The sequence below is a fragment of the Peromyscus californicus genome, unplaced genomic scaffold, assembly GCF_007827085.1.
Source record: "Peromyscus californicus insignis strain IS unplaced genomic scaffold, ASM782708v3 Scaffold_6__1_contigs__length_162567912, whole genome shotgun sequence".
NCBI lineage: Eukaryota > Metazoa > Chordata > Mammalia > Rodentia > Cricetidae > Peromyscus > Peromyscus californicus.
Window position 1 is genome coordinate 122,492,662 of NW_026294584.1, and position 72,089 is coordinate 122,564,750.

A 72,089-nucleotide genomic window follows, 5' to 3' on the forward strand; every position below is an offset into this window, starting at 1 on the left:
CCAGGTCCAATGAGAGACCTTATCTCTAGGGAAAGATGCTGAGTGTGATAGAGAAAGGTATGTGCACCCATACACCTGCTCCTCTCTCTCTCTCTCTCTCTCTCTCTCTCTCTCTCTCTCTCTCTCTCTCTCTCTCTCTCTCTCACACACACACACACACACACACACACACACACACACACACACACCACATATACACACAATACACGAATTTACAAAAATAAACTATACTTCAGTTTTTGTTTTTGTTTCTGAGATATGGTCTCATACAGACTGGATAGCCCTAAACTTTGTATATAGCCAGGAATGTCCCTAAACTTCTGTTCCTTTGATGTGTTAAGATCACAAGCACATACCATCATTCTCTGTTTTACAAGGTGCCCGGGACTGAACCCAGAGCTCTGTGTATAGTAGACAGGCTCTACCAACTGACTACACCCTACTAAATGTTTCAGTAAGACAGTGAGTATTCTGAGATGGAAACAGAGGTGCTGGTACAATACAAATGGGAAAGGCAAATAAATGCCTTTTAAGCACCAACCCCAAAACAATGGTGTCGGGACTGTCTAGAACACTGTAACTAGAAAAGGTATAAGGCCATTACTAGGATCTCCCAAAGAGTTCTATAATCCATTAGCCTAATGTCTATAAGGGCATTCAGTAGGAAAATGACAACAAGAAAATTTGATATTTGAAACATGTGTATAGAGAATGGATGGGTAGTAAAACACAAAGAGTTTTTTCACATGTGTTTGTTTGTTTTTGTTGTTGGGGTTTTTTCGGGGGGAGTTGGTTTTTTTGAGACAGGGTTTCTCTGTGTCGCTATTGGTGAAATTATTAAGGCCACTCCACATAGTTTAAAAGGAGATTTATTTAATGGCGTAACTTACAAATTAAGGGATAGGTAGGTCGCAGGGTCTGGGGAAGGTGTATCACAGTCCAGCGGTGTTCTCTGGAGCTCTGCTTGGCCCAGCTCCACCGTTCAGGGTCCCGCCACAGAGAGAGCACCCGCCGATCCAGATCTCAGGTCCCCAGGTGCCTCCCTTGGCCCCGCCTTGTAGGCGTGACAGTTGCCGAAGTTTCAATGGGGATTGGAACTTCCAGATCAAAGCTGGAATGGCTACCCACTACAGTCGCCATGGCTATCCTAGAACACGCTCTGTAGCCCAGACTGGCCTTGAACTCAAAGAAATCCACCTGCTTCTGCCTCCCAAGTGCTGGGATTAAAGACAGGAGTTACCATCGCCTGGCTAAAACACAGTTTGACTAGCCAAATGCTACTTTACAACAGCCCTCACTACCTTACATAATGTTATTCTCCTATGCCCTGTATCTTCTCCCATTATTCTTCATCACGGTAAATGGCACTACCCAGTTACTGAGGGCAAAACACCATAGACAATGCTATTCTTGGTTATTCCTTTCCCATACTTCATTCACTACTACCTCCAGAATCTGTCTTCGTTTTGTGCACTCTTTCCTCTCCTCAAGGCTGCTCCTTGGTCCACTCTATCACCATCTCCCGCACCAGACTATGGACATGAACTCTTAAGCAGGAATTTAAAGCCATGCCGGCCTCCCTGTTTCTTCTGTTCTCATCCTCTAACAGTCTATTCTCTGTAGAACAGCAGAGTGGTCTAGGTCATTAATCAAACTTTGCCACTCCACTGCCTGAGACTTTCCTGGAGGCTTCCTTCACTTGGTCCTTAAAATCAAATTTGAACCTTTAAAAATGGCTTAAACCTTATAAATGCTGCTTCATCCACCTCTCTGGCCCCATCTCATGCCAAAGCTGCCCTTTTCCACAGAGCTTCTGCCATACACAGTTTTAAACACATTAAGTATATTCCTGCCTCACCAATTTTTAACGTGTTATTCTTTCTGCCTGAACACTCCTGCCTTAGATCTTTGCTGGTGCATTTATATATTCCAAGTCTAAGTTTCAAATGTCACCTCCTCAGACAAACTTCCCTGCCTGCCTCACAAAATATCCTCCAAGCTCATTTCTTATCAACATGCTCTGTTCACTCCAGAAACTATGTTCCCAACATCTTGCATAGAGCTAGTTCTTCCCACTTTCTCTCTGTCTCTCTCTCTCCTCTCTGTCTCTCTCTCTCCTCTCTGTCTCTCCGTCTCTCTGTCTTTCTGTCTCTCTGTCTCTCTCTGTCTCTCTCTCTCTCTGTCTCTCTCTCTCTCTGTCTCTCTCTCTCTGTCTCTCTCTCTCTCTCTCTCTCTCTCTCTCTCTCTCTCTCTCTCTCTCTCTCTCTCTCTCTCTCCCCTCCCTCCTTCTGCCCCAAAGAGCAAGGACCTTTCCTAACTTCTTCATTGCTGTATCCCCCATCACTTCGGAAGAGAACAGCTCTGATAGTCTTTGCTTTCGTGGTTCCAAGGAGGATTTAGAGCTCAGAGCTTCCTAGACACTGACATTTCTAAATGTATTTTTCAAATGAAGTCAACCCCTCAGGCAGCCCAGTGGGGAGGTCACAGCCAGCCAGCAAGAAGGAAGTCTGGCAAGTTAAATCATACAGTTCCTTTTCCATGCTACACCCATACTGAGGAGATGCAGCTCATTAGGTACTAAATGTTTAGTGACTGTCACTATTAATTGGTGGGTATTAATACTCTAAGGGGACAGTAAATCTCATGCTGAACTCAGTGACATCAGTGCCTTGCAGTTAAACTAGCATTTGGAGTTTGTATCTAAAGCTACAAAAAAGAACCCAGAGATTGTGCCTTCCTTGTTTGTAAGATAATGCTAGCAATATTGAGGTACCCCTCATTATGAGGGCCTGTGCTAAGCATTATATGTGTTTATTATTAAATATTTACCATAATATTACAGAATTCATTCTAATATTATCCTCATACTTTTTGGATAAGGAAACTCTCATGTAGAGAAAGGGAGCACCTTGGTCAAGGTCACAGGATAAGTAACGATGGCTTATTGATTGGAACTGGAATCTGTCCCATTCTAAAGGCACGACCCTAGCTAAGAAATATGTCTAGTTACTTAAAATTATTCTCTTATCAGGTCATTACAATTCTCTTCATGAAATCCTTTTCTATCCTTCTAGTCTAAGTTCAGATGCTGCTTCTACATAAAGCCTTTTCTAACCCAGCCGTCAGACCCATTCCCTTGCCATTCTCTGATGAGCTGGTCATGGAGAAGCAATGTCACAGAGGAAGGGGGAAAGTAACTAAGCTTTCTGAGCATACATGACATTCCAGGCATTGTCACAGACAAAAGCTTATGTATGCTTCACAACTAACCTGCGAAACGGGAAACTCTTTTCTGGAAGGTTGGGTGCCCTGGCTAAGGTCTTATACTTCAAAGTGGCAGAATCAGAATTTAAACCAGTCTGAAGAGGTGCTGAGTCCAATTTATTTCCAGAACGCTCCTGTAAGTGCCCATAGAGCAAATAAGTGCCCCCTCTTTGTTTCCTTGTAGACTTTATCCTAGTTACAATTTACATTTGCATAATTAACTTAATCTCCATTTTTAGCTGATGAACTCCATAAGGAAATGAACTCACCTCTTTTTGCTACACTTGATTCCCCAGCACTTGACCAACTTAGAAATCATGGACCTAAATAAGTATGTCTGTATAAACGAATTGACTGTATACCCTTCATTTATATATTGAATAAATGAACATAGCTATCTCTGCTAAACTGTAAATTCCTGAGGCAGGTTACCTGCTTATTTATTTCTGGGTCCCTGATAATGAATGACATTTTGAACATTGTAGACACTCTTTACTAAGTATTGCTTATCACTCAGTTTGTGCCATTCAGAACTCTCCAGTATCCAAGGCTCCAAGCAGGCACTGTGCAAAAACCACAGGGCAAGAAGACCACACAATTCTTGTGCATAAGGTTGTAACCTAACAGTCTCAAGTGTGAAAACAAGGGGAAATTACATCTGAAACTTAAAACCAATGCCAGGTAGGTAGTGTCAGTCTGAACTGATGAGGCCACACTGCTATCCTGCACACTGATGAGGCCATGCAGCTATCCTGTACATGTGGCCATCCCAGTGGTTGAAAGAATGGGTTTGTTTCTCACTTGCATTTACATAGAATCTAATCCAATGGCAAGCTGGCTGAGTTGTGTTGTCCTGTATCATCTAAATGCCAGAACCCAAAGTAACAGAGAAAGCATCCTCAGCTGCTGTGATAGAAGAATATGGAGCAAGGCAAATCACACAAAGTCCTTAAAACATTAACTTGGAAGTAACACATTCCATGGGAGTCAAATCTGCATTCAAGGACTTGAGCTGGTGCCTTCTCACAACACAACAGAGACCGGGAGTCAAATCATTTAGTGATGACAATACAACCCTCACAATATATAACATACACACTAAGAAATGATCCTCAGAGAACCTAAAACACGAGGATTAATGACATGGCGTGGGCAATAAACTGCCTGACATGAAAACATGAGGACCTGAGTTTGCTCTTCAGAATCAAAGCAGAACACAGTGGCACATACTTATAACTCAAATGGCCAGATGGCCCGAGTTACTCTGACAGTTCCACGCCAATGAGCGCTGTCTCAAACAACAAGAAGGACAGTGCCTAAGGAACGACACCTGTGCTTGGCTTCCAGCCCCACATGCATGTGCCCACACATGCACACAGGAAAACACACACACGTGCAAATCTCTCCAAACAGAAGAACCTGACACACAGTTCAGAAAAATGTGTACTCAGATCAGGATATTATTACTAAAATGTTAGAACTGCTAAAGTATTTCCCTCAGGTCCTAGGCAGTTCCTTTCAGGGCCTGGGTCTCCATATCTGTAAAAAAGGAAGTAGAAAAAGAGAATTTCTAAGCTGCTTTAGAAACGATAATGATGTATGTTAATGTACCCGTCACATGACCTGCCACAATAGAGTATGTTAATCTTATCTAAGTGTCATCTCTGAAACGTAGAAAAAATAATTTTTCCAGATATTAATGAGATAAAACTACCACTCACCCTTTAAGTTTGACAATTTCATCTTCTTGATATTAATGACCAGCAACCAGATAAAGCGATTTGCTTCACACCACCACCCACACATTCCCCAAATACCAGGATCCAAGTAATTTGTAAACAGCTAAATATACCATATTCTAAGGCAAAAGAAGGTTTGGAGGAGGAAGGCAGTTAAAGCAGGAAGACCCAAATGCCTCTCCACAACAAGCTGTGCAGGTTGCCACAGCTCTTCTGTCTTTTTTTTTCACTGTCTGTCCTCACATCCTCCTAGATACAGGGCTGTGACAGAGCCACAGTACTGCTCAAGGCTGAGCCTGGGGACCAGGAGCAACATGCAAGTGGTACTATTCATGATACACAGCCCCCCTGCTCTCCTGCTGTCACCCAGTGTGTGATTCAAAGCACCTTACAAGGCACATGTTGCCAAACCACACAGTGCCGGTCTGCTGTTTCCCAAAAGGCACATGTTGCCAAATTGCACAGCAGTGTTTTGCTATTTCCCAGTCCAATTCAAAACCCCTACAGACATTCTCAGGATGAGAGGAGAAGCAGATGTGAAAGCCGTAATGTTTTTAAATAGATGTACCATGGAAGTACCTAAGGAAAAGGAAGCCACCCACTCTTTCTTTCCCTCCCCTCTTACGGGTAGTTTTCAAGGACAAAGCCTGATCCCTGGGCAGCAGGCCATGTCTTCCAGCAGAGGAGGATGCTGGGAAATGAAAGGTCACTGTTTGCAGTTTGCTCACACTCTCCCCGAATGACCAGCTGCTAGAATAACGAGGATACAGACTGGCACCCACAGAAAGAGACCTGGCCTTCTTTTTTTGAGATTCATTTTGTTTTAAACTGTGTATCTGTATATGGGTATGTGTTTGCGGGTATACACACAAGAGTATAGGTAGCTCGGAGGCCACAGATCCTCTGAAGCAGAAGTTACAAGTGGTTGTGAGTTACCCAGTGTGGCTGCCAGGAAAAAAGTCGGATCCTCTGCAAGAGTAGTAGATGCTCTTAACCACTGAGCCACCTTCCAGCTCAAGACTGGGCCATCTGATCACTTCATTTTTACTTCTTCTGCCCCTAAAATGTGGGAAACTGTACCAGAGTAGGGCCAATACTATAGTTTGGACTATGAGTGACGCAGAACATGAGAATGTCAGTTGACAACCATGTTTTCAAAATTCAAACAACCATGTTTTTTATTGATTGACGTATGTTCATTAGACACGGTGTTCACTTCGTAAGGTCATTATCATACAAGTATATGATGTACTTAGAGCATGCTCTGCAATTCCTCTTACCCCGCCTTGCACTTTCTCACCCCTCTCATTAATCCTCTCGTTCCCCTACTACATGATTTAATGTATCCATATGAATTCTAGGATCCAAAATTAAGAGAAAACCTGATATTTATCTTTCTGACACTGACTTAATTTGCTTTATGTGATAATCTCCAGTTGCATCCATTTTCCTCCTCCAGATAACATAATTTTGTTTTGCTTTATGGCAGAGTAAAATTCCATTTTATTTATATATATATATATATATATATATATATATATATATATATATATATATATATATATATATATAAAATCTCCCACATTTTCTCTGTTTCTATGCTGTTGAACACCTAGTTTGATTCCTTAACTTAGATGTTATGAATATTCTTGTAGTAAACAGTAAACACTGTTGTGTGAGCCTCTCTGTGATGCATTGATTTGGAGTCCTTGAGGTAAATACAGAGGTATGGTGTAGCTGTATCATTTGGTAGATTTATTTGGGGAAGTTAAGGATTCTCCATACTGATTTCCACAGTGGCTGAACTCTGTGACATTCCCACCAGGATGACATAAAGGTTCTCTTTGCTTTGCCTTCTTGCTAACATTTGCTAACAACCATATTTTAATTTTGGAAGTGTTTTTGATCTTCTGTTTTACTCTATCCTCATTAAAAACCTGTATTTGCTTCCCAGGGCATCCATGTCAAAGTACTACAAACCAATGGACCTAAAACCAACAGAAACCTATTTTTATGTGGAGTATGGCTAGTTCTAACACTGATTTTTGTTGGATTTCTGTAAAGCGCAAGATAAAGACACCAGCAAAGATGACGGCTGGCAAACGAAGGCCTGACTCCTGGGGAAAGAGGACTGTCTTCTCACTGTGTCCTCACACTGGAGAAGAGGCAAGGCAGCTTCCAGGGGTCTCTAAGATTGACTTTTATTTTCAATTGTTTACATATGTCTGTGTGGGGGTATGTGCACATGAGGGCAGCTATCCAAGGAGACCAGAAGAGGATGCTGGATATCCTGGAGGTAGAGTTACAGGCAGTGGTGAGCACTCTACATGGGTGCTGCAAATGAAACTTGAGTCCTCTGCAAGAGACTCATGTGATTTTAGCATTTCTTCAGCCCCAGAGGTTTCTTTCATAAGGGTGCTAAACCTATTCCTGAGGGCTTTCCCTCATAACATAGTCACCTCCCGAAGTTCTTACCTACTAAAGTTATCTTGGGGCTTAGGACTTCAACATATGAATGGGTAGGCAATGAAACAACATTCAGACCCAAATAAAGAACCCATAATCATCTATTTTCCCCTTCCTGGAACTAACCTTAGACTAAAGTCGAGGCTAGCCCATTGCTATGGACATACAAGCTTCTTCGCCTCACCGCATGCTTCTCATAGGAATGGAGATTCCTGGACACTTTCAGTGGCTCTACGCCAACACCAACTCCCTGGAAGGCAAACATATTCAAATGATAAATTCTTGTTCTAGGCATTAACTTGAACAGGCTATATAACCACTATTTTTTTTTTGAATCTTCAGTCTACTGGTTTTGCACATATAATCTGCTGCCAGCCATACCACTGAGAGATGGGGAGAACAATTACTAATTGCAAAAATGAGAAAAAAAATGAATCAAAAAGGTCAAGAGGATCAAAAGGGCACAAACCTGCAACACAAATTAGAAAGTGCCCAGAATCCCAGAATCTCTTCTTCCCCTAAAGAGCCTCCACCACACTCCCCTTCCCACAGTGGCCTGGCCTTGTACACCAGAGAAAGGGCAGAGTCATAAGATTTCAGAGCTAGAGGGAAATTAATCTTACCAAATAGAATGTAAAAGAGACCGGAGGACAAATGAGTCCCAAGGCACATGCTGAAACACAGAAGAACTTTCACTGCCCCGACAACCTGTGTCACTTAATAATTTCATCTTTCCAAACAACAGAACTAGAGCTGTGCATAAGCTTTAGGAAATAGTCGAACGCCTATGGAGTCCTTCCATGGAGAGCAAAGGTGCATCATAATCACTAGCTCTGAAGTAATTTCAAGCTCTGTAGTCACTTATTCTGTGGCTTAAAAACTGCTATCCTTCACCAAATTAGTCTCTATGAAATCAATTTCCAAAACAATCAATAGTCACACACTCAAGAAAGAATGTCTGAGAAATAATAAAGACTGATAAAACTAATCACTTTAGAGAAAACTCAAGCATGACCTTTTGAGCAACACCATTTGTTTAGCTGACACTCTCTAAGATAAATAACACTGTAAATAAATGAACACAGGCCAACTGCAATAACAGCAGTGTATAGGAGAGTAATTTTAACACTTATTTTTGGTTTAGCTCTCAAAGCTATCATATCTTCTTCTTAGAAACAACAAACATAGCTTCAATTTAAATAATCTACGAAACAAATGATAAAGCAACTGAACAACAGGAAAAAATTCCTTGGGGATTTCACTAGTGGGTCTCGAAATCATCAAAAGAAACAGAAAATTAACAAAAAAACAGAAAACTTGCTATGGCAGCAAAAATGCCATGACAGACTACCATCTTGTCAAACTATATTTCTTTTACTGGCTCTCTGGCATCAGTCTGAAACCGTCCAAATGCTTGTAGCAAACAGTTAAATATTTCATTCAAGTGTATGTTTTTATGCATGCTTTTAAAGACTTCTTTACCCTCTACCCTCCATTTATTTGTCACAGTCCTTTAACATCAAGGACATGCCTATTCTCCACATCATGCAATATTCATAAGACACGGTGTGCACTAGCAGATAACACACTGAAGATCTGTCAGCTCTATCTCCAAACTTCTTGACCCAGAACCCAGAGAAACTGATAAATATGCAACTACAACAACAGTAAAAAATAATTACAGTACAGCTTAATAGGGATTGGATGTTTTTCTTTAAATCAGATACTGTATTAAAGGCTTTATGCATAATGCTTTTTGATCTGTATAAAAATACAGATATTGGTATTATAACCACCCATATTTTGCATGAAAGACAAGCTAGAGACAGGAAAGTCAGGAGACATCCCCAAGAGCACACAACAAATAAGCCCAAGATCTTCCACCTCTGATGCCATCAAGCAGCATTTTCCACTATTGCACAGCTTCCTGTACCCGCCTATTCTTGTTCATGTTGGTGAAACAGATATTGAAATAAAATGATGACACTGTTTCATTATACACTGTGTTCTCATCATCACTTCCCTGCTAAGCTAAATCACTAAATACAGAAAAAAAAAGTTAGGAAGAGTCAGAAGTGGCTCAAAACTGATGTAGAATAAATGATGCTATAGCATAAACTTAACGAAATGGGAAAAGGACAAAAATGATATACGCAGAAGTAAAAAGTAGTATTAGGTAAACTTGAGGCTGGAGAAATGACTCAGCAGTTAAGAATACTGGCTGGTCTTGCAGAGGACTCAGGTTCAGTTCCCAGCTCCCACATGGAGGCTCACAACCATCTGACTCTTTTTCAAGGGATTTGATGCCCTCTTCTGGCAACCACTGGCACTGCACAGATATGGCCCACTGATGCATGCAAAATAACATACAAAAAATAAAAATACATTAATCTAAAAAATTAGGTAGACTTTTGGCTTTACTGTTTTCTCTCTTCTAGTTCCTTTTCGGTTAATTTTTCTGTATTAACACATTGGTTCCTAATGATATTTATTTGTTTTCATATGACTGCTATAACAAATTTCCACAAAAAAAAAAGCAGAATTAAACAACACAAATTTATTACCTTGCAGTCTATAGTTCCAAAATCTACAACAGATCCTAATTATCTACAGGGAGTATAGTTGTAAGGCTGCCTTTTTCCTGTTGTCTTTAAGGGATAATCTTTGACCTCTGTAACTTCTAGAGACTGTCCACATTCCTTGGCCCTTGATAACTGCCTTATACCTTCAAAGCCAGCAACGTTAGAATAAGTTTTTCTTCTAACATTGCTCTGGTTCTATCTTCCAATTATTTCTTCTTTTACTTTTAAGGACTTTTGAGAATAGACTGGACTCACTCACTTTAACAATCCAGTGCAGTTCCCTTTCTTTAACATCAGCTGGTTATAATTCTACCTTCACTTTAATTCTCTTTTGCCTTTTAACCTGATGTGTTCACAGATGTTGGATTGGATAGAGACATCTGTGAGGGTCATTATCCTGCCTACCACAGTCTGCATCCTGACCACACTCCCCGAATTAACACCAATCCCAAGCCTTTATACCAGGTAATTCTCATTGATGAAGCATTCTCTATAATCCTGCTAGCAAAACCCAGAAATCAAATCAATTCATACAGTACAAAATAAACTGGAAGGTTAAACAATAAAACATTAACAATGTTCATCTCCTCATAGTAGAATTATGTATAAATCTTCTTTCTTACTGTGTGCTCTGTAATTTTTACCAGCATGAGTAGATTTCATAATCAGAAAAATGTCATTAAAAATGAAATGTGTTGGAATTACTACAATCCAAGCAGTGTGTAGAACAGGAGGAAAAAATAAGGAGCATCCCTCTAGCTATACTGAGCTAAAAGCTTTCATTGTACGGAGTCTTGAAACGAATCCAGACCAGAAAGGGAATCAGGGGATAAATACAATAACCAGGGGTTGGTGATCTGTGCAGTCTTGCCTCTTTCTTTCCATAAATCATTTCAGAAAGGATGAATTGGGAGAGGCAAGTCATCTCACAACTAATAGTTTATATCTAATTTAAAAAAAACAGGAAGATTCAAGAAAAGTAAAGGACATTGGTAAAATTTAAAAGAAAAATAAATTGACACATTTGAATTAAATAGAAGGAAGTACACAAAGAACCACACTCAATGCCCATCTTCACAACCATGACTGTGTTAACATGGGCCAGTGGAACTGTTTCTTTGGCTCTTGCTTTCTGTAACTCTAAGATATAAATGTAGATAGAGCCCAGCGCCTTATACAGCTGTCATGAGAACCAAATTGCGTAGTATGTACAAGGAGTATTTAGTGACTAAATGGAGTTCTCACAGGAACAGAGGGATTTGTGTCTGATAAAGCAAAGGCTGAAGTGGCCTAGTCAGGTAAAGGTAACACTCTGCAGGTAAAGCAGGTATGTCAATGGCATGCAATCCCTACACTGCAGAGGCTAGGCCAGGAGGACCATGGGTTACACATGCAAGTCCTAGGGATAAAGTAGAGGCGGGTGGTAAAGTTGCATATGGGTAATGTGAGTAAAAGGTAGGATGCCATCTTAATAGTTGTGTGAGACATACCAGTTTTAAAGATATGAACAGTGAAGTACCTGGAAGCTAATTAACTTGTCTCTTCATACAACAAGAAATAGTTTTGGAGTACTCTCCATTCAAATTCTATGCTTCTTACTCTGTCTATATTTCTAATAAAACAAGAAGTCAAAGAGCTTAAGAACAGGCATTGGAGCCTAATAAGTACAACTGAATTTTCTCCATACCAGACACGATAACACTTTGTATATAGTCATTAACTAACCCCACCAAGTATCATGTGACCAAGTATCATTGTCCTCATTGCTACAGACAAAAAAAAAAACTGAAACACTGAAATATTTAAATAATATTCAAGATCACATAGATGATAGAAGTGCTGTGGGATGTTCTGTATGGCAAATGTGTTGCTGATTAGTCAATAAATAAAACACTGATTGGCCATTGCCTAGGCAGGAAGTGTAGGTGGGACAAGGAGGAGAATAAAGCTGGGAAGTGGAAGGCTGAGTCAGAGAGACACTGCCAGCCGCCACGATGACAAACAGCATGTGAAGATGCCGGTAAGCCACGAGCCATGTGGCAAGGTATAGATTTATAGAAATGGATTAATTTAAGCTGTAAGAACAGTTAGCAAGAAGCCTGCCACGGCCATACAGTTTGTAACCAATATAAGTCTCTGTGTTTACTTGGTTGGGTCTGAGCTGCTGTGGGACTGGCAGGTGAGAGAGATTTGTCCTGACTGTGGGCCAGGCAGGAAAACACTACCTACAAATGGCGTCCAACGTGGTGGCAAGAGTTTCCACCTACAAACTGAGAAAAAAGATTCTAAAACGGAGCTAAAAACAGTTCCTAATTGTCTCTCTCAAATGAGCGGCAGCTGCAGGTTTGAGCTACTGGTGGGTTGCTGGTGTGGGTGCTCGACCTGCAGTATGGCGGGAATGAGGCCTCTGCAAGTGGCACATTAAGCTGCTGCAGTTTAAAGCAATAGATTCACAATAAGACAGATTCAGATGTAATAGTTTACAATGTGTGTAAAATATACGTAGGCTTGAAAGAGACAAAAAAGGTGATATATACAGTTATAGAAACAAATACATAGTTTTAAAAAATAAAGTCTTTAAGGAGACAGTAAAATTAATATAAAAAATAAGCCATGTGAAGATGAATATTACACAGAGAATCTGGATTGTGTTGTCTTTAGGATTCTTTACTGCAGAGAGATATTTGATTGTAAAGGAAGCTGAGTTAAACCAATATGTATATTTTAAAGATACCTTGACTTCAAAATTTGGATATAAGGATATGTTGCTTTGGAAAAGAGTCTCTTTTGTTCCCACAGAAAGCCAGAGGCTATGGATTTGTTCCAGATTAAGATACATCAGGTTTGACCAGCCAAGACCCCCTGAAAGGTCTCCAATGACACCATGGCCCAGATGATCCAACATCCAGAACGGTTTGAAGGCAACTGGCTCAGACAATACAGCCTCATGGACTATTCCATAATCCTAAAATTTTCTTTGTGTCCCCATAAGATACAGTGCCCCCCTCCAGCAGGAAGCAGTAAGAGAAGCTATGCCCAAATTCCCAAATTATATGTAATTTTACTTTGTTAAGGTTAAAATCTTCCTTTTTGAAAAAAAAAGGGGAAGTGCTATGGGATGTTCTGTATGACAAATGTGTTGCTGATTAGTCAATAAATAAAACACTGATTGGTCATTGGCTAGGCAGGAAGTGTAGGCAGGACAAGGAGGAGAATAAAGCTGGGAAGTGGAAGGCTGAGTCAGAGAGACACTGCCAGCTGCCATGATGAGGAACAGCATGTGAAGATGCTGGTAAGCCATGAGCCATGTGGCAAGGTATAGATTTATAGAAATGGATTAATTTAAGCTGTAAGAACAGTTAGCAAGAAGCCTGCCATGGCCATACAGTTTGTAACCAATATAAGTCTCTGTGTTTACTTGGCTGGGTCTGACAGCTGTGGGACTGGCAGGTGATAGAGATTTGTCCTGACTGTGGGCCAGGCAGGAAAACACTACCTACATAGAAGTATGAACCAACATTCAAATCCTGACAGTTGGGCACACCAGAATCTGTATTCACAATAACTGAGCTACATGGCTCATGAGCAGGTACACACACATGCTCTGCCAGACTGCCTCCTAAATACTGTCCATGCCTACATCCATTATCAATGGTTAGGCTCTAACAGGGGTTCTTAAATATGAAGTTTAAAACATGCTTTGGAATGTGGCAGTACTCTCCATTGGGGCATGTCTATAGCCAGAAGTTTTCCTGTGTCCCACAGCCACTCAGTCCCCAATAAACACACAGAGGCTTACATTAATTATAAGCTGTTTGGTCTACAGTCAGGCTTATTGTTAACCAGCTCTTTTAACTTAAATTAACCCATTTATATTAATCTATGTATCACCACATGTCTTGTGGCTTTACCTGTGTTCCATTACATCTTATTCCCCTGGCAGCCTGCAGTGTCTCCCCTGACTCTGCCTTTCTTTTCCCCGTATCTTTGCTTGGATTTCCTGCCTGGCTATAACCTGTCTTGCCATAGGCCAAAGCAGCTTCTTTATCAACCAATGGTAGAAACACATATTCAGAGCATACAGAAAGACCCACAGCGCATGTCAAATGAAGAGTGAGGAGAAAACAGACATTATAGGTGATGGGTGTGGAAAAATGAGAGACATGATGAAGAAAGGATTGTTCAGCACATCACTTTTAGTGGTCATAGGCTTATGAGGACGCATGTTTAGTTTGCTTGTCAGATGTTCAAAATTCCATGAATGGACAAATTTCATATCATGTAGACTTATAATCAATTCTATCAAGTTCTACCATAGTATATTGTTTTAAGATAACTCTAAATAGGGGCCTTAAGAGATGGCTCTACAGTTAAGAACACTCATTGCTCTTTCAGGAGACTGAGATTCAATTCCCAGCACCTACACAGTAGTTTATAGCCATCTATAACCCCAACTCCTGGGGATCCTGCACCCTCTCCTGGTCTCCACAGGCACCAGTCACACACACAGTACACTTACATCCATGCAGGCAAAAATACTCATACATATAGAAAGTTTTAAAACATAACTTTAAATAATAATCTTTTTAAAATTAATAAATATATTCAGGCTACAAAGCCATAGAACTGCCTAGATGTTCCTGAGATAGAGAGGGAGCTCTGTTGAAAGATGGTTAGGAAGGTAAGAGAAAATCAATTCAAAGGAAAAGGAGAAGGTGGAGAAATGACCTGATAGTCACATAGATGAGTTCCTCAAGATACAGTGGCAGAGTGCTTTATGCAGCCTTGCATCACCATGACAGAATACCTAAGAGAAATAAAAAAAAAAAAAACTGAAAAGAGAAAGAAAAACCTAAAGGAAAAGCTTTCTTTTGGCTCAGTTTCAGAGGCCTCAGAGCATGGTCATATGCTCCATTGTTTCTGGGTTGAGATGGAGCAGCAATATATGGTAGAACAGAGATGTTTACCATGATAATCAGGAAGCAAATAGAGAGAAGAGCCTGGCATAAGATAACCCTTCCAGGACACACACCTCATAACCTATTTCCTCCTATCAGGGCCCCCGTTCCTGAAATCCTAACCACCTCCCAGTAATGCCATCAGTAGGTAAATAAGCTTAAGAAACAACATGGCACTGGAGAAGAAAACATTTCACATCTGAGCTCTAATCTAGTATCTGTCATATAAAAGACAGCACAAATTTGAGGTAATAGCATTGTTAGAAATAAACCAAGATGAGCATGAATCCTCAAAAGGCATCCTGGGAGGCAAAAAAAAAAAAAAAAAAACATACAGTACATAGCAAAAAAGGCAGAAAACACTAAATAATTCTAATGATTAACCTAATGCCCCCCTTACCAATCACGTTTAGGTAATAGCTTTTATATTGCATTTATTTTTCATTTTCTGAGATGTCAATCTGGGGGACTTTGTTGAAAACTAATGAGGTGAGAGATTATGCTGGCAATTACCCCCAAATAACAGACTGCTGAGTTTAACAATCTGTAAATTTAAAAAAAAAAAAAGAGTTTGCTGTTCTCGTTAGAGGGAATGAGCTGACGGCTCCAAGTATAGAGTGAGCTTTTATGGGTAGGTTTATTTAGGACTATAGAATAATCTTACAAATAAATTGTGGTAAAAAGGCAGCTGTGCTTCCCTTGAAGACCTTCAGCTTGCTAAATTCAGCAAGGCACAAAAATGAATGAACAATGCTTCTCAATAGGAGAGCTGTGATGCCCTCATCCAAATACCTAACACAATGGGGCTTGCCATTTGAGTTTCCAAGAAAGCAGTGCCCTTTTCCTTCCCTGTTGCCCACTTCGACTGTTTCTTATATGTCAATAGGAACAGAATAGAGCCCCTGGAAATTGTCATTGTGGTACTGAAAGCCTAAATCCTCCAGGCTGTCATTAACTTTTAAAGACCATCTGAAATTGTAACTGTGATATCCACAAAGTTCTGCCAATAGCCAAAAACGCAGACCTCTCAAACCTCTACTGTTGTCTTAATAAAATAAAGACTTGAACTTTGTATTCTGACCAAGAGCCAATCTCGGTTTCCATTCAACAAATGTGTATGTATCTCTTACTGGCTGACAGCAATTCATGATATGGAAAGACTCACAATAATATTCAAAGCCGGTAATATTTCTTGCTTTTATGGCATTCACAATACAGAGGAAAGACATATGTACATGAACTAATCATACAAATAAATGTAAATCAAGCTGTGAGTACTGTCATAATTAAAAGCACATCACCTTGGGTGTGGGGGAAGCATGAATATGGGCTTGGCAAAGTTGGTCAGTGGTCACTAAGGTAAGACAAGGATGGAATATGAGATAAGAAGCATCTTGCTGGAAAGGGAGACATCATGCTCCACAATCCTATACCAAGAAGTACTGCAATGCACACAAGGAAAGGGTACCTGGAGTGCAGACAACATTGGGTGGAAGAAGCTGCAATTTGAGCTGAGGCTAACAAGACAGACACTGTCAAACCATGCCAAGTAGAGGATGTAAGTTCCTATAAGTGTGATTGGAAGGCTTTGAAAGGTTGGTGGAGATGGGAGAGGAATCATATTTGTATTTTGAAAAATCACTCATGCTCAGGGGTAAATATATTGGTAGATCAAGAGATAATGGCAGGACTAAAGCAGGGAGCATTGAGAGTCCAAGAATCTTAAGTCATATAATGTCAACTGTACACAGAAATCTCAGAGCAATGAATAGCAGGCCCCTAATCCATGTTTGGCCATATGTATGGTAGGGATTAGGGCACAAACTGATTACAGGCATACACTCCACAGGGCTAGGAGATGGCTCTGTTGATAAAGTGCCAGTTCTTATATGGGAACCTGATCTTCAAAACTCATGTAAAAAGCAAAGAGTCATGGCTCACTCTTGTAACTGCAGCTGGGAGGCAGTTGAAGGAAAGGCAGGAAGATCAGTGAAGCTCGTGAGCCAGCCCCCTTAGCCTCATCCATGATTTTCAGGTTCTATGAGAGATACTATCTCAAAAAATTAAGGTGGATTAATGGCAAGATCGATGACTCAGCAGGTTAAAGCATTTGATGAATAAGCCTGGTGATCTGTTTACGATTCTCAAAACCCATGTAAAGGTGGAAGGAGAGAGCCAACTCCACAAAATTGTCCTCTTACCACCAAACACTCACTATGAAATATGCACCCCTCCATATATCATACACATGTACACATGCATATGCACACACATACACACACACACAACACACACACACACACACACACACACATACACACACACACACACACACACACACACACACACACACACACACACACACACACTTTCCATCCAGTCTTTCTGTGCCACTCTGTACTCTTAGACAAATTTTATATTCTCTCTGTATAAGTTCCAAACTTATCAGGGCCAGGTGTTTCTTAACTCTTACAACCTTGTGAACGAACTTACACTAAATATTCTGTAGCACACCCAGCAAGTTCAGAGAAGGACTCCAGAATCAAACACATTGATATGTTTGAAGCAAAATGTATAATCATTACCCCTACATGGGTTAAATAAAGGCACAGAAGGACTGGATGGAAAGTGTGTGTGTGTGTGTGTGTGTGTGTGTGTGTGTGTGTGTGTGTGTGTGTGTGTGTGTGTTTGCATGCATTGTGTGGTGGTTTGAATGAGGAGAGCTCACATAGGCTCATATATTTAAATTATTAGTTTCCAGTTGTTGGACTATTTAGGAAGGATTAGGAGGTATGGCCTTGTTTAAGGAGACGTGTCACAGAAGGTGAGCTTTGACATTTTAAAAGCCCATGTCAGACCCAATCTCTCTCTCTCTCTCTCTCTCTCTCTCTCTCTCTCTCTCTCTCTCTCTCTCTCTCTCTCCTTCCAACTTGCAGATCACATCTGTCATGCTTGCTACCATGCTTCCCAGCATGATGGAAAACCCTTTGAAACTATAAACAAGACTCCAATTGAATGCTTCCTTATATAAGTTGCCTTGGCCATGGGGTCTCTTCATAGCCATAGAACAGTAACTAAGATAGTTTGTGTCAATTCAGACTAGTTTTATGTCATCAAATACCTTTGCAACAACTTAAAAATATCATTTCTTCAGAACTGTTTGAAATTCAGAATTGCAGAAAGAATATGGTTCCTTCCTCTAAGAAACAGGAAGAACCAATGACTCATTGTTTGTAGACCCTTAGTACAGAGTCTGGGCAGGGAGTAAATGTTATAAAAGAATTTGTCAATAAAGAAATAAAAACCTGTGTCCCAAACTAGCTGGCAACATAAATTTGGGGTTTATTACTCTGTAAAATGTGATCAAAGGTAAGGTGTTATATTTGAGATTTGAAAGTGTCTTACAAAGGCCAGAGGCTATTTGAAGGCTTGGTGCCTGATAGCGGTAGAGTTACGGGGTTGGAGCTAAAGATTGCATCATAAGGTCTGGGCCTTCATCAATGGGCTAGCTAATTTATGGACTTAAAATGTACTGAGTGGTGGTAGAAGCAGAGAAAATAGGGCCTGGTTGATGGGAAGAGGTCACTGGAGTATGTTTTTTAAGAGTTTCTTAGCCTGCTGGTCCTTCCCCCCACCCCCCCATACACATATACACCTCTCTCTGATTTCTGAGCTATGAAGTGAGTAACACTCCTCAACCTCTTCACCATGATGCTTTGCCTTTTCATGGCCCAAAAAACATAGGAGTGGGTTAACTGCAAACATAAACATCTGAAGTCATGAATAAGCTGCCCCCCACACACACACAAACACACACACACACACACACACACAGAGAGAGACTGAGATGTAGGAACATTGCTGTGACTAACGCTGACCATATCAAACATTTGGAACTGATTTGTGAGAAGGATTTGGGGAAGCCTGATGGTATGGGCTCAAGAGGCCTTAAAATGCTGTAAGCAGAGCTTAATGCACTCTTCTTGTGTATGTTCAGAAGACTGGAATGCTGATAGGCATGCAGACAGTAAACACTATGCTCATGGAATTTCAGATGAGAATTGGGGCTCTGTTAGAGATTAGAATCAATGCATGTTACACTGTGGCAAAGAACATTTTTTTCCCACGTCCAGAAATCTTGTAGAAAGCTGAGTTTAAAACTAATGAGCTAATTACTCAAGCACTGGAAATGTCAAGGCATTTTAGCATTCCACCTGTGGCATGGTTATCGCTGGCTACTTTTAGCCAGGCTTAGAGTGAGAATTTGAGAATGTGAAGGTTTAAAAAGCTTGAAGTTTAGCCAGAAAAGAAATATATGCCAACTTCATTCTTCCTGAATAAGTGTGTCTACTACTGCTGTCATTGCCTGTGAACATCAAACTATAGATGCTTCTGACTTTCGTTAGTGATTCACACAAACAGCTCTCTTTGGAATTCCTGGGCTAGAACTACATACATAATTGGTCTCTCTTATCCTGAGGCTGCCAGCATCATTTTTATATGTACTGTGTGTTTATTTTCACTTCTACTTCAGACTTGAGGAAGTTTTTGATTAAAAAAAAAAGATTAAGCAGTAATTACAGATGCCTTTCTATGTAGCCATTTTGCAAAGAAATGAAATAAATTTCTATTTTTCTTTTATTGAAAACAGATTTTTTTAAGTTGGGCATGGGAGTGCCTTGCCTTTAACCCCAGCACTCCAAAGACAGAACTAGGTGGATCTCTGTGACTTTGAGGCCCACCAGGTCTAAAAAGTGAATTCTAGGATAGCCAGGACTGTTAACACAGAGAAACTCTGTCAAAAAAAAAAGAAAGAAAATAGATTTTTTTTTTTGGTTTTTCGAGACAGGGTTTCTCTGTGTAGCTTTGCGCCTCTCCTGGAACTCACTTGGTAGCCCAGGCTGGCCTCGAACTCACAGAGATCCGCCTGGCTCTGCCTCCCGAGTGCTGGGATTAAAGGCGTGCGCCACCACCGCCCGGCGAAAATAGATTTTTTTAAAATAGAGTATTACAGTATATTCTGATTACAGTTTCCCTTCCATCAACTCCTCTGAGTTTCTTTCCATTTTTTCTCCATCCAGATCCTCACCTTTTCTGTCTCTTGTTAGAAGACCAACAGGCATCTACAGAATAATAATAAGATAAAACAAAAACAAATAAATTGGAATAGTTCAAAATAAACAAACAAAAGAAAAAGAGGCAAAGAAAAAGCACAAGAAATACATCTAAACACAAACAGACACACATTTGCATACATGGAATTCCCATTAAAATACAAAACTGAAATCATTATATATATGTATATATATATATATATATATATATATATATATATATATATATATATGCACACACACACTGTAAGTTCCTGTAAAATTTAAAAAAATGTCCTGACAAAATATTATGAGACAAAGAACTTCCAAAAATGCCATTGAGTTCATTTTGTGTTGGCAATCTACTGCTGGGCATGGGACTCGCCCTTAAAATCCAGTGAGACTCCATTGGAGAAAAAGAAATTTTCATTTGAGAGTGGTTATCGATTGGAGATAACTTCTGGGTTAGGCATGGGAGCTTCGGTCCACTTCTCCTCTCCGGGCTGAGACCCCACCTGATGTGAACCCAGGCATACCTTGTGCATACTGCTACAGTCATAAGTGCACCAGTTGTGTTGTGTTTAGAATACCTTGCTTCTCTGGTGTCCTCCATGTGCTCTGGATATACACTTGTTCCATGGCCCCTTTTGAAACGTTTCCTGAGTCCAGAGGGAGGGATTTGTTGGAGACATCCCATTTAGGAATGAGTGTTTTAATATTTTTCACTCTCTGCACATTGTCAGGCTGTGGCTCTCAATATTTGTTGCCAACTGCTGCAGGCAGAAGCTTCTCTGATGATGGCTAGACAAGGCACTTATTTATGAATATACCAGAATGTCATTGGGAGTCATTTTATTACTACATTCTTGAAGCAGAACAGTAGTATTTGGTTTTCTCCTCAGTCCATGACCCATCTAGTTCTTGTCCACTTGAGTAGTGTTTGGTATGGGTTCTGTCTCATGGTGTGGGCCTCAAGCAAATCAGATATTGCTTGGTTACTCCCACAAACTTTGTGCCACAATTGTCCCAGCATATCTTGCAGGCAGGTCACAACTGTAGATTATGGGTTTTAGCTGAGTTGGTGTTTACCTTTTCTCCTTTGGTAGCATGTAGAGTACCGTCCAGTACCATGAACACTAGTCTATAAGGGTGAAGGCTCTACATGGGTACCAGCTTGACTTCTCTGAGTTCAATTTATGTAGGTGTTGTTATCAACAAGAGGGCCTTAGCATCAGTTTGTGGGAGCAGCCAACAGCCTCAGCAATAGCATGGATTGTTTGGGGGTTCACATCAGACAGCTTTGACCAACAATTCAATTAGCTGTAACCTATTCCTAGTACTGAAGATTCGTTTGAGGATGAAAGATATCCATCTGGACTCTGTCTCCCCATTCGTTCTTTGGTGATTTCATTTAAATCACCTTCATATATGTATATATGTTGGGAAGTGTCTACTGTATTAGGATTCCATATGACCCCTCAAATGGTCATGAATTTTCATTGTCCCTCTCCGTATTCCCTACTTTACCTCACCTTTACCCTCCCTATTTAATCCTCCCTCTTTGACACCTCCCTTGTCCACCCACATCAATAACAGTCCTCCTTCCTAGAGACATACATCTCTTCCTCCAGTCCCTTACTCTATGTTTAACCCCTGTCGGTTTTATGAATTGTAGCTTGCTTACCAATGACTTAACAACTATTATCCACATATAAGCAAATACATACCATATTTGTCTTCCTGGCTCAGGGTTACATTACTCAGGATAAATTTTTTCTAGTTCCATTTACCTGAAAATTTCATTGTTTCATCTTTTAATGGCTGAGTAATATTTTATTGTTTAAATGTACCACATTTTCTTTATCCATTGATTCATTCACTAATAAACATCTAGACTGTTTCCAGTTTCTGGCTATTATGAATAGAGCAGCAACGAACATGGTTGATCAAGTGTCCCTGTAGTAAGATGAAACATCATTTTTGTATATGTCCAAGAGTAGCATAGCTGGATCTTAAGGTAAATCTATTCCAAGCTTCCTGAAGAACTACCACGCTGATTTTCATAGTGGCTGTTAAAGTTTGCAATCCCACCAGCAATAGGTGAGTGTTTCCCTTACTCCAATCCTCACTAGAATAAGCTGTCATTGATTTTATTGATCTTGGCTATTCTTACTGGTGTAAGATGAAATGTCAAAATAATTTTGAATTGTATTTCCTGAATAATAAAAAGAGCTCCCGGAGGTATCATCTTCCCTGATCTCAAATTGCACTACAAAGTTATAGTAATAAAAACAGCATGACAATATTGGCAAAAAAAAACCAGATACATTGATAAATAGAATCAAATTTAAAACCCAGACATAAGTTCACATTACCTGATTTTTTATAAAGAAGTCAGAAATACACACAGGGGGGAAAAGATGGCATCCTCAAAAAAAAAAAATGGTGCTGGTCAGACTGAATGGCTGTATGTAGAAGAATGCAAATAGATCAATATTTATCATCCTGCACAAAACTCAACTCTGTATGTCTCAAAGACCTCAACATAAAGTTCAGTGTGTCAACCAGAAAGAAAAGAGAGTGGGGGCTAGCCTTGAACTCATTGGCACAGGAAAAGACTTTCTAAACAAATATCTGTAGCACAGACACTAAGAACACAGTTAATAAATAGGACCTAATGAAACTGAAAAGTTCTGTAAGGCAAAGGACACCATCACTCAGACAAAGCAGCACCACCACTCAGACAAAGCAGCAGCCTACAGAATTGGAAAAGATTTTTACCAACTACGCATCTGCTAAATAACTCAAAAAAAAAAAAAAACCTGGACATCAAGAAAACAATCCAATTCAAAAATGAGGTACAGATCTAAACAGAGAATTCTCAAAAGAGGAAACACAATTAGCGAGAAAGAAGAGGGTTTATATGAGCAAGAATTGTTGAGACCAAGGTTGGATAAAGCACAGGGACAAATAGCCAAACAAATGGAAACACATGAACTATGAACCAATGGCTGAGAGGTCACCAACTGGATCAGGCCCTCTGAATGGGTGAGACAGTTGATTGGCTTGATCTGTTTGGGAGGCAACCAGGTAGTGGGACCGGGTCCTGTGCTCATTGCATGAGTTGGCTGTTTGAAACCTGGGGCCTATGAAGGGTCGCTTGGCTCAGCCTGGGAGGAGGGGACTGGACCTGCCTGTACTGAGTCTACCAGGTTGATCTCAGTCCTCGAGGGAGGCTTTGCCCTGGAGGAGGTGGGAATGAGGGGTGGGCTGGGGGGAAGGTGAGGGGGGGGGCGGGAGGGGGGGAGAACAAGGGAATCTGTGGCTGATATGTAGAACCCAATTGTATTGTAAAATAAAATAAAATAAAATAAAAATAAGAAGAGGAAACACAAATTGATAAGAAATGCCTAAAGAAACATCCTCAGCCATCTGGCTGCCAGCTTTTTAAGTGAGCATTCACCAGGTTTTCTGGTTCTTAAGAATTCAGAGTGTTCATTGTTGAGCCACACATCCTCCAATTCTGTTCTTTAAGTGAGCTCTAATACATAGGAGCTCTACTAAACAGTGGCCTCTCAAGTCACTGTGTACCCTTAATAGTTTCTGCTGCATTTTAGCATGTTTTTGCTTTTCACTGACTTTGCTCCCTCCCCCTACAGCGATACACAGAAGCCATCAACTTCCCATCTGCTCATCTTGATATCTATGTTTCACTTCTCTTCAAGTTCCAGAAGAACTTCAAATGTCATGAGGAACGTCCATTTTACAATGCTTTGTGGACAATCTGGGGGCATGAGGACTTTGAGCCCACTCCTGACCAGATAATAATGATGTTATAGGAATTTTATACCCTGCCTTCTCACTGATTTTGTTCCACTGATCACTTCAGGCCCCACTCAGAATTTACCACTCCTATAATATAACACACTCTCTTTATTCTAGACCTCAACCCTGAACAATCTCAACTTTCCTCATAGAACCATCACCAGGAATTCAACTAGCTCATAAATTCCACAATCTCTGATATGAATCACCAGGATCCCAGAAAGATCCACTTGGACAACACAATACTTGTCCGAAGAATAGAAACCAACAGTTATTCTCATTGAGTTTGCCTTTAAACAAATACACCAGAGGAAGAGCCAAAGTTAACATCATAGACTCTACCTTTACAGGCCCAGGAAAGTTAGAACTGTGATTCCCTAATGTGCAATATCAGGAAAATAGTAACAGTGGAAGCTATTCTGCCTCCTCCATATGGGTTCTATGACTATCATATGAGATACAATGCAAATAAAAGCGACCTTGCAGTTTGGGGCTTATTGTTGTTATCATCTGCTCTTTTATCATTGAAGTTCTTTCAGCAGGGAAAGATATTCTAGTATTGGAAAATGTCCTCAGAAAAAGGATAAATTTTCATTGTCAGGGCTTTATTAAAAACATAAATGAACATTTATTTGGGACTTACCTCAGGCTAGCCACAATTTCAGATATTTTTCCATGTATTATTCATTCAATTATAAGACCTTCTTTGAGAACAATGTGTGCCTTATTCAGTTACTAAGTGCTTCTAGTTTTCATCACAAGCTGAATATAGTTTTATGAAAGTCATATTCACTTATAATGGATGATTATCTTGGAAATAATGATACCTCAACTAAGTATAGTGATTGACATTTTATAGAGAGCAGAGGTCACATTCAAATGTCCTAACAAAGTACAAATTAATAGTCTTTTACATCAGGGAAGGAAACTTAGACTGAGATCATGGCCTGAAAAGTAAGAAATACGGGTAATGAACTCATGTCTTTAAAATACACTCTTTGTTTTCCTTTTACAATTTTCATGCTTGTGTGTATGTGTGTGTGTGTGTGTTTATATGTATTATTCATGTGTACATTTATGCTTGCATGTATGTGGGTATATGGAGGGGTGTATGTCAGGAATCATCCTTGGTCACTCTTCTACATTATTCACTAAGGCAAGGTCTCTCAGTCAAACTCAGAGGTCACTGATATGACTAGTCTCCCCAGTCAGCTAGCTCTGGGCATCCTTTATCTCTGCCTGCTGAGGCAGTAATTACAGGTGGCCACCATACTCCTCCAAAGTCTCTGTAGGAAGGCCTGGCAAGGGCTGTGCTGCAACAAGAATTTTAATGAGTATGTGCTAAATTCCCCCGCTCAGATCATTTCTTCCAACTATTTCATTTGGAAGGAAAATGAAACAGCATGGGACACAACAGAAAGTAGTGGGTGTCATTAAACTGGTATAACAAATGGAAGCGTGGAGAAAGAGACAATCTAATGGCCCCATGGAAATGAAAAAGCAAGGCTTGCACCTTGGTGCAATTCTCCACTCTCCCCCTTCAGTCCTCCTAATAACACTGACTTATGGCTTGTAAAATGCTACAGCAGAAGGGAAACGAATTCCTGTTTGCCTACCCCTGCCACCTCCTTCCCTGTGTCAGTGATACTGTGGAAAGCTACCGTATAGACCTAATACTTTCTGCCACACTTCAGTACACTTTTTCTTCCCATAGCTTTTGCTTTTGTTTTTCCTACAATGAGACAGAGAAGCAATTACCACTCTGTCTGCTCATCTTGATACCCATGCTTCACTGGGCCAGAAAGAAGAGGAAATGAGAATGAGAGAGCTGAAGATCAAAGACCTAAAACGTGAGGAAGATATACAAAGTTTTTAATTCAATGAGATTTGCGTAGAAATGGGCACTTAAAGTTTCTACCTTCCTCAGTTTCTTAAGGAAAAGTTTAATTGCATCTGACTAAGGCAAGGAAATATGAAATAATACCTTTAAGATTCATGATGTCTGACATACTATACCTTGCATTTATATTGTGACTTACTATAAATAAGACATGTTCCATACCTGATTTCATGTATTACTAAAGCAATGCTAATTCATTAAGTAATCGTTTGAGCTTAGAATCTGAAAGGATTTAGTAGAAAAAATACATATCATTCTGAGTAGCTACAAAGGACTACTCATTGAACTGAGTGATTCGCATTTGTTATCTCCAGTCCCCACAATGACCCAGCAAGGCAGGCTCATCAGTCAGGATTACAGCAGAGTTTGAAGTCCTCCAACACATATTGCGGAAATAACCAAGACCAGGAACAGCAGAGGAACTCGGAAAGTGTAGCAAATGGCCACAGGAGCCATAGCTTTCCGTGGAGCGAAGCAGCCAACTCTGTGAGGCAAAAGGAATCAACACAGGGGAATACTGTACCCACTGTGCCCTGCCTTCTGGCTTATTGTTTGCCTTTCCTCCCATCACTCTACTAGCTGAACACAACGGGGACCAAAGGACAGGATACCCTACCGAAACGAGACAACTTTAACACAAGAGTCCTGAGCACAGGGCAGAGTGGAGAAGGTGAAAAGTGTGTCTAGAGGGGAGACAAAGTTACCTTTTCTGATCCATCCTTTCCTCTAGTACCAACTCCCATCATCTACTTGTATCTTTAATACAATTGAAAACCACTCCAAGTCAGAATGGGATGATGACAATCCAGTCTCTTAAAAACTGGAACCTAAAGCGTAACTACAACCTTTTAAAAAGAGACTGAAAGCATGCAAGCGAACCAGGAATAACTAGTTAGCATATAATGCAACTATTAGAATGTCATTCTGCAGTCTGTAATTGAGCACAAGGCCTGAATTGATGAGCATAGCAGCCAGGCTCCCTCCACCATTCCACACTCCTCTTTTGCTCTCTGCATATGATTGTCTTCTTTAGTGACAAGATGCCTGGCTCTAAGGGGTCACTGAGACCCTCACCCTCGGTGAGTGAACTATGGTCATGAACAGAGAAAACAAGTGTTTTCTCAGTTTCAGAAGCAAGTATTATTGATATGCTTCTCTCCAAGAATCCTGATGTCCCATGGACATCCTCCTCTACTATATAAATTCAGTCCATACCCAGGGCCAACAACACCTACTGACATAGTTAATGAGATCATTTTTCTGGTCCAAAGAACAAGATAGAGAAGGGTAAACACCACAACCCAAGAACAAAGATTCGGCACCACAGAGATTCATGTTTCTTTATCAGTTAAAAAGTTAAGGCATCTGCTGCAGGAGAAATGGCTCAGTGGTTAAAAGAATTGCCTTCCCTTTCAGAAGACCTGGGCCCAGTTCTCAGCACCCACTTGGAGACTCATGACCATCTGTACTCCAGTTCCAGAGGATCTGACCCCTCTTCTGGCATGCCAGAAGCACCAGGCATGCATGTGATACACAAACATGGATGTTGACGAAACACCCATACGTGTGAAATCAAAATTTAAGTTGAAAAACAACAAGGAAGAAAAAGAAATTAAGACTCCAAAAGACAAAGGAGTTTGCCTCAGGTCAAACAGTCTAAATCCTGTGTTAGTCTGTAAGCCACTGACATCCAATGGAGGAGAAAAAATGTCTTTCAGCTTCTAGTCAATGAGAATTAGGTTCATCTTAGATGCAACCAATTATCAGCTTAAAACACTTTGTTACACTGATAAGAAAATCCCAAGTTCCCTCCCATGGTCATTAAAATTAAAATGTAAAGATTATGATGAGTACGGGATTGAAAGAGATCTGCTCACTCTGTGTAATGTGTTCTTAAAGATGACATCACCCCTAATCACCACAACCTGTAACCAGCCACTAGGATAGCAACGTCTAATTCAAATACATGTGATGTATATGAATAACTATATTTTCTGGTAACCATGTTTTTAAAAGTAAAAGGAAATAATTGAAATTTGTTTTACTAGTATATCTTAACCCAAAATGTTCAAAACATACTCATGAATACACAGTTCATTTTTATAAAATTGACTCATTGTGATATTTTCATAACTTAATGAAGAGTTATCTTAATGATAACAAACCCATTAGAGCAATGGCAGATTACCTGGTTTACAGTCTTGGATAATTTTTTTTTTTTTTTTTTTTTGGTTTTTCGAGACAGGGTTTCTCTGTGTAGCTTTGCGCCTTTCCTGGGACTCACTTGGTAGTCCAGGCTGGCCTCGAACTCACAGAGATCCGCCTGGCTCTGCCTCCCGAGTGCTGGGATTAAAGGCATGCGCCACCACCGCCCGGCAGTCTTGGATAATTTAATGAGTTCATAGAACTGCTGGAAACCCCACAAGACTGTATTTATACATCCATCATTATTAGGACTGTTGTAACCTCCAAATAAGCAAAAACAAAACAGCAACAACAAAACCACTAAGGTAGACAACATCTGGGGAAGAAAAACAATGCTGACATCTGGCCTCCATATACATATGCATACATGCACACACACACACACACACACACACACACACACACACACACACGCATACACACACACACACACACACACACACACACACACACACACACACACACACACACTGAGCCTTAATGCCCTATAAGGCAAAGACAGGGCACACACACAAATGCTAGCGCCCACTTCAAGGAGACAAGAGCCCTGCTCCTGGTTTATTGTTCTTCTATCATAAACTCTTACAATTCTTAATAATTTTGTATTTGAACTTGTAGTTTTTTTTTTTTTTGGTTTTTCAAGACAGGGTTTCTCTGTGTAGCTTTGCGCCTTTCCTGGAACTCACTTGGTAGCCCAGGCTGGCCTCGAACTCACAGAGATCCGCCTGCCTCTGCCTCCCGAGTGCTGGGATTAAAGGCGTGCGCCACTTCAAGTGAAATTTGATGAAACAACAGAGAACTGTGTAAGCAGAGAAGATAGATGTAGCATGGAAGTTGTACATGTCCTCTTTTATTTTTCTGTTGCGCTATAGCATGCATGCTGCCTCGTTAGCAGGGAATTCAGGAGTCAGACCGTGTGGAACAGTTCAACAAGACTCACAGTCAGTAAAAGACAAATACACAACCAAGTAAGCAGACAGCCTGGAGAGGCAACACTTCTATTTGACACAGTTTGCTCAAACTCAGGACATTTTTTCCTAAGAGACAGGAGCCACCATCATCACATCCTTGACACTTGTGCTACTTCCCTAACTTAGTCGGGCATGCTGCAACTAATGACATGTCAGAGAGGGAAAGTCAGGTAACCCATGGCACTTTTCCCTTCATCCTTTCTCATTCCTCAGTAAGCCCCAGGTAAAGAGTGTGGGGAGAATGTGTATACACACGGAGACAACTAACTGGAGAGTTAGCTTGGGGCACATCGTCAGTGTTCCGACAAGAACAGAATACCTTGTGTACAAGCTAGGGAACTAACGGAATGACTCTGGTGATTCTTCATGGAAGTTAAATGTTCTTGTATTTGTGTTAAAAAGTAGAACTGGGGAGCTGGAGAGATGGCTCAGCAGTCAAGAACACCTATTGCTCTTGCAGAAGATTCAAGTTCAGTTCCCCACACCTAAGTCAGGCAGCTCAAAACCAGCCATGACTTTAGCTCTGGCCTCCATGGGGCACCTGCACTCACATTCACAGGCCCCCCCAACAACACATACACATAATTTAAAATGAAAATAAAATTGAGGTTCTTTTTATTAAAAATTAAAAATAAAAATGACAATTGAGTTTAGTGTGACACACCTATAATCTGAGAACCTAAGAGGTTGAAACTATAATTTAAGGTCAGCCTGGGAGTCTGTCTCAACAACCAACAAAACTATTATGGAATGTAAGCTAAACGGTTAAAAGAAACATGCTCATCCAAAATTTTCATTTTTCCTTGTTTAAAACAGCATTAAACAGGAAGAAAAGCATCACAGTCAAAACAGCAACAACAAAAACTGTCAAGAAAAGGAACTTGCTACACACCAGTGCTTGTCGTGACACTTGTGAACCAAGCAGTCCAAATACTAACTCCGCACTGTGTCTCTAATATGCTACACATTAAGCCCAATGAGCAAGAATTTAACTTTTACTTACTACAGATATTCCTGAATGTGTATAGTACACCTCCCCTCAAATCCAAATATGGCCTCAACATTCTTCTCAATGCCCAGAACAACATAGGGAAGATCTAAGAGTTAAATCTACATCACCTCCCTTCAACTCTATAGACCATACAGTAAAGTTTTTGAGCTATAATGGTCCTTAAATATCATTTCATCCTAAGACAATTAAAAAAGGTTACCCTGTGTGCTCGCTCTAATTTGGTCATATGGTAAGAGATGCATGGTGGAATGTAATAAAGATTCCGAGACCATTTGGAACCTGTTGCAATCAGGCACATGCCTGCTAAGTGAGGAGTTCAAGGAAGGAACGTCAGAAGCTCATAGGCTACTCTGGTGGGATAGTGTAAGCTCTAGGAATGCAGGCTCAGGGGGATGTCTCCTAGATTTAAAGTCTTACTTCTTTACTGATGGCACAACCTTGAGAAAGTCGAAAAGTCACTCTAATAATCCACCCCATCTATAAGAATGATGATTTTTAAAAATCTACCTCATAAGTTGTAAGGATTTAGTGAAATATATAATCAAGTTTAAAGTACCTGTTCCATCATCTAGCTTACCCCAGGCACTCGGCACATTTCTCATTATATACTGGCATCAGCAATTCACACCATCTGATGATCTTGGTCCTACAGTTAACAGTGGGAGAAACAATGTCATTATTATGCTACTTACAGCCTAATCCCATCTTTTAAAGTATACAATTGGGGAAGCTGTAGCTATGGTAATGTTTAACTTTCCCCAAAATCTCCCTTTCCTTCAAAATTGAAAACACTCAAATTATCCTGAACTGGCCCTCTCTCTGCTCCCAAAAGCATGGATCCCTGAGCAAGCCACTGCTCTCTAGTCTCTGCTGTCTGTTGTTATTTGTTTCTGTTCTTTAGGGAGCCCGCCATCCAGCTCCCAAATAAATCACACACGGAAGCTTATTCTTAATTATGAATCTTAGCTTGGCTTGTTTCTAGCCAGCTTTCTTTAACGTAAATTATCACATCTTCTTTTTGCCTTTGGGCTTTTATCCTTTCTTACTTCTGTAATCTTACTTTCTTGCTCTATTGCTGGTTGTGTAGCTGGGTGGCTAGTCCCTGGAGTCCTCCTCCTTCTCGGGCTACTTCCTACTCTCCTCCCAGATTTCTCCCTCTTTATATTCTCTCTGCCTGCCAGCCCTGCCTATCCTTTCTCCTGCCTTGCTATTGACCGTTCAGCTCTTTATTAGGCCATCAGGTGTTTTAGACAGGCACAGTAACACAGCTTCACAGAGTTAAACAAATGCAACATAAACAAAAGTAACACACCTTAAAATAATATTCCCAACAGCTCTCCTCGCTTGTAAAACCAAGAAATTAAAATCCACTAATGCTACAGATTGGCCATTCCTAGGCATCTGTATTCACAGGGGTGAGGACCACAGTTTAGTAGAGGTTACAAACAGTAATTCTTTCATTTCAGTTTTGACAGTTTTACTATAAACTAGCCAGCCTGGTATTCCTTGCACAAATGTATGTATATGTTCCATCTTCTCTAGTCTTAAAATTCTGGGATTTATTGATGAATGATTCAGTTGAACACCAAAAAATGACCCCATTAATTTTCCAGTATATCTCAGGGGTTCTAAAATGTTGTGACCCAACACAGTCATCTATGGCATTCTGCACTCTTTCAGTCAAGGGCCAGTGTGATGCTAATGTGTTCTTCTCAGCTTGACTCCCTACCTTCCCAAGTGCAGACATTTCAGCTATAATATAAATTCTAGTCTTTTCCTGTTCTGGTTAGGTCTAGATACCTGAGCACCATGCTTCCAAAATGAGGAAGAATCTAAAATAACCATCAAACTGAGAGGAGGCCTTTTTATTCATTTATTTCTTGTATTGTTGCTGTATATGCGTGTACACGTGATGTGTGTGGGTTCATGTGCCACAGCACATACATGGAGGCCAGGAAACAACTTTATGAGTTTTCTCTGTCCATCTTTTAAGTGGATTGGGAGGTGGGGGAATGATCTAACTTATAGCACCAGGTCTGCACAGAAAGTTCCCTCACCCACACAGCCATTGCACCAGCTCAAATCCAGGTATTAATCCACATTCTGATAGACAAAATAATATTAATATGCCTGCTTTACAGAACATATATTTTCACTAGACCTTTTTATATAGATATGTGTGTAGGACTGAGGTTGGGGATGAAAGTCAGAGGACAGTCTCAGATACTGGTCCTTTTCTTCTAGCTTATTTGAAAGAGGCTGTCTTTGTTGTTTACCACTGTATAAACCAGGCTAGCTGGCCTGTGTGTTCTGGAGATTCAACTCTCTCTGTCCCTTGTCCAGTTGCTGTGCACTCAACATCACAGGTGTACTCAACCATGTCTGGCTTTACATGGGTTCTGGGGATTTGAACCCAGGTCTTGACATTTGTACAGGAAGTGCTTTACCCAACCCCTACATAGGAAGTTTCAGGTCTTCGTAGCTTGAGATTATAGCACAGCTTTTGTAAACTAGGGATCACACACTCTGATCTCAGTGAGACCTTCCCTACACATTTCAGACTGCAACACAAGTGACAAGAATGTAGACACAGCAGCCACATTGAGTCGAATCCTGACTCTCAGTTTCAGCTGCTGACCATGATCAAGCTTCTCAAGTCTCTTACCTGCCTTTGCTTGTCTATCTGCAATATTAGCTCCTGAGAGTTGTATATGGACTTAAGGGGCAATACACATTGAGCATCTGGCCAGCTGACTGCCTGTGTTTCACTATGACAATGATCTCAAGCCTCTTGAAATAATGACCCCTGTAGTTACCTTCTAAGGTTTGCACTCTTTCTCTCTTCCTATTTTATGGATATACTAAAGTTCAGAGAACAGCACTTACTTGCCTAAAGCAATATTTGACTGCACACGGTGGTGCAGACCTGTAGATGCAGCAGTTGGGAGCCAGAGACAGAAACATCAATGCAAGTTCAAGACCATGCTGAACTACATAGGGAGTTCCAAGCTAGCCAGGACTGCATAGAAAGACCTTGCTTCAATAAATAACTTTTAATCACATTTTAAGAATTTTATTAGCCAAGTATGGTGGCTCATCCTTGTAATCACAGCACTTAGACAGAGTAGAGAGATTGCTCTGATTTCAAGGTTACAAAGTGAGTTCCAGGCTCACTCTGACTACAGTGTAACATCCTATCTCAAAACATCTTTTAGAAAAATAACGAGTTGAGCAAGCCAGGCTAGGACAACAGCCTTTAGCACAGACAGCACTAGAACCCAATACTTTCCAAACCTCAGAGCACTGCCTTCCCCAGGAAATGCTCACTCAGTTCATTGTATACATACATGTGTATATCTGCTCTATTAACTGTTTCTATTTATCTAGGCCTCTTGAGTAAGGATGTATGTCCTATCTTGATTGCCTGGCACCATCCCTAGCACACAGTATACAGACCTAAATGAGTAGATCCACAAGTCCTTTGCACAGCTGAGCTCTTTAAGATGTTGCAAAGACACTGACAGTCAGTTGTTTTGCTCTCAGAGAATCAGCATATTGCAGTAACGTAGTGAGGGCTTTGCAGCCAGCCACAGTACGAGCTCAAAACATACACCTGTCACTGACTCATCAATCTGGTTATGGCTAGCCACTTCACTTCATGCCTGAGAAGACACAGTAAATGCAGGGAGGATTGCAGCCAAGCACCCGATTCGTTACCCACTGAAAAATAAATAGGTTCTCTATTTTCCTCCCCATATTAATCATGTTGCTATCCTCTTTCATCCTGACTCATTCTCTTTGTATGTATGTGTGGATATGAGTATGTGCATGAAAGTGTACATGTGTGTGCAGACATACATGCATATGTCATATGCATGGGCATGTGTATGAAGGTCATGGAAAAACCTTGAATGTCTTTTCCCTGGAGCAACCGACTTCTCTTTTTAGGCAGAATCTCTTGCTGACTTGGAACTTACTAAGTAGGCTATACTGGCTGGTTTACGAGTATTGTAGTAACTTAGAGAGGGAGCTTTGCAGACAGACAGAGTATGGGTTCAAAACATACACCTGACACTTGTTTAAGTGGGAACTCCACCTCAGCCCCTGGCACCCTGGCATCCATATACCCAAAGAGTCTGGAATGTTCTGGTGGAAGATCCACCTCAACTCCCTTCCCCCATCTCTTTCCCTAAACCTACCCCTTCAAAGCCTGCCAAACACAGCTCCTCTGCCAGAGAGGCTCAAGACCACTCCCATAGGGTATATAAGCTGCATCCCAGAAAACAGACACATGGTTTTCTGGTATCCCGTTCCCATCTCCTCTCTGGGGAGCCAGAGAATCACCCAGGAATGCTTTACCCATTAAACTGGGTCTTTTCTAATTTGGTCAGATTTGGTCTGATTTGGATTGCTGTGTCAGCAGAGAGGCTTATCGAGGTGCAAAAAATTTATCACCACTGACTCATCAATTTGGCCGTGGCTAGCCACCTCACTTCAGTTCCTTCTGCTATAAAATGGCTATGGCAATATCTCCATCATAATCTTATAACTAATAAATCAGATAATAGTTGATGATGAAGCTTGTGCATCAAATTGGCTAACCTATAATATTCAAAATTCACTTAGGCAACACAACTGCAAAGATTTTATAGATTAGCTAAAAAAATTTTAATAATGAAAATTAATAGATTAACTTAAAATGTTTAACAAATTTACTCCAATGACAGCCCAAGTTCTGAGCACTAAGCCAATGTGAAATGAAAGAGATTAATAGATTGCTCATGTTAACCTTTTAAATTACTGATACTATGCAGTAACAAACTGAATTGCTCATATTTTAATCATGCAATATTATTTCTATGAACTATTGATGAACAGAAGGCAAAAGTTGAGAGAAGTAGAAACTAGATCCTACTGGGGGGGGATGGGCTTGATTTGACTAAGAGATGAAAGTGGAAGGAGGAAAGGAGGTGGGAGGAAGGGCGGGAAGAAGGAAAGAAAGAAGGAAAAAAGGAAGGAAGGCAAACAGTGTCCACTGAACCTGAAGCAGGATAAATAAATCAGCTTGTTTTAGATAATGAACTTCGTCCATTCAAACTCTGTCATGTAATAAGTAGCCAGCAGATAAATGACTGGATCAGGACACTGCCTGGCAGGTCAAAAACCTTTCTTCCAGGCACAGTGCTAAGCAGTTTATTTAGAAAATACCCAAATGTCTCTTGGGTCTACACTATTCAAGACAGCAGCAGGCCTTTCTGCTGCATCAAAGTGCACCCCATGGATAAACGTGCCCAGACTGAAAGGCCAGCAATCCTGGGCCAGCTGCTGGAGCACAGCTTTGTTCTCACCCCTCATTTTTGCTTAAGTGATCACAAACTGACTGTTATTAATGTCATAATTCCAACTTTGTTGGCCATTACACAATTAGCACCTTACAGACAACATGCCTACTTTTTAAACGTGACATTTGAGTTAATATCCTATCCTTTAGTCAAGGCACACTGCACTAAAAATCCCCGGAATCTGAAGGCAGTGAAGGTTCAGCAATCGAGCCTTGAATCCTGATTGCCATCACTCAGAGCCCACAGTAAAGAGGGCCATCTGCATTTTGAGGAGACATTAGCAAACCCCAGCTCATCATCGGGACACCAGTCCAATACGACTGTGACATACCCAGGAGAAACAAAGAACAAGCCACATATATACTCCACCTGATTCACCCGAATCTTTTGTTATCACTAGATTCCATTTGCATCCTGTTCCCAGCAGAGCACATTCCAATCAAGTTTGGGTCTTCCAGCCAAACTTTTACCTCTTCCTTCAAAATATTTTCAAAAGTATTCTTTAAAAACTTACTAAACATACAACGCCTTGCTAGACATACGACATGGAGATACTATTCTTATCCTCAAAGAGTTTATAGTCTAGAGAAAGACAAAACACACAGATATAAACTAGACACAGACATGGCACCATCTTGGCACAAACGCATTCATAAAGAGTCATGCAAATGACTCACTCAGCAAAGTGCCCACGGTGCAAGCATGGAGAGTCCCATGGAAAGCCTATGATCATGCAAGAGGAATAAAAGCTTAAAAGGGGTCTTTTTAAACTACCAGTGCACCAAAAGAAGTCTTTCAAGGAACATAATTTGCCTAAGAGCAAATGTCAGCTAATAAGTAGCAACTCAGGGCTCTAGTTGGCCTGAGTGTCCCTTGCCTCAGCAATCATCAAAGTCACGTGAACGCTGCCTTTTAATGAAAGCAATTTGCTTTTGCTACAGGAAACTGACTGACAACAAAACCCTTCTAGACAGAGTTCTCTAGAAGAAGGGTACACCAAAATTACCTGACTGGAAAGGATAACAATTTCCTGGAACTAAGGCAGGGAGATGAAGCAAACAGAGCACAGAATTGAGAAACTAAAGACCTAAGTGTGTTCGTTTTCTTTTTCTGACTTTGGTACTTACTGTAATGTGTACATGGAACTGCTATCAACTTTAATCAACATTACTCTGTAAATTGGGAACCTAATCAATTCAAATACTCCTAGTATCTTACAAAGTTACTTTAGACAAAAGCAAATAACTTCATAAGTGATTTTTGGGCCTTGCAAAACTATATGGCAGTAGTTCTCAACCTGTGGGCCCTGACCTCTTTCATAGAGGTCACATATCCGACTTCCTGCATATCAGATATATTACAATTCATAACAGTAGCACATTACAGTTATAAAGTAGCAACAAAAATAACTATGGTTGGGGGTCACCACAACATGAGTAACTGTATTAAAGGTTCAAGGCATTAGGAAGGTTAAGAACTACGGGGATATGGCTATGATCCATAGAGTCTAGAAAAGTATAATAATGTGAGACTGGAGGGGTGGTTCAGCATTAAGAGCAATGGCTGCTCTTCTAGAAGATCCAGGGTCAATTCCCAGCACCCTTATAGTAGTTCTCAACCATCTCTAACTCCAGTTCCATGGGATGTGATGCCCTCTTCTAGCCTCTGCGGGAACTGCACAAACATAGTACATACACATACATTCAGGTGAAACACTCATAAATGTAAAATAAAAATAAATAAAATCTCAAAAGAAGAGAAGAAAAGCATAACATGTGGTTATGTTACTTATCAATGAAGAGACTACCTTTATTTTTCAAAAGTGTCAGCCCCATATCTTCCCCAGGATTCAGCATAACCAGTCGAGTTTCAAACAACATCTTGAATGTTAAAGTAATTGCCATTCAATTAAATAAAACATTCATGTTTATTCTTTTGATTCATTCATTCAATAAATGTGCATAGCCTATCTAATCTCTGCATAGTAGTATAGGAAACACCCACTCCTATATCACATACTCAGATGGATGAGGCATAGGCTAGCCACTCAGGTAATTAGGGCCCATCATATCCTAAAATTGAAACATGGTTCCTGAGACACAAAACTATTATTTCAAATATAATTTTATGAAGAATGTATGTTTCAAAGAACTTTAAGCAGGTTAACCATGTGCACGGCTACAAAGAATTATTTAATAGCCTTCTTTGGGTACTGTATGAGTGCTCTCAAAAGCAAATCCAAGATGGCAGTTTCTAAGGACTGTGGCTATGAGAAGCTCAGACTTTTAATTCTCCTGAGAGAAGAGTAGAAATTTGGACACTAGAGAAGTGGGAAGATGCCATCAGTAGTAGTCTGTTTCACACTTACAATATTGAGATGCAAAACGAACAAACATTAATTTACAACTATTAAAAAGGAATAAAGTTATTATCCTAAAAGAGATGTCCATGTGTTTTAAGTCAATAAGAGTCTCTATTTGTTTTGGGTGTTTTGGGTTTTTTTGTCATATGGAATTATGAGGCCTTGGGAATGGAAGCAAGCACAAGCCTCCCCGACGTTTCCATGGCCCTTGTCCTCTTTTCTCTTTGACTACTAAGATAGCACCCATGTCAAATGACAGTGTTTAGGAAATTATAATGTAAGGACATTTAGGGTTCTTTATTCTACTTTGTCCTTTTAATTTCTTTTTAACAAAGAATTCCAAATATGAGACACACAGCTGTTTGCATATAAAACCCAAAGGGGACAGGAACATCATTCTTTAGCTATCAAACTATATATGCCTCCTACAGAACGAGACGGTACTCTAATGATTTGAAGCTCCTCTACACCCCCTCTCCACAAACAAACAAAACCATGCAGTCTAATAGGGAACGTGTTTGAAATTGAAGTCTACAAATGTCTGAAGTAAAGCTCAGCCCTGAAAAGTAATCAGGGTGTCCCCTGGTACAAGCTAATGCCAATTGCCTCCAACAAGATCCATGGTACAGTTTTAAGTGTAAAGGACACAGGAACAAGGGCCATTAAACAACCTAGCTGATTAGACAAAATCCACATTACCTGTTCTGTGATATTTAAACAATAAAACAACAACCCTGCAGTGTTTGTACAACTCAGAGTCAGAAGAAAACAAAAACAGAAATATAATTAAATGAGAGTAGACTGAAACTTGTAACAAAGAAACAAAAGAGCCTGAAAACCACACTTACTGTTTTCACTCCTTCACACTGCTCCTTTGTGCCCTTGGAAAGTCACTTGGACTCTCTGGATCTCATTGTCCTCTGTGAAATGAAGAGGCTAGATTATATAATCATTTACAGTGGTGAACAGCTGTATGATGTAACACGAGGGAGTTACAAGGTCTGGTGTCTTAATGCCTGGTCTGTCATGAAATGTTAGGCAAATCATTTAACCTTCTCTAAGCCCCAGAATGCCTCATCTATGAAATGGAGACAAAAATCACCTGCTCTGCTTCTTTTACAAAGCTCAAAATAGCCACACTGAAAATGGTCAGAGAATTATGGATGCAAAACGATCAACCACACTGAAAATGCTTAGAGAACTGTGTATGTGATACTATCCACATGGACTAGAATCACAGGATCATCTTTAAAACTTCCAGAAACATTCAGTGGAAAAATTTTTGTCTTTTTTCTCAATTACCACAGGACCAGTCTATTGCTATGAGCAAATTTGATGATTGATAAAATTGCAGCAAAGTCTATCCCATGAGGTAATGCGAATCAGAAGAACTTCAGACACAGATGTTCCACATGACCTCCAGGAAGGCACTTTGATCACCCCAACTTCCTGCTCTCACAGATGTGGGGCTAGACGAACTTTAGTGCAGAGTGTTCACCAAGTGATCACTAGGTACCATGATCTTCTACTGCATCCCTTCCTTGGGTCACGTGTCACAACAGAAGATGCTCAGCAAGCTCATGGGTGAAGTCGCTGCATGGATATACATTTGTTTAGTCCCTAGTAATCAGTCACAGGCAGGCAGTCTGTCCCAGAGTCCATACACATGACCACTGAACAGAAGTTCTCAACCTTTTGGGGTCTAGCACTCTTAAAAATAATTGAGGGCCTCTAAAGCATCTTAAGTGCTCTATTTGTATTTACAATATTACAGATAAAAATTGTAGGAGATGGAGAGATTGCTCAGTGGTTAAGAAAACACATAGCTCTTCAGAGGACTCGAGCTCAATTCTTAGAACCCACATCAGGTAGCTTACAGCAGCTCCTGACACCTGTACTCACATACACATACCTGTACACACACACAACTACACCCACATGCACACACACACACACAATTTTTAAATTAAAATTGAGAAAAAATAAAATATATTAATTCATTTCAAAATAATATTAACTCATTATCCATTAACATGAATAAAATATTTTGTGAAAATCTGTGTTTTTAGCTAGGTATAGTGTCCCATGCTCTTAATCCCAGCACTTGGAAGACAAAGGTAATCAGCTATCTGTGAAGCTAAGCTGTTCTACCTAGTGAGTTCCAGGCTAAGCGGGGCTTCATAGTAAAACCCTGTCTCAAACCAACCAACAAATAAATAATGAAGAAGGTATATGTCCTCAAAGTAAAATAGTGGGAATAATGATATCCTTCTGTTTTATAGGTTTCTTTAAGGCCTGGCTTCAGAGAAGGGTATAGAAGTGACAATTTCTTCCCCAATGCAAACACCAAATCCAGGAAAACAAAGCATTGTATAAACAACTGCAAAGAAAACTAAGAAGAAGACAAACACAATTTTATCAGTGCAATGTTAACATTTATCTAATAAGCACCTTAAACTTCTAAATTAGAAGGTCACCATATTGAGTGAACGAAATGGAATAATAATCATAATGAGGTTATAAATTGCATTTTATACTTCAGTGATAATCCCAGGCAAATCAGCTGTTACTAGCAATTAATGATAATTTATTTTTGTTAACAGCTTGAATAAGTTTCTAAGGGGAAATTAATGATGGAGAGCTTGACTTGGAAAAAGTGCATGTGCCTATATGATTTTAAGAAGGTAAAACACAAATCTTCCCTACCAGGCAGAAGGTAAAGGGAGAAAGGTGATGACTTGGACCCCAGAAGATGTGGTTGCAGTAGCCCCTGGACTCAGTGGCAGAGTGTTACTGAATAATAGTTAAAGATTTGTTACATTCTTTTGTGCTATGGAATGTTTGTTTGATGATGCAAATATGTGCTGCATTCTTTTATGTTGCATTTGTTTAACTCTGTGAAGCTGTGTTACTTTGCCTGTCTAAAACACCTGATTGGTCTAATAAAGAGCTGAACAGCCAACAGCCAGGCAAGAGACAGGATAGGGGAGGTTGCCATGCAGAGAGAATATATAGGAGGAAAAATCTAGGCTCAAGGTAAAGAATGAGGAACGAGAAAAGGAGGAGAGGAGGATGACAGGGGCCAGTCACCCAGCCATGGAGTCAGCCATGAAGTAAGAAGGAAAGAAAAGATATGCAGAAATAGAAAAAGGTGCAAGCCCAGAGGCAAAAGGTAGATAGGATAATTTAAGAAAAACTGGCTAGCAACAAGCCAAGCTAAGACTGGGCATTCATAAGCAAGAATAAGTGTCTGTGTGATTATTTGGGACCTGGATGGCAGACCCCCAAAAAGAGCAAAGAGTTAAAAAAAAAAAAAAAGCAGCTACAGCAGGGGACTGTTCTCCTTGACAGCTGTCATTTATATCACTCCCTTCACTAAGCCCATGCCAGACTGTCCCCTTTCCTACCTGTTCCTCCTTCTCCCAGACTCGGGGACTATCAGTTTGATTTCCAAAGTCCCATAACATTAATGTGTGACCTTACAAATGAGTAAAGGTGTTATTCTGAAACCCTTTCCCTTCAAGGTACACTTCACTCTGAGATAGTATTTATTCATCTGATAACTGTTTAATGAACAATATTTACTTTTACCCCTCCCCAGTCTTTATACAAATACCACCTTATCTGCAAGGGCCTTCCTGGGCTATCTACCAAATCCATCTTTTCACTGATACTCCCTCTTATCTCCCTCCTTAATTCTTCCTATAATATTTATCAAAGCCAATAAATTTTCATTCAATTATTTTTGCTTCATATTTCTTCAAGTAAAGTGGGCCTTCCAAGACAGACTTTGTGCATTTTCCTCTCACTGTTGTGTTCCCAGATTCTGCCTTTGGTGCTCTGAGTCCCTTTCATTGGAAGAAAGTCAGACAAAAAAAAAAAACTGCCATCAGAATGCTCAGACTCTATAATACTGATCAGTATAGGAAGAGAAAACCACAAAAAGAAAAAACTCTCAAAAGAATGAAAGTGATAGGAATAAATGAATGAATGGGAAGAAATAGGAAAGGCGGTCATGTAGCTCCCAGTGCACCAGTGGCTCTCAAGCAGGTACATGTGACAGAGACATGTATCCTAGCGTTCTATGGTCATGATTCGTATTGTGGGCGCTGGTACTAACAGCATAAACTATAGATTATGTATAAGCTCCCTCGTGTCTTCAGAAGTTCCTAGATTTTGTTTAAAGTGGAAAAGCACATATGAGCTGGGAATTCAAGAGGCCGGACACGGAATTCTCATGGGGGTGAACTTAAGTCTGTTTTCTTTGGTGATGCAATTGTCCCTGAAATTGATAGTTTCCCTGTGATAAGCAACTGGTGGGAATTTTTCTTACTCTCCGCTGTATGACTTCATGTTGTTCCTTACTTACTCCACAATCCCCTTCTATCACATAGTTGGACATATTCCTGGAACTCCAAGTTTTATGAATCATTAACTGAATCACTGAATGAAAAACTCAACAAAGGAAGAATGACAGGTTAATCGTTAATTGAAAGACCAGAGATTCTAAAAGCCCCCAAACTCGGGGGTTTTTTTTCTGACCTTCACAAATAAAATTACATTTTCCCACCATTTGATTACATGCTAGTTTGTAACTGTCTTCTGCAAGGAACTCACATTTCACCCTGTGGTCCTTCAATTTCAACATAAGGTCTTTCCCTCACCACTACGCAGTCTGAGGACAGGGCCTCCTTTTCAAGACGTTCTCTAAGTTGTCATTATGCATGGATGTGTATATTCCTTTCTTATGAGACTGTCTCAAATCCATAAACCATGAGCTCCAGGAACCTAGTAACAACATACAATATTGTTCACCCTACATCCCCAGTATCAACCTAGCCTTAGTGGGTATATCATCAATATTTGTTAGATGAAGAAACTAAAGCATAACCTCTAAATCTACCTATACAATATCTTCCCTAAAATTACCCTTTCTGACTCTCATAACATACACGTTAATGCTTTGAACATGATAGTGAATCTGCAAATATGAAATTAGTTATACCTTCCAAAATACACACACATACATACATACACACACACACACACACACACACACACACACACACACACACACACACACACACACACACAATCACGTATGCACACATATGTGCATGAAACTGAATGTGCATCTGTAAGGCAGAGACTGAATGCACTTTAAGAACTTCACTGCAGCTTTCTGCATTTGGCCCAGAGCTTTCTTCATTGCCTTATTTTTATGTTCAAACTGAATTAATTACCATCAGGCATTATGGTATTGACAGAGGAAGCACCTACTTGCTACAACCTTTAAGACAACTGCAAATAGAATAAAAGCCTTTGTCATTTGAACAGAAACACATATTTTACTGAAATTAACCAGCATGTACTAGAATCTAAAAGGAAAGTAATTCTGCCAGGATTGGCAGCTTGGCAGAATGAGTCTACAACACTTGGCAATAGCGTTTATGTGGAGGCCCTTGTTCGGAGCCATCATTTACTTACAAGAAGACATCAATTGCAAAGCTTATTTCAAAGTCATGTTACATTTCAGTTGCTCCAACTTTATCAGCATGTTTGAGCTCTTACTTTTTAAATAAGAAAACATCTTCAAAAGCTAACAAACTAACTCCTGGCCTGCTCTCCTCCAAATGAAAGCTACAATACACTTAGTCACTTCCTCATTCCATTATTGATCCTCTTCTCCCCAAGGGCTAAGTTGACACAGAGTAAAGAGACAAGTCAGAAACACCTCCCCTGGTACTTGCCAGCTCTCGCTACTTGACCCAGTGTATTGTATAGGCCAACTAACAACAATCAATTACTTAATGCTCTCTCAGGGCTGCTTGGGTGTTTGTCCTGGTCCACAGCTCTCTACTATTGACTCCTTGAAAACCATTGGCATCAAAAAGGCCACCTCACTCAGAATCAAGGTTTTATTCTGGAACACAGGAAAATGCTGAGCATTTGCATTTTGTCTTTTACACTGTCTCATAGATGCCCCTCTCCATCCTGAAATTACCAGGAGTTTTCCATCCAAGCTCTACTGTATGGAAAATAACAACAGTCTCTGCCCTGTTTCCTTCTGTTTTTTATGATGGAGATGAATTCCATGACTTCAAGAATACATAAGCACTAAAAGAAAAAAGTTCCTTAGACAGAATAAATGTGGCTTGTACAGGTAAAAAAAAAAGTCTGAGAAGAGACAAATTAACTGTGGATATAGCTTAGAGGTAGAGGGCTTGTCTAGCACATACAAGGCCCTGGGTTCTATTCCCAGTACTGAAAAAACATCCAAAACAAAAGAACATGGTATAAAAATTCCTTCCAATTGATGAAAATAGAAAAGTCATTATTGAAAGGTTGGTTTGTCAATCAGGCCTTCAAGATAAGTAAGTTCAGTGAAGTGAACTTAGGGTGGCTATCTGTCCCAGTTTGCCTAACACAATGCTATCCTTTTGGTCAAATATAATTCAGATCTTTTAAAAAGTGGGTGGGGGCATGGCAAGAAGGCTCAGAAGGTAAGATCACTTGCTGCTCTTATAGAGGATTCAAGTTCAGTTCTCAGCACCCATAATAGGCATCTCAAATTCCCCTGGACTTCCAGCTCCAAGGGATCTGTCACCCTCTTCTGGCCTCCAAGGGCACTAACACACACATGTCATATACTCACACTGACACATACATACAAAAAAAAAGAATAAAAAGAAGTCTTTAAAAAGAATCAATAGCTCCCACTTTGGCACCCTGAGGTATCCCAGTTTAGACAGTGGACAATGCCGTTTTCATGGTGAAGGAAGTCAGCCTGCAGTCCCTAGTCCTTGTCAAGAGTGCTAATAGCATGTTACCTACAGTCATAAAGGGTGGCACTACTCTTCTTGGTCCTGATGTCATCTCTTTACCTGCAGGCCCCAATTGTCACAGGGTGAATAGAGCACTGGCTTCAAAGAGAAACCAAGATAGAAGCTGAATCCAAACCGTGACATTCACTGTACCACTGTGGTAGTGGCTTTCGTCGTGGCTCTGACAATATACATGATAAAGCAACAGCAGAAGTGTTTCTTTTGGCTCCCAGTTCCCAGGAATGGTACGTAATGATGGGAAAGATATGGCAGCCAGAGCTTGAATAGATGGTCCTGTGGCATCCATACTCAAAAAGCAGAGAAATGAAAAGTGTTCAGCTTGGTTTTTTCCCTCTTATTCAATCAAGGACCCCAGGTTGTAGAATGGTGGGGTTCATATTTAGGGTAACTCTTTCCTCTTCAATGAACCTAATCTTGAAACTCCCTCACAGACATGCCCAGAAGTTTGTTTCCATGGTGACTCTAAATCCTATTGAGTTGACAATCAAGGTCAATCATCCCAATCACCGAACCCTACTGTGAGGACACATTCATGGAACCAGCATTCTATGGAGTGTCCGTCAGGAAAGATAGGATCTTATGACCAGCTAATAATGATGTCATAAAATATGGTATACTGAATGAAGTATTGACCTAATTGGAAAGTGTCTGGGATCATTTTGTGTTGCCTATGATACAGTGTGAAAGTGGTCAAATCATTACCCTTCTAATGAGATGAATTTATAATTTTATGAATCTATCTTCTCAGTACCACTCTTCTATTAATTTTGTCTTAGATTAAACATTAAAATACAATTTAGTTTTACAGACTCTTGGGACCTGTCTTCATTTTTCATAATGTTAGAGTATTCAAAAAATAAAAAATAAAAGAAGAGAAAATACTAATACTATGTAATATATCTAAAATACAAGTTTCAAAACTATCTTTGTTATCATCAAAGAAATAATCACAGAATTTAAAAATAAATGGTTTTATATGGTTATATAGATGCAGGTTATCCAAGCTTTTACTTTCAAAATCTAGAATAGATTGAACAGGTCTGACCATGAGATACTATTAGAAACAGAAAAAAAAATGATGTTCTGATTTCTTGTTGAAAGGGTTATTGCTCAACCCATCTCTCTGAATGTAAATGCTAGAAACCTCATGGCTGCATAAAATCTAGTGCCTTTCAGAGTTTCCTTTGAAAGCTCTGAAGAATGAGATTGATGATAGAATCCCTAATGTCTCTTTTTTTCATAATCCATACCACACAAGATTTAAGAGCTAAGCCAGAAAATATCAAATGACTTGTTCAGACTTGTTCAAGGACAAACACTGATGTTTTCTCACCACCTCAAAGTGCTACAATTTTTATAAAATGGCAAAATGAGATGTGACCAGCAGTGTGTCTGCTGAAGGAGGCCTTTACACCAGCCACCATAAGCAGATCAATATAAAACAAATTCATACTTCTGACTGCCTGAAGGGGAAAAGGCTCTCACAGATCTATAGTGCATTGAAGAAAAACGGTGTTAGCAAATCATGAATACAAAGCTGGTCCCAGTGACCTCCAAGCCTATAAAAATCAAATGCATTCTTATGTAACTTTATTACTCCTTACTTAGAGCTAGTGGTAGACAATCTTGGCACTGAATAAGGGAAAGATAGAAAGATATTCTTTATCATTCTAAGACTCAAGTTGGCCAAAAAGATACATTTTAGTGATTAAATTCCCCTATTCAGTCTTTAAAGATAGAAAAACTATATAACTACTAGGAAATATAAACATCAGACATTTAGCTGTATCAGGAGTTATATTGATTATAGTATGGAGAGAGTTAACTAGGCAGAGCCCACACTAAGACATCATAGGAACAGGGTATCTTTAGTTTGTGATATTTGATGATCTTTTAGGCTGCTTCACTTAAATCATTACACTGAGCTTCTCAGTGACCTTATGAGATAATCAAAGCAGATGATACAACACCGAAATATAAGAGAAGGCAGAGCATCCCTAAGTTATCCATCATGCCTGAGAAGATCCAGTAAACGCAGGTAGGATTGCAGCCAAGCACCTGATTCATTACCCATTGACAAACAGGTTCTTTGCTTTCTTCCCCATATTAACCATGTTGCGAGCTTCTTTGTGTGTATGTGTGGATATGAGTGTGTGTATGAAAGTATACATGTGTGTTCAGGCATGCATGTATATGTCATATGTGTGGACATATTTATGGAGGTCATGGAACAATCTTGAATGTCTTTGCCCTGGGGCAATTCACTTTTCTTTTTAGGTAGAATCTCTGGTGGCATGGAACTTACCAAGTAGGCTATAGTGACTGGCTAGCGAGTCACTGGAGTCCCCCTCCTCAGTTCTAGGAGTACAAGTGTATAGTACCATGCCTGGCCCCTTTTACGTGGGTTCTTGGGTTTGAACCCAGGACTTCTGAGCACTTTACCTTACTAACTAAATTCTGTCCTCAGCCCCACCTCCTCTATCACATTAAATGAATGCCAATAGTCAATTATTTATCTTCGTCTAGTCAAAGAACCGGTTAAAAGTAGAATTGGAAAGCTATTGTAGGTCCCTCATGTAAAAATGTAAAATGGCTCAGTTTTCACATAGTCGTATGCATCCACCCTATCTATAGACAGGTATAATCACTACTTAATTAAAGGCCAGACCTCAGAACACAATGGAATCTAGATCACTGTTTAGACTGCCATAAATCTGTGTTCACTAGGGAGACAGACCAACATGAGGAGGCATGGACCCTGTAAAGATAAGGCCACAAAAGACCTGGTAATGTCTCAGCTGAAGTAGTAATCACATATGCAAATGTTCACAGAGATCAGGCAGATGACATGGTGGAGAGAGCAGTCTGGGATGCATCTCTCCCTCCTCCCACCCTCTACCTCTCCTCTTTCTCATCTTCCACCTCACTCCTCTCTTTCTCTCTCTCTCCCCTCCCTCCCTCCCTCCCTCTATACACAATGCAAGAGACCAGGATTAGTGTTATCAAATATTACCCTTCTCAACAGAGAGGAGCTAGAGTACTAAAACAAATTTCATTTATAAATACTACTAGTTTTTAAAATTAACATGTAAGACAAACCTAAGCACTTACATTGACTAAATTTGGCCCATGTTTAAGATTCAGCCTGTGGACTGATAATTTTCAGCCTCAATGTTCAGTTGAATGTTTCTGATTTTATTAGTAAGAAGTCCTTAAGCCCTTCCAGTTCACAAAAGAGGTTATTTAATTGCTCAGAACATATAATGCAGTCATGAGGGCCTGGATCCAACCCCCAGCACTAAAGGAAACATAAAATGTCTAGTGCAAGTGCATGAAAGTAGAATAGAGTTTCACCCATTCACTGAGGGAAGTGACAAAGACAGTCAGAATCTACTTAGTGTAAGTCTGCAGTTTATTATTTCTTTAAGGCTCATGCAAATCTTGTCTTCCAATTCACAATATACATGTTGTTCCTTTTAATCAAGAAAGATAATTGTCACTCTAGTAAAATTGACTCTAGGAAAATATGTCACATTTATCTTATGGCTCCCCAAACCTCTAAGAACCCCAGAAATAATCCTTTTCTATCTCCAGCTGTCTTCCCACCCAAGACTTGAACTCCAACTATCCATCAGATTGACAGCAGCTAACAGTCAGGGGCCAGTGTGGCATACACAAAGGCAGACACACTCCCAACAAGTCTAGGGACCAGTTCAAATGCAGCCTGCTGATCTTGCTTAATCTGATCAACACTCTGGCTGCTGTTAGAAACAATGGCTGTGATTTTTCAGGCCTTTCTAACCCCTTGACTTTAAAAACAAAGCCATTGTCTAAACACTTAAACTAGCTTACCTGTACCTCAGGGCTGAGACTGCAAAACTTCCTTTCTCTAAAGTAACATCATATCACTTTTATCTTTAATGATAGAGGTGACTGAGAAGGGCTCATTGAGCATCCCACATAAATGGATGCTCCCCTGTAGTGTTCCCCACTGCAGGTACTAAGATACTGCCCTTTACTAAGTCATTTATCAGTCCTTCTCCTTGAAAGATCATCAGAATTATGTATGCATATCCACATTCACTACTAAGTCAGCTGATGTCTCTAACAAGGTTGGATCAGCACACATATACACATTTTTTATGCCATAGATATATATAAGCATATATCACATATTAAAATCTGGCAGCACCTGAAAAATAATTGTTTCCCCCTAAGGTTTGCCTCACAGTCTTCCATTATATTTTACAAAGGAGAATTCTCTGAAATATTCCTCTTGTTCTCTTCTATCTCCTGATGCCAGAAATGCCCTTTGTATGGCAGTGATTGATGGATCTCAAAGGCAAAAGAAAGCTGTCTCCTTGGAAAGCTATCTGGGTATCTAAATATACAGTTTTGTTTTGGTTTTCGTGTGTGTGTGTGTGTGTGTGTGTGTGTGTGTGTGTGTGTGTGTGTGTGTGTGTGTGTGTGACAGAGAGAGAGAGAGAGAGAGAGAGAGAGAGAGAGAGAGAGAGAGAGAGAGAGAGAGAGAGAAATAGCCCACTTTTATTCACAGCACTCTTCATCCCTGGAAATTGCATGACACACCAGCCAGATATTGGTATAGGATTTTACTTTGAGACTCTGGGGATGTTTCCTCCATCTGCCAAGAAGCATGTGGTAGTTAATTCATCCTTTGTGGTTTCAAACCAAAAGAAATAAATATGTTAAAGATTAGAATTTCTAGAAAGAAAAAGAAAGCAGTGTTAACTTACCTTCATGCAAATGTCTGTAAGGAAAACACAAAGGAATTTCTGACAATCACAATTTGTCTTAAATATGCCAATACACTGTTCACATTCAAGACTCATTAGCAGGTTTGTAACATTTACTTTACAGCAAATGTAGTCAACCTAGAGAAAGAGAATGTCTGTTTTGTTTTGTGTTTGGGAATTTGTTTGATTGTTTCAAGACAGGGTTTCTCAGTATAGTCTTGGCTGTCTTGGAACTTGCTTTGTAGACCAGGCTGGCTTCAAACTCATAGAGACCTGCCTGCCTCTGCCTCCCAAGTGCTGGGATATGCACCACCACTGCCCAGCTGAATGAGGATGTTTTTAACCCACTGCTGGGAGTATAGAAGGTTTCAGCCACTGTTGTCTTTGGCAAAGCAAATTTAAACCTATATTTTCAAAAGGTCATGAGATGGTCTAAAGAAACAGCCCTTTCACACAGCCTCTGGGTGACAGTGACTTGAATGGCATCTGCTCCCCCTCCATATATATATATAAAAATCTGGGGGTGTTACTTCTCTGAGTGTAAATTCATCTTTAAAATTCATATAACAATATTATTATACACACACCATAGCATTGCTTTGAAGATGAGATGGAGTATATAAAGCTTTTATTTAGCTTCTGATACATGCAAATGTCTTTGTTACTGTTTATATTTACCCAGAGTGCAGAGGTCAAAATTCTATCTCATTCACTGTATGACATTAAAATAAGGGTAAAGATGCCTTCTCTCTAACTCTCCCAATTCAGGCCTCCTAGGAGACAACAAAGCATTCTGCTACAGTCTTCTTTATGTCACTCAGTAGGAATTCTCCCAGGCACATCTTTCTGACTTGAAGAATGGTACAGTGAGCTAAATAAAGATGATCCAGTACCCCAGAAGCCAATATGCAAAGACAGAATAGTTTACTGGCTCTGTTAGATATTGGTTGAGTCATATGGACAGCAATATGCCAATGTGTGCATGCAAGAAAAATGGAGTAAAGAGTGACTAATTTTATTTGCAATTTCCTCCTTCTACTTTTATTTTACTCAGAGCCAAACTTCTCAAAATATTTGTTTACATCTTTCAATTCTTCCAATTCCTCAACTAACTTCCACCTCGGTTGCATTGTCTTGATAAATAGCTAAGTACTATTAAATCTGTAGATCACTGAAGAGTGGCCAACACATCAGCTGTTCCTAATAACTGTAATAAAAAATGAGCAACATCACTCAGTGCCTTTACCATCTCCCAGTTACAGTTGCACATTTATTTTACATTGTGTATCATATGCCACTATTCAGTAATGTCTTTGGATGTTTATCTAGAGTCAATGTTTGTTGTTCACCTCTCTGCTCTGTTTTCATTTGCAAATGGAGATCTGAGAAGGAGTGCAAATTGGAGCTATCCATCAGGTCCCTCCCCTTGGAGCTCAGGGAATGTGGTGATATTGTGTTCCCCAATATATTGTGCACCCTAATAAACTTATCTGGGGTCAGAGAACAGAACAGCCACTAGACAAACATAGAGGTCAGAAAATGGTGGCACACACACCTTTAATCCTAGCATTCCAGAGGCACAGATCCATCCGGATCTCTGTGAGTTCAAAGCCATAATGGAAACCACAAGGCATGGTGACACACGCCTTTAATCCCAGGAAGTGATGGCAGGAAGCAGAAAGATATATAAGGCATGAGGACCAGGAACTAGGCTCTTTTTAAGCTCTTAGATTTTAGCAGCAGTTCAGTTGGAATCCATTCAGATGAGGACGCAGAGGCTTCCACTTTGAGGAAACAAGATCAGCTGAGAAGTTGGCAAGGTGAGGTTAGCTGTGGCTTGTAGTGTCTCTCTAATCTTTCAGCATTCACCCCAATATTTGGCTCCCATGTTTTTTTTTTTTTTTATTAATAAGACCTTTTAAGATTCATGTTACAAGGGAATACCACAGAAGAAAGGGAAAAAGAATTGTAGGAGCCAAAAGGGTCAAGAACACTATGAGAATACAAGGCACATAATCAACTAAGCAGGGTTCATAGGGGCTCCCAGAGACTAAAGCACAAGTCATTGAACCTGCATAGGTCTGTGCTAGGTCCGCTGAATATATGTTATGGTTGTTAGCTTGGTGATTTTGTGGGACTCCTAACAGTGGAAATGGGGGTGTCTCTGACTCTTTGGCCTGCTCTTGGGACCCTTTTCCTCCTAGTGAGCTGCCTTGTCCAGCCTTGATATGAGAGTTCATGCCTAGTCTTATTGTACCTTGTTTTGCTGGGTTCAGTTGATATCCCTGGGAGGCCTGCTCTTTTCTGAATGGAAACAGAGGAGTGGAACTTGCAGAGAGGGGAGGTGAGTAGGGGGGTCTCGGAAATGTGTAGTGAGGGAAAACTGTGATCAGGGTGTCTTATATGAAAGAAGAATTTTTAAAAAGGAAAGAAAATGGAGATCTGATTCATTATTTTCTAGCCATAATTATTATATCATTATCTTTCAGCCCTAACTACATGAATCTTTCTCATCCCTTTGACTTCACAAAACTTAGATATGATTTTCTCAGAGAGAAGTGAAAAATGTGAGTTTTACTGAAAATGGTTTTACTGCAAGTGTGGTTTGCAGGTAATGATTATGGTCTAGACTCTGCAATACTATTAAATCCACACAAAGACTTCCACTGGCATTTACTTGTCATTCCAAACATAATTCTGAAAGACCCATAACTTATGGGAAACATCCAGAAACATTATAGGTCATTTGATGCTGGAAGACATTTATCTGGAAAGCCATAATAGGTCAGTGCCAAGGAGGCCTTCATGAAACAACCAGAACATAAGAGCTTAAATGCCCAGGCACGACAGAGAAACTTCAGTCTACATTTGACACCCAGACATTTGGCAAGAATTTCCACATAAAACCTGAGAGCTTAAAAAAAAGGTTCTAAAATGGAGCCAGGAACAGCTTCCTAGTTCATGTTTCATTACTGGCTGTGGTACAAAACTACAAACCCTGGCCCTAGTGGGCTTCAGCGGCAACACAGCAGACTCCCACAGTATCTCACAGTATCTCAGTACAAAGAGGTTTCTCCCAGCCGCTGCCTGCAGGCTTGAGAGCACAGCCGTGGGCTTAAAAACACAGGCATGCTACTTAATACTGCAACCCAGAATTGGGGAGGTAAATGTGACTCGTTGGTTCTTGTGCCACATTGAAAAGCCAAAGGAGGCAGAGCCAGCAGCCAAAGCCAATGCTTTGGACTTAGCCACACAGCGTAGCAGTTTAAAAACTCTCCTGGTCAGAAAAGGATTACAGATTTAAAAAGATTGCACAATAAGGACAGATTCAGATAGAAAAAAAACCTCTAAACAATTACAGTATGTTTAAAAATATACATAGGCTTAGGGGGATAAAAGGGTAGAGAAAGTCTTTAAAAAAGGAATAGGGAAATAGAAAATAAAATAAGCCACGTAAAGATGGAAAATACACAGAAAGTCTGGATATTTTATGTTATTATGTTGAATTGGGATTTTTAACTGCAGAGAGACATTTGATTCTGGGGACTGCTAAGTTAAACCAACATATATATTTTAAGGTATCTTGGCTTCAAAATTTGAGTCTAAGGATATGTTGACTTAGAAAAGAGGTTCTGCTTTTGTCTCCACAGAAGATGAAAAGCTATGAATTCCTTCCAGGTTAATATGATTCCATCAAGGAAGACTTCCTGAAAGGAGTCTTGGCCAATGGGAGTGATGGCCCAGATGATCCAATATTCAGAACAGCTTCAAGGCAACTGGCTGAGATGATGCAGCCTCACAGACTACTACAACCAAGATTTAACCATAATTCTAAATTTTCTCAGGATCCCCATAAGATTACAAGCACCACAATCAGCAGGAAGTAGTATAGAAAACTATGCCAAATTCCCAAAATATTGTTTATGAATGTTTGTTTTCATTCAAAGGGGGTTGTTTATAAGTGGTTAATGGTCATAGTCAATCTCTTTCTAAAGAAAAACATGGGGATAGTAAAGAAATGGTTTTTTTAAAAGGTAGATTATTGAATCTAGTTTAATCCAAAAAAACAATTATTAATCTCAGATATTTTTACATTGACATGAATTTTGGTATAATGATACAAATTTAAAGTTAATTTTGTTACACTGTATATATGTTTTTATTCTTGTTTAAAGGATTTTGCATATTGATACAAATTTAAGGTTATTTTTGTTATAATATATTGTATGTATATTAAGGTATTGTGTTTTGCTGCTCATTTAAAAATATAATGTATAATCAAAAAATGCAGATTAATAGATAGTCATCTATAATAGTCAAACTTACAGTCATGTTAGTTAGGTTTTCTAGATATACAGAGATATACTTCAGAAAGATAGGTAATCTTCAAAGACCTACAGAATATGACATTTAAAATGTTTTAAGAACTTAGACTTTTCTGGACAAAGAGACACATCTGCACTAATTACTTCAAAGAGGATGATGGGCATCGAAGAAACCCATTATGGAGTTTGCTTTCAATGTGACAAAGGCGCTTGCCATTTGGGCAAGAAACTGCTCTTGCCTAGACTGCTTGACAGTATGTTATATAAACCGGACATGCAGGACCCATAGGAAAATGACCACTGAACTTTGCCAAAACATGATGGAATGGTCCTTCAGGTTCCTGTTTCACAAAAGAACTGCCAAACATTCTGCAGGACACAGAGAAAGTGACTGATGAACTTTGCAAAAACAGACAGGAGAGTTCTTCAAATTTCCTGCTTCACTGAAAAGTCCACCAGATACTCTAGGCCTATAGCCTAAAGATGGATGCCCCAATGTTACAAAAGAATGTTGGATGACTGTCCAGGCAACCAGCTGTCTCTTGTCATTTCTAGAGTTATGGAAGTTGCTTACAACACACTTCCTGTTTACTCAGGTAATATTAGATCCCTCTGGGGTCTTTGATGGAGTTGAATACAAGATATTTATAGTTTTTCTTAGTTATGATAAAAGGTAAATTAGATATAAAACTTTAGACTCACAAAAATAAGATAGATGATAGAGTATTTTCATTAATTTTGCCAAATACAAATAGACTAGATATAATAACTGTAATTCTTGCTTAAAAGCTGTTTTGTTATATATAACTTTACTATGTTAAAATGAAAACTTTCCTTTTTTATTAGACAGAAAAGTGGAAATGTTGAGGGATGGTCTTTCTGTACACTGTGAATATGTTTTGCTACCACTGGTTAATAAAGAGGTTGTTTTGGCCTGTGGCAAGACAGGTTATAGCCAGGTGGGAAATCCAAGCAAAGACACAGGGAGAAGAAAGGTGGAGTCAGGGGAGATGCTGCAAGCTGCTGGGGGAGCAAGATGTAATAGAACACAGGTAAAGCCATGAGACACGTGGCAATACATATATTAACAGAAATGGGTTGATTTAAGATGTAATACTAGCTAGCAATAAGCCTGAACCATAGACCAAACAGTATGTAATTAATAATAAGCCTCTTAGTGATTATGTTATAAGCTGCTGTGGGGCTCGGCAGGACACAGAAAATCTTCCAGTTACACTTAAAGATCAGTGGTTCTCAACCTGTGGGCCATGACCCCTCTGGGGTTGAGCGACCCTTTCTCAGGGGTTATATATCAGATATCCTGCATATCAGATATTTATATTATGACCTATAACTGTAGCAAAATTACAACTATGTAATAACAACAAAAGTAATGTTCTGGTTGTGGATCACCACAGCATGAGGAACTAACTGTATTAAAGAGTTGCAGCATTAGGATGATTAAGAACCACTGGTCTAGACTAGTCTCATTGTTTTGTAGAACCTTCAAACATGACAGCAGCAATGGCAAAATCCAGCCCAAGTCATCCCTGATAGCTCACTCCTCAGGAACCAGAAAGGTATAAAACATATTACCTACCTTCCTAGTCATTTGCCAAAGCTTCCCTTGTTGAAGATTTCCCTTGCTTTCAAAGCCCCTCTTGCCAAGGTCAAAACATGCAGAAAACTACAGCTATAATTTTCCAACAGTGCTTACTACGTTCTGCATGGCATACTGCTCTATGTGGAATAATTATGGTTTGGGCTCATTTATTTCTGTTCCCTATCTGTCCAAATATAACTTATATTCTCCAAATCAAAAACTATTATCTTTCATCCATGTGCACCCTGTACCATCAGCACAGGACATGGCCATCCTTTGATAAGTTAAAGTCAATTAATTAATAGCATGAAGGAAGTGAGTAGGGAAGAAGAGAAAGAAGGGACAAGGGACAAAGGGAGGGACCTCACTGACAGGGGGAATGTATAATTCCAGTTTCACTGGGTCATCTGATACAACAGTGGTCATCAGGAAAGAGGAAGAAGAACTCAGAGATGTTGGTCAAAAGGGACAAAAATCTCACTGAGAGAGGAGGAATGAACTTTCAAGGTCTGTTTCACAATGTTATAATTCATAATAATGTAATATATATATATATATATATATATATATATATATATATATATATATATATATTTGCTTAAAAGGAATGTCTTTATTAAACTTCCTCAGTTACAGTTTCTGTGTGTCATCTGTTTCTGGTAGGAAGCCTGAATAGTACAGGATACATATTTATGATTAGAATAGTAATAAGAAAAATGTAAGAAAAAGTCCAGATCTGAGGTATATTTTCTAAGAAAAATACCTTAGCTGGTATAAACAAAGTAGAGTCACTCAAAATTAGTAAATAGCATCCATAAGTTGGGAAAACTGGAAATTTGTTTTTAGTGACTTTACCCTTTGTTTATGTCACAAGCTATTCGACACCTAGAGAAATGGAGGCATTGAGGCCAAGTGAAATCTTGAAATTAATTTTTGTCCCAATCAGAGTTCCATGAACTGTAGATATCAAACTTACATCAGAAATTCGATCACATCAGGCAGTGGAAGAATTTTAAATTCACCCTGAGTCAACATGAACTACATTTATTAGCATTCTAATAATAAAGCTGCATCATCAGGTAAAGAAACTATATATTTCCAGAATATAATGATTTCAGGACACAGCAAAATATGGAAAAGGAAAAAAATCACATGTCCTGCAAACCCATTCAGAAAGGTCAATATTACCCAGAGAGCTTTGTGGACTTTCATTTATTTTCTGTTCTGCTATTTGTTCAACTTCATCCTTCTGTCAGCTCTTAATCAGGACCCCAGCGAGATAAACAAAGAGGCCACAGGGACAAGCAGCAGACACTACTGCCTCTGGTGTCTGAGTTTAGTCACTCTCTGTGTAACAAGAAAGGATGGATTGTCCAGCAGCTAGAATATATCAGATTTTCTCTCAGATCCCCCAAACAATTAAATAAGGAGTAGAATTTTCCTTAGGAGAGCTGTGCACAGAATTAGCCTCAGGAACAGAGGCAGTAATAATGAAATAATAACTACCATTTGCAGTGGTCTGTTATTTGATTGACTCCTCAGAGCACCAAAGAGAGACAGCTATCACTTGAGGCTCACAGAGCTAACCAGTGATGGGAAATTTACACATGACAAAGCTGAGATTGAACTGCAGGGTTTCTGACTGTTCTTTTAACCCTAATTCTATACCCGGTTCTTAGTTAAGTGTTGAGTGGAAATCAGCGAACAAAGGCCTTTCTATGTGGTACATCCCAGTTGTCTCCTCTCTACCTATCAAAATTGCCTAGCATTCTATGTGTAGCCAACCAACCTCCCAAAAGGGAAACAATTCAAAGTGCAAATATTAAGAAGTATACTTTTTAATCCTGGATTCAATAATTCTATCTTTAATTAATTCAACAAAACAAACTATAAATATATGACACATTAATGTACAATATGTTCTGTGATCAAAAAAATCAAAGCACACAAGAAGGAAGATCAGAATGGGGTGTCCAAGGAAGACTAAACAACTTCTGGAATAACCCAAATACCCAGCAGAAGGGGAATGAGCTGTAGTGTAGCAAAAGTTAGATTTGTGCTTTTTAGACCACAGATCATGGGCTGTAGATGTAGGCCAGTAGTAGAACATTTGCCTATCAGGTAGGAGGTCATGGGTTCAGTCCCTAGAACAATACAAATTAAGATACTTACTGAAATTCATAGAAAATAGTCATATCCCACAGCCTTTTTTAAATGAAATGAATATGAACAAAAATAGTTTGATAGAACGCTATTTTAGTGTTTAGATAAAAATATCATCCCTTGTGAGAATAAGAGTTAGCTCAAGAAATTGTTACTTCTCTTTAAATACACACACACACACACACACACACACACACACACACACACACAATAACATAAAATGAATTCTTAGTGTAAAAAAATATTTGAAATACATGGACTTATGCTATTATTCATTCATTAAGAAACTTTAGGTGTACACAGTACTTTAAAGAAAAACTAGGTCACAAAGTAGTACAAATATGAGGACCCAATTACTGAAGATGAAGTACACATAGTTAGGGAATGCATGAGCAAGAAAACAGTTCCTGTTTTAAGGAAGTGTTGGTATTATTGCTTCTTGTTTTATTTTTACCTATAATTTAAGACAAATAGATCAATTAACTCCAGCTCAAACTTGCATTAAACTCTGTCAATAATTCTAGCAAGTAAAGCAAATCAGAATGCACTCCAAGCAAGCCAAGAGCAATCTACTAAAGAAGTTTGCAAATGGAGCTAGGATACCAGGTACACAAAACATGCCTAGTGGATGGAAATCAATTATAGGGCAAAGAGCTTCCTTCAATGCAGACACACGGAACTGCTGGGGAGGATAACCAATGAGGTTATCTATTGTTCATAGGCATTATCAAGGATACCTCACCTTTTCTAGTAAAAAATATTAGTATGTATCCAGAATAAGTGGAACTGCTAATGGTTACTAAGAATGTTAAAGAAGTTGTATAATGAAACACTTCTAGAAGGTGGTGCATTGCTTGACATTAACGTCTTTCAGCACTTCTTTTCAATTCGCATTTTTCTTTAGTGACTTGGCTAAAAATTGACTGTGCTTCACAAATACCTCAAGTGACCAACTTAAAGATTACTGATGTAGCTGAAGTTTTCCTGTATCCCACCTGGCCCATGGTCAGGACAAATCTCTTTCACCCGCCAATCCTGTAGCCACTTGGACCCAAGTAAACACACAGAGACTTACATAACTTTTAAACTGTATGGCCATGGCAGGCTTCTTGCTATCTAGTTTTTATATCTTAAATTAACCCATTCCTATTAATCCATAAGTTGCCACATGACTTGTGGCTTACGGGTACTTTTACATCTTGCTTCTCATGGAGGCAGCTGGCAGCGTCTCCTGCCTCAGCCTTCCTGTTCCCAGAATTCTCCTCTCTGCTTGTCCCGTCTAGACTACACTTCCTGCCTGGCTACTGGCCAATCAGCATTTTATTTATCAACCAAATCAGAGCAACACATTCACAGCATACTGAGACCCACAGCAAGTTAAATCTTGTCATGAGGCCACTTTATCTAGTTTTGAATACTGTAACTTTGGGTAACAAGAAGCAAAACTCAGGAGCATGGTGAGAAAAGGAAGTCACAAGAAGAAACAAGAGCAAGAGGCTATGCTTGCAAACAGCTAGAGGAGTGTCCTATGGGGGGCAGGGAATGCTCACAATAAGCTAGAGGAGTTGCAAACAGCTAGAGGAGTGTCCTGTGGCGGGCAGGGTATGCTAGCAAACAGCTAGAAGAGTATCCTGGTGAACCTCAGGTTTTTATAACCCCTTTACCCCATTACCTAAGAGTGAAAGAAAGATGTTTTCAGACACTAAATGCTACAGGTATTTACTAACAAACAAAAGTTCAAGACTATTACAGCCAGCTCACAATCTAGATTGACCCTACCTGTCAAACAGTCAAGCACTAATTTATTGTCTGTTTGACGAAAGAGTTAAAATTTCTAATATATGTGGCAGGATACGTGAGGGTCTTCCACTTCAACTCACGCTTATTTCTTTCTGATCCTTATGGATGATTGAGATGACTCATGTAGTAAAGTTGACTAAAAATGTAGGATTTTAAAATTAAAAATACTAAAAGATGGTCAATACTAAGGGAAAATAATAAAAAGTCTGTTGAGAAGACCTGCCTGCCTCTCGTAAAATAGTAACAATTAAAAACTCACTGCCTTTACATGAGACGACTAAGACACATCATCACTATAGGGCTAGGGTCAGGAATAAAGGTCATCCTAACCTTGATTTAGGGCAGGAAGGTAGAAACCACTGGAATTTACTACACAGATTCCGCCAAACCCATAATACTGAAAAAAGTGTATTTTCCTTCTCCAAATTACCCTTTAGATATTTAGAATATGATGAGTTTTAAAAAATTTTTATTCATGTATATATGTATGTGTCTCTGTGTATATGCCATGTGTGGACAGATGCCTCTGGAGGCCAGAAGAGGACATCAGCTCTGGAGCTAGGGATACAGCAACTGTGAGCTATCAGATGTAGGTCCTCTGGCAGAGCTTTATATGTTCTAAGCCACTGAACCATCACTCCAGCCCCAAAATATGGTGGTTTATAAAGGATCTTATATAGGTGGCTCCAAATATTAAAAGATTAGACCTTCTATAGAAGCTAATATACCAAACTGCCAAATAAATTTTTCCCAAATCAAACATCATCTTTTGATTCTTGGAAAATGAATAAGCTCACTTGGGTGGAGTCTGGGGCACATTCCACACTTAAACTGAGGAACCAAATGCCTAAACTCAAGATCAAACTTTCCTTGTTACAACTTCAAGTCTTTTATCTCAGACAGACATTAACAATGAATAAGGAGAAATCACTCACATTGGGGAAGGATATTAAGTCTTTCAAGGGTGTAAGGTACCATGCCAACTGCTCAATAGCAGAATCAAGGCTTTTATATTCTCTATCACATCCCCATGTCATCTATAGTACAGACCCCTGGGGCAAAAGAAAGAAAAAAAAATCAGTCTACACTCCATAAGATGAAACTACCTCCAAAATTCTGAGTGTAATTTCCCACAGTTAAAGAAAGTGCTTTTTAAAAAAGTATCAAGTTATCAAAGGGAATACGGAAGAGTTCATATGGTTTCAGACCTTAATGTACACTCATCACTGACTCAGGCTGCCGCCTGGCACTAGTTAACATAAATTATTTTCTGCATTTTATGACACTGTTAGTCAGACCTTTGGTCAGCATGACAAACACCTAGGAGGATGACCTAAAAGGAAAAAGATTCATTTGGGGTTACCATTTCAGACCTTTCCATCCATGGACCACTTGCATCATCACTGTGGGCCTGCAGTAAGATGAAACATTAAGTAAGAGCAGACGGGGGAAGCAAGTGCTTAACTTTTGATGGCTGAGAAAGAGAATTAGAGGGACAGAGAGAGACCAGAAACAAGAAAGCAAGAACCAGAAAGAGAGAGACAGAAAGACAGCAACAGACAGAGACAGAGAGACAGAAAGACCCAGAGAGAGATGAAGAAGTAGAAAGACAGAAACAGACACAGACATACACAGGAGGGAGGACAGTCTATACTCATTTAGAGCACACTTGCTATCACATACTTCTACTAGGCCCATCCCTTACTTTCCACCCTCTCCCCACAATGCTAACACATTATTATGAATCCATCTAGTAGCTAATCCACTGATATGACAGAACCCTCTATAACCCAATTATTTCTCAATGATTGCTTAGCCAGCTGAAGACCAAGCTCTTAATACATCCGTTTTGAGGAATACTTCATATTAGAACCATAACAAATACCTTACACTTATTCTAAATATATTAAGTGGCCAAAATAAAGATCCATGAGTAGCTGTAAGTGGAAACACTTCAGGAAATTACTTCAACTGCTTTGGAGTTAACTCTGGGTGAGGAGAAACTAAACTGGATTGCGGCAGGTGGGAAGGGGTCACGTGAGGTGTTTAGATTCTTTGCTAAAATTACACAATGTGGAGATATTAAAGAACTCATACAACCTAGTTTGTACTTGTGCACACATACAAGTTCAGTTCACAAACAAGAATATCAATAGCCTCTTTAACACATTTCATTTACTTAAAATATATAGCCTCTTTTTAGAAGGAAGATAATTTACTCCTTGGATTTATTTCCCCAAAGAATGTTACATTCTTTGTTTTAGCTAACAGTACTCTTTCCATGTTTGAGTCTAATATTTTAATGAAAGGGTCTCTCAGTTTTACTAAAAATACCTTGGTGCTAGACATTTTCTAGACACGAAACTTTTTTTTTTTTTTTCAGAAAGTACCACTGTATTACTTTTCTCACGGCTATGAGAGAATACCTGACTAATGCACTTTGAGGAAGAAGGGGTAGTTTTAGCTTGCTGGTAGAGGGTATGGTCCACCATGCTGGGAAAATTGTGGCAGCTGGTGGGGGGAGGCGTGAAGCAGCTGGTCACATTACACCTGCAATCGGGAAGCAAAGAGAAACGAATGCTAATACTCAGTTCGCTTTCTCCTTTTTAATAAATCTCTGACTCCAGCTCGTGGGATGGTGGTGCTATTCATATTCAGGATGGTTTCAATCTCCTTAGTTAAAATTTCTGGAAACTCATTAACAGATACACCTCGATGTGTGTTACCATGGTGATTCTAAATCCAGTGATGCTGACAATGAATATTAACTATACCAACTCCATTCCTTGTTATTTGAGGTCCAAGAATATGACTTTAAATTGTAACATTCTACTCCTGATGTCTGAAGTCTCATTTTTATCTCCTAACACAAAATGTATTTAGTTCATCTCTAAAACATCTCATAATCTTTGACAACCCCCACCCTAGTCAAAAGGTCAAGATCAAATCACTTCTGAAATCCAATGCAGTCTCTTAACTGACAGCCTCTATTTTTTAAAAAGTTACATAATTCCATTATAAACTGGAACAAAACAAAACTAGCCATATCAAAAGGGAGGAATGAGGAATGAAGGAAAGGGAAGATCAGATCAAAACAGATGAAACCCAGCAGGGCAAATACCAAATCCAGCAGCTGTATATCCATATGCAGCATTTGAGACCTGTGATGGAATCGTCTGGATTCCAACAGCCTTGGGCAATACCACCCCTCCAGTTCTGCTGGCCCCAGCACACATAGTCTCCATCTTAGGCCAGCTCTACTCTATGCCCACCACTTTCCTCAGCAGGTGTACCGTAGCCCTCCATCTTGCTGTCTCCATGACAACCTAGGCCTTACCTTCACACCTTCATGCACTAGTCTCCCAAACCCTTCTTCCTTCAGGAAATCCAATCCCATTGCACATTGCCTGGCCTCTGCAGCTCTCTGCAAGCTTGTCAAAAGCCTCAGTGGTCCTCTAACTCTTACATCTTTCATATCTATAAAAACCAGTACCATCCACACAACACTGCCAAGTTCTACTCTCAGCTCCAGATGTAGCTACAAATACCTCTATGTGACTTTCGGGGTAATTCTAGGAAAATGCTTTCCAACAGGGAACCCTTTCTGTGGCATCATTATTTCAGGCTCTGTTTTCCAATTTATTTGTCGTTTTGCAAACTAGATTCTTCAACTGTTGGGATTTTGCCTTCAGGGCTCTGTCCTAATATCCCAGTACAGAGTGCAGTGTTTCTCTTTAATGATGTTAATCTCTTTTTTTACAGATGTGTTTTTATTGCTTTATCTGATGAATATTTTGTCTGCACGTATGTAAGAACACTGCCTGCATACAGTGCCTGCAGTAGCCAGAAGATGGCAACAGATTCCTGGAACTGGAATTGTGGAGGGTCATGAGCTGCCATGTGGGTGCTGGGAATTGAACTCAGGTCCTCTGCAAGAACATCAACACCCTTAACCACTGAGCCATCTCTCCAGTTCTGATGCTAACAGTTTCTGCTGCCTTTTCTGTACCTTCTTGTCCACAACTCTCTCACTCCTTTCCTCAAACTGCAGTGTTTACATTTATTCTGCTCTGTTTTCCGCCCCTTCTTTCTGTAACTGCCATGATGAGAAACCACACCACAGCCTGAATGCCATGCTCTCTTGAAATTTGCTCTGCCAAACAAATTCAGCTATTTTTTATTAATTTCAGCCTCACTCAAATTTGGGCAGAATGCAGAAGATATTTTGAGATATAAAGCCCCGATGGCCTCTGACCTAGTTCCCAATGGTGTCTTCATTCTCCAGTGAAATCTCATGAGCCGGGAACCCACTGTCCTCATTTCTCACAATATTCTTGTCTTCCCAACTTCTACCAGGATCACACACTAATCACCTATTACAGCATCCTAGAGATGCTCTACCATGCTTCTACAAACTCTTTCATATTTCCTCCACAAACCAGTTCCAAAGGCCTGTATAATCAGGCTTGTCATGGCAATGGTCCCGCTTCTTAGAACAAGTCTTATTAATTACTTTCTCATTGCTGTGAAAAAAAAAAAAAGACCTGACAAAGGCACTGAAGGAAAGAGGGGTCTGTTTTGGCTCACAGTTGGAAGGCACGGTCCACCACGATAGAAGGGAACATTGAAGCAGGGGTGAGAGGCAGCTGACCATACTGCATCCATACTCAGGAACCAGAGAGAGAGGAATTCTGGTACTCAGTTCACTCTGTCCTTTTTGTTCAGTCCAGAACACCAGCACAAAGGAGGGTGCTGCCCACATTCAGGTATATCTCTCATCCTCATTTAACCTTTCAGGAAATATCCTTATAACAATATTCAGAGTTATGTTTCCATGGTGATTCTATATTAAGTTGAGCTGACAATAAAACATAGCTTTCACAAGCCCTACAAATCTAATTTGTAAACAAATGACTACGAATTTACTATTTGAGCTAAAACAACCATAAATGAAAACAATTCTGATGTTTGAGATATTTCACCCTGGGAAGAAGAAACTCAGACTAAACTAGAGCAAATGATAATATATTTTTATGGTGCCCTCATCTCCATAGATATATCTTTCCCAAAGTGTCTTCAAATCTATTGTTAGCATTATAAGATTTTATTCTGACACATGTGTAAGGTGGATCAAGTCACAGTTGACACAATCTCTGTTTTATACATAAAAATACTGAGATTCAAGCAGGTTAGGTGACTTTTACAAGGTTACACAGAGTGCAGATGGAGGAAGATCAACCCAGATGTCTAGCTGCTAATTTAATGTGTCTTCTAGCACATCTTGTTGCTTCTCCAACACCAAGGGCAACATCTTTTAAATGTGTTTAAGAAATGTAATAACAGCATTATCATTCCCCTGGATCCACTCTCTCCTTGCTCAGAATAAGTAATTTCTAGCTACTCTCACACAGCTGATTTTCTGCAAAATTGTCCCATAGATGCTTTGAAATTTTTCAAAAGAGCTATCTATTGCTGCATGGAGGTATGAGGAAGCTTTGGGTTTTTTATTTTCCCCTATCCCAATTTTATCTATTAAATTCTTAACTCAGTGCCTCTCTGAAGATGTTTAAGATCCAGTGCTCAAATCCCAAATTTCTCAAGGGTCAGCAAGTCAAATTCATTTATACTTTTATTCCTAACTTTCTTTCCATTTTATTCCCACTTTTATATGAAAAGCAATAAACCGGTGACCCGTGCTTTTCAGTCAGAGACTCTTTGGTCTGGGCTTTAATCACTTCTTATCTTGTACTTCACTGTGGAGTATCATGCTGAAAATAAGTATTACACAACTATTTACTTCTCTCCAGACTATTCAGGCAATTTCTATCAGGTCAATTCAATACTCAGTGAGTTAGCAGTTACAAAATCATAAATTCAAAGCTGCTACAACTTTCAAGGCAAATAAGGTCAAGGATGTGGGACTGAGAAAGACAGAAAAAAATCTACTTGAGGTTTTATATTTAAAAGTGAATGTTGGATGAGTAAAACAAAACTAAATTTGGAAGGGTCTCTAGCCATTGAAAACAATGGTATTGACCTATGTTTATTGATATGAAATGCAGACATTTTACAGAATTATATAAAACTCCATTCTCAAATGTTAACTGGGTATAAAAGAAAAATCTAAAATGTATGTATCATTTAAGTAGAGGAACTAAGTATTATTTTCATGTTTTCAATTTTTATCTATAGTTCCTAGTTATTTAATGAATTACATTTTCCTTCATAATAATAAAAATTTTCTTTTCTTGCCATTCATAATGTGACTATCACTCATCTTCCAGGAAATGCTGCCTTAACATACACACAACCTTTGCTTAGACACAGTGGATCCCCTACAGGTCCTTAAGGCCATGATTCATCCTCTCATCCGACCACTGCTGCCTAGGATTTCCCTCTTCCACTTCTTGAACTGGAAAACTCACACTAATGTTTCAAGGCCTTAATGACATGTCACCTTCCTACAAACTGGGCAGAGAAAAATTCCCTTCTGCAAGGTGCTCAAAGCCATGTGAACTTAACAAAAGTGCCTACACAGACTAGGAGCACATACAATACACTCTTGTTCTGTATTTCCTAAGGGCGTACAGCTCTATTCTCCGCTTAGTCCTGTGGCATACAGCTCCATTCTTCTCCACTTAGAAAGATGCAATCATCTTTAAGAAACAAGCTGCAAATTGCTTCATAGTCTGTGCCTAGAATCACTGTCCAACTATGATCTGCAGAGTAATAATGTTTTTAGTCATCCTTTGAGAATTCCACACAAAACATTTTGAACATATTCACTTCCCCTCCCCAGACTTCTCTCAGACCCACATCCTTCCCCTACCTACCCAACTTCTGTTCTCTCCTTTGTTTAGTCCACGAGTTCAATTTGTAATGCTCAAATGCTATGGGATATGGGGCCTGCACTGGAGCTTTGTCAAAGTACTAGGGGCCACTCCCCTAAAGAAAACTGATAACCCCCTCCCAGCAGTCATTAGCTGGCCATAGCCCTCAGCTTTGGGTGGACCTCAGTGCCCACCTCCTTCTCAATGTTGGGATTTTGCCTGGCTTGAGCTTGCATACAAATTGTGCATGCTGTCAAAAGGAGCTGTGAGTTTATATGTGCAAATGATTTTCCTTGTAGTTATCCATCACCTCTGGCTTTTAGAATCTATCCACCTCCTCTTCCATTAGTATCCCTTAGCTTTGGGGGAAGACATGTGAGACAGATGTCCCACTTAGAGCTGAGCACTCTCCACTCTCTTATTCTCCACACATTGATCAATTGTGGGTCTTTTTGTTCACTGTTACTTGCTGAAAGAATCTTTTCTAATGAGGGTTAAGAGACGTACTGTTCTATGGGTATAGTAATGAGTCATTAGGGATCACTTTAATACTGTGTCTATTTAGCAATATAATAGTAGTCAACTCTACCTTAAAGCCTATGTGATCTGTCTAGCCACAAGTTCTTTGCCCTAATTATGGTGCCAGGTCTTGGTTCCATCTCAGAATGCAGGCCTAAAATCCAATGAGAAAGTGTTTGGTAAGTCCTATGACATTTTTGCCATCATCACACAAGTGGGCATATCTTGCCAAGATGGTCATTATTGCTGCTCAAAAGGTTCACAGATAGGTAAGACTGGTGATTATTTTTCTTCTCCAGTAGTGTGAACAACACCTTCCAGCACTGTAAAAGCTAGCCGACAGTAATAAAACTTCCATGTCAGTACCAATTTATTTCTATGGTTTATGACACAAGCGTATGGTGTCTTCAACAATAGAATCTTACTGTCAAGTTCTGGAGGGTAACTAAGAGCAATGCCAATAACCAGCCATGTTTGGTCATCTATGGGACCTAACTGACCTACAATTTAAAAAAGGTAACCCATTCTTGATACAGGGGTTTTTATTTTCTAGCATTTTTTATTTGCTAGTATAAGTAGTATAGTCCAGTTATGAATTTCATATAATAATTTATATACTTATATTTTTGTCTTTACCACTGAACTATAAACTTTCTCAATTAAAATACCATATATTATCCAGTGATAAGCCTAACATCTGACACTTAATAGGGTACAATAAGTTTTGTTTGAATGAGAATACTAAATAAATGCTCTAAAATAGGGCTTGCTGAAAATGTTAAGACTCTCAGTCTATTTGTGATTCTAGGCTGCTATAATTTGGTGAAGGATATACACTTTACAAAACTTTTTTCAGACAGGTAAATTGTAGGCAGCTAAAATGACAGATATTTGTGGTGGCTTTGTATAACCCTGACCTGGAATATCATCCTCCATGCCTACCCCATGGTGAAAATAATGATGATACTGTCTGGCCACCTGGAGTCACAATTATACCCATGAAAAACTCAAGGCCAAAGAGCCAGCCACAAGAAAGCATTCCTCTCCTCACCTTAAAATGAGGTGGTGATGTCTGGGGGATATTTCCAGATCACATTGAAACAGATCACCCTACCTGGACCAGCTAGATTGCAGCTCTACCATTCACCAAGCTTCCAGCTTATGATGTCAGGAAAGGTGCACATCAGACACACCAGGATTTTAATTTCTATTATAATGTTTAGTACTCATATGACTATGGCAACCTACTGGAGCTACATGAATTTTTGTTTTCTTATGAGATGTGGAATTGGCGTCGGGACATGAGAGTAAGTGTCTTCCATGCCTAGAATGTTATATGGGGTAATCAATAGCTGAGAGGGAATTTGAAATCACTGAAGCAAAAGAACTCACTTTGTGGGAAAACACAACCTCCTGATAAGAGTCATAAGCAATAATAAGCAGAAAGCCCATCGTCCTACCATTCCGGACAAGATGGATAAGTCACTTCACATTTTCTCTGTACAATGTGGGAAATGGACTACATTTCTGAAGACTTTTCCTGGTCTAGGGAAAACATAGGGCTTGGAGAAGAAAACAAAAAGAAGAGTTAGTGAGGCAGGGTAGACGTTGGTCAGACGTGGGGCCTCAGCCCTGTGGCTGACCCCTTTAGTCAGGATTTCCCTGGGGTCTTGGGTGCAGTCTTCATTTTTCTGTTCATACTGGTACTTTTCAGATTCAGTTTGTTTCTCTAAAGCTCACTCTCCTTTGCTTTCCTTCCCAGAATGACTGAGAATGCCTATTGATGAATAAAACACAAGCTTAGCATAAAGCAATAACCAGACTCCCCAAACTGCATCAATTTCCTTTAGTTTTTTTTTTCTTTCTTTCTGAAAAATAAGAATCCCACTTATGAGGAAATTAACTTTATAGATCACTTCCCTACACTTGAGGAGACAGGATAAACAGATTTTTCTCTCACAATGGCATCAAGACGGTATTATTTCACTTGTAAGGAAATTATAAAAACATGCATATGCCCATTCAGTTTGATATTAGATGGAGGAATTTTCCAATATTGTGAAGAGCCAGAGAAGATAATGAGTTTGGTTTGGTACAAATAGTGTTTGAAACACAATGTTGTTCTCTTTCTTACAAATACAGGCTACAAATCTCATCAATCAGACTTCATTTCCTTGCTTTGTGGATCTAAGATTTTAATTGTTCTAATCCCTTCCCTGTTGATTTCTTGCTGCAATTTTACACAGCAGCAGGTCTTTTTTTTTTTGAGAAATGCATTAGCACAGTGCCATTATAATAAATAATATATTTTTCAATTGGGAAGAGGGGAAAAAATGAAGAAATCAACTCTGAAGTTCAGGGACCCAAAAATAGACTTTTGTAAAAGGGTGCACATTTATTCATTGAAACTAATGTTAATTAGCTTTGGCTTTCACAACCAAGAAACAAAATCTCAGGATTCCATTTTTAGGACTATCTATGTACAAAGAATCAATGTGTTGACTTATAATTTCTGCCTATTATTGTCCAACATCAAATAAAAGAAAAATATAAGGAGTTTTTAGTGTTAATGCACTGGAAGGCAATAATGTGTGTGTGTTTGTGTGCGTGTATGTGTATGTGTATACAATATATACACATGTGTAGACTCATGACTGCACATGTGGAGGCCAGAGGTTGATATTGGATGTCTTCCTCTATAGCTCTACTTTAGTTTTTGAGACAGGGTCTCTCACTGAACTGAGCTCACCATTTCAGCTAGGCTGACTGGCCAGCAAGGCCACAGGCTCTATTTGTCTCAGCCCTGCTTCCCCAGCACTCAAATTACAGACACACACCACCACAGCTGGCTTTTATGTGGATGCTGAGGATTTGAAGTCCGCTAATTGTAACAGGATAAATTTCAAGTAGGGATGGCTTCTAGTATGCCTGCATTCACCTCAAGAAAGAGACCACAGACCACTCCACAGGCAAGTAGCTTCCTCTGAGGTAACCAGAAAGACTGCAGCTAGGAAACAATTAACTCACTCTAATGGTAGAGCTACAAGCTGACCATGTAAATGTGAGAGCCCAGAGCTTAGTATATTAACGGTGCTTGAGACATCTGCAAAGTCAGAGAGTAGTAATGAAGACCAAGAGACCAAAACCTAACAGACAATCAAGGCCAAAAACAGAACAAGAGGTATCGGAGGAGGCTTCAAGCACCCTACACTGAGTGATCAGTACATGAACAGCACACAAGCATCCTCTCATTGGACCGGGGGTGTAAGCACCAAGTAAGTGGACCTCCACTGGCTGTGCTCATTATAGCCCTGAGAATTAACTTATCTCACTAGATTTTGTCACCTCAACATTTTTCCGGTGTCCCTACAAAATCGTGAGACAAAATTCAATGTTCTTTTTCCTCTCCCTTAGAAACCCTTTCTAACTCATGAGAGTTTCTCTCATTCTTCCTTAATTTTTCATTTTTCTTCAACTTCTCATTTTCTATCAACTTCTTACTTTTCTGTAATAATTCTTAATGAAGTATTGTCTCCTTTGCATATTCTCATGAGTGTCTACATCATTAATTTTCTTTGGTGTGAGACAACAAACTTGGAGTCACTGTTCCAGGTTGACCTCTGGTGGCTATGAATGTCTGCCACCTCTGGCTCCTAAGTTATGCCTAAGTGAGCTTGGAAAGATCCTTTCACCCTCAAATAACTGCTGTGATAAGTGTGATTCTGAACAAGTAATATAATGCCAATAATCCTCATTTTTTTCTTATCTGTAAGAACAGTTTTAAAAGAGTTAAATATATTCATAAGACTGTTTTTATGATTCAGTTAAATGATACAAGGTACCTCTTAGTAAAATTTTTTTAAATCCATATTTTACCAAAAATTTGGGGATAGTCTAAAACTGCACTCTAAATGCAATAACCATTAGCTTTATGTAGCTATTTAAGTTGGAAATGATGAAAAATTGAATACAATAAATCCAGTGCCCCTACAATACCTGTCACATTTAAAGAGCCTAATAACTATGTCTGTCCAGTAGACAGCATGGCAAGAGCATTTCTACCACCACAGGAGAACCTGTTAGAGACTGTTGAGCATGTCTAGTAGGAAGTGGCATCAAAGGCCGCTAAGAAATGCTTCATTCTTCCAACTGAGTGTTCCAGTGGACATCAGCCCATTTCTGAATACCCATGGGCACAGCCATTCAAATAGTTACAAATCTGTCCATTCTTTTATCATTGACCTGCCATGACCTGCCTTTCATATTCATAACAATGTCAGCAGAGATGTTAGCAAACATATCATTAAAATCTAAACGCCCAATGTAGTAATGCTGTAAATCAGTAACTCTGTTGAAATAAGTATAAAAGGCTCCTGTGTGGTAATCACCTAGTATAAAACTCAAACCAGTGACATGTGCCCTTTTCTGAGGATTCTCAAATCATCCATAGAATTACATTGTCCACAGTCTCACTCACTATAGTCAACCAGCACCTACGCCAGTGCTGATCAACCTCCTTTCAATAAAAAATAAATAAATTAGAACAATACATGATTTTATCCCCTTTGGAATATCACTCTCCTATCCATAGGACTCCTCAAACATCACAGTCCACATTCTAGCCACTACTTGTCTCTAGCAACAAAATTAGTACATTCTAGGTGATTTTAAAGTAAGTTAAAATTAGGTACTCCCTTGTGGATTTCAGCTCTTTCTTCTCCATAATAGTTGCATTCTCAAATTTGAATATATTTCTTGACAGATATTTCTCTTTTCCATTATTTTAGCTTTTTCATTAGCAATATACCATGAAGATTTCCTTCTTTCCCTGAATACAACTATGAATACAATTTTATTCATATTATCCTTGGAACTTTTGCAGAATCCATAGAAACTTAGATTCTAGACTATCTCCCAGATATTCATACTTAGTTAATGAGCTTGTATTTGTTAAGATCTTTGGTTGCAAGAAGCAGCAGCTCATTTACCTAACATTGGCCATGACAGTCTAACAAAATGGGGATTTACCCCTCCCCAACAAGGTCATGAATATAACCATTTCTGAAGAACTAAAAGCAATACCTAAAAAAAATTGTCAATTTTCAAGGACAAAAGTCTTAGCGTTTGATGAAGCTGCAATATAAGGTAAGGAAAGAATTAGTTAAATTGAAAAAATGAAACCCATAATCAATATGAGACATTTTTTTCAGTCCTGTCTCTACAAAAAAACGACACAACAAAAGCAGTGCCCTTCTTACCCATTCAGTCACGTGTATATTCACTATGTTGAGACTATCCCTCCTTTGTTAACAATGAATCATGTAACCAAAACCTCCCACCAAAGTTATAGTTATGCTAAAGATTCTACAAGGCTGATTGACCATCAGTACTTCATGATTATAGACTTGGAATGTTGGCACATCAAGAACCAAATTATGCTGAGCTAACTTTAGTCCCCATAACAGCTATTCATCACCAGCCTCTATGATTGACCTAACATTCTTTCAACTATTAAGAAAAACCTACAGGCT

At 39.5% G+C, this 72,089-nt stretch overlaps 1 long non-coding RNA gene across 1 annotated transcript; it reads right to left on the reverse strand.

Moving 5' to 3' along the window:
* Positions 1-2,190: 2,190 nt before the first annotated feature.
* Positions 2,191-39,339, reverse strand: LOC128099868 (uncharacterized). The gene is made up of 4 exons (XR_008214583.1): positions 38,568-39,339; positions 30,572-30,661; positions 7,596-7,719; positions 2,191-4,803 (listed from the first exon to the last, which is right to left on the reverse strand). It is a non-coding gene; the product is annotated as an uncharacterized LOC128099868 (long non-coding RNA).
* Positions 39,340-72,089: the final 32,750 nt, after the last annotated feature.